Genomic DNA, 70,878 nt, shown 5'->3' on the forward strand with positions numbered 1-70,878 from the left:
CTACTCATCCATCCATAAACTAGACAAAGTGGAGTGTGGTCCTTATGGCTTTCCCAATCCCAGTGTCACCCCTCATAAGCTACATTTGTATACAATTGTCTTCGAGATTCATGGGTTCTGGGTTGTAGTTTGATAGTTTCAGGTATCCACCACCAGCTACCCCAATTCTTTAGAACCTAAAAAGGGTTGTCTAAAGTGTGCGTAAGAGTGCCCACCAGAGTGACCTCTCGGCTCCTTTCGGAATCTCTCTGCCACTGAAGCTTATTTCATTTCCTTTCACATCCCCCTTTTGGTCAAGATGTTCTCCGTCCCACGATGCCAGGTCTACATTCCTCCCCGGGAGTCATATTCCACGTTGCCAGGGAGATTCACTCCCCTGAGTCAGTCTCCCTCTTTATTGAGTGCCTTCATTAGCCAGTCTTTAGAAGGTGTCATTATTTTTTAACAGTCCAGACTGGCTTGTAATGTCCATAAAAAGCCAAAGGAAATACTCATGACACAATGCTTTCAGCAAAGAAAGAGCCATGAAGAATGGATTTATATTTGACTTGCAGGTGGGGAAGCTTAAGGAGCCTAAAAGTGTCTGCGCAGCAAGGCCTGCCACCAAGGATGGGGCTTCTTGGTACCTTCTGTTCCAAGAAGTCTGCAAAATTACTTTCTTCTCTGGTGCTTGAGAGCCAAGTAACGAAAATGTCTGGGCACAATCAAGTGTTGCCGAGATGTCATTTAGATTTCTTTGAGTCTTGAATGAAGACTTTGGGTCTTGGTTTTTATATTTTAACATAAATAATATTGATGGAACCATTCTCAAGGCCTTTCCTTTAAAACAGTAAATGGAATTTTGAATTAAAATTCCTGATTGATTGCCTAATGTGTGGCTTCATCTGATATATTTTCCCCTTCACTGTCTCCAACATAAGATTCAGAACAAATGACTTTTTAAAGCAATTTTTCAAAAAGTTTAGGTGATTCCAAATGTACAGCTAGAAATTCTTAAAAGCAAAGCAAAACAAAACAGTCAGACAATTGCATTTGATAAGAAATATGTAAGACTGAGTTTAAACCAAGAAGTTTTGTTTTACCTCTAATGGTCTCCACTTTGGTAAACCCATCAGCAGGAAGAGGCAAATTACAGATGCTTCTTGCACTGTTTGCTTTGATGGAATCTTTAAGGAATGAACCCCACCCCACCCCTACCCCCGCATGATCTTAACACACCTTTATGAGGGGATGCCATCAGTTTTCAGGTGATTTCCAAAAAAAAAAAAAAAAAAAAAAAATCTGCATACTCCATTTGGTTAGCATAGTAATAGCAACTTCTGGTTAATATATGAAACTCTTTAAAACTTCTACTAGAGGCAAGCTACAAAGGATCATTTATTTCCCAAATTGACATAAATTTCAACAATACATACTATGCAAGTGCCTTCTCATTACACTTTGCACACACATGGAACTTGGTATTATTTTTCCTTTATGGTTATGCTTTGGAAAAGCTTGATGATCCCATTCTGAGGAGCTAATACTTGCCTGAGTATAGGGTTTCCTAGGTGTGAGGGAGCCTTCTTTAAAAGGTGATAAGGCTAAAAAATTGCTGCTGAAAACTTCCTTTTGGGGAAAAAAGAACTGGCTCAAGCCCTTTCTCGGTCTTGGAGAATAGGTGAGGCCGTCTAACAACCCAGGTATGCTCCAGAAATATACCTGAAGACAGGATGGCATGAAAATCCAAAGGAGAGGCCATAAGCAGGCCTGTTTTAAGTAAAAAGCTCTTTCTCTTTGCTGTCCTTCTCTCCTGGTCTTCCTTACTGTATTTATATGTATTTTAGGTTCACCCAACTGGACAAACCAGAAGATTCAGGAGGGGAAATCTCTCTACTGCCTAAGCTTTCCCTGTATTCCCAAACCTCTCCTAGGACCTGAGTCACCCCTCCTTCCATTCACACTGCATAGATCCCTCTGCCTTCTATTTGAGCTGTGCTCCTGGGGAAGCTGCTAGAAGGTTAGTTATTATCAATGGATATCACCATGGCCATGAGTCGATAACACCTTTAAAATGGAAACAATCATGACAATGCAAGACTCTGGTGCAAACTGCATTTTCAATAAAACTATAATTTTACTAATATTAGAAAATGACTTTTGTTCAATATTTTCATTCACTTAACAAGCAGCAAGACTGTTTTTTAGACGCCGGGAGCTGGGCATGAAAGGATATGCACACAGGGAGATTTACAGAAGGGTGAGGCTTCTCAAAGGAGAAAGCACCAAAGGGCTTCAGCAAGGGGTTTCCTCCACAAAGAAGCTGGTGTTGCTTGGGAGCCAGAATTCCTGTGAACAGCAAGATGCTGAGACCCAAGAATGTGAAGTAATAAAGGATCCAGACTCCCCTCAAGGCAGGAAACAAAGCAGCCAAAGGAAGTGAAGACCTTTCAGAAGGAAAAGAAAAGGAACCTTGAAAGAGCACAGAACATTTGCACAAACAAGGGCCGTTTGTCTGGCCCCTGGTCTGTGTATTTCAAAACAAACCATCATCAGGGCACTCGGGAGAGCATGTGGCTGCCCCCATGTCCTGGAAGAAAGAACAGCCACTGTCTTTATCTTCTTCCATGCGGCATTCCAAGGGGCAATGCCAGAGGGGGCAAGCTGGTTCCCCAGCATCTCAGTTCGAGAAGCCATTCCGGTTAAATTGACCTCACCTCCAAACCTGTCATCAGAGCTACCTCTGTCCAGCCCTGGGCCAGCAGGGCCTGCCCATCCCATCCCCGCTTCTCCTTCCCAACCCACACAACTGTGAGCCAAGGACCCGGGTGTTCAAGGAAGGACCCAGCTGCGTGATGGCTAAACGTCTCAAATTTTGTCTCCATTTGGGAATCATCTCTGGTTTTTCACCTTGGAAACTGACTCACAGTGTAACAAAGCTGCAGTCGGCTATGGCCAGGATAGAATTAGAATGACCAGTAATTCCAGGGAGTTTGACCCAGAGCTCAGACCCCTCATGTCGCCAGGAGGCACAGACACCAAGGCAGAGGGTGCCCCCCCGGACCGTGCAGGAGGCCAGCAGTGCTTTCTTCCCCAGGGATGTTGCGTTTTAACACACAGATGACCTGGAACAATGTTTGAGAAACCTGTGCTTCTCTATTGGCATAATATGTCCAAGTCAGGGGTTGGCAAGTGTTTTCTGTAAAGGGCCAGATAGTGAAATTTTCTCGTTTGCAGGCCATACTGTCCCCATTGCAGCTACTCGAGCAAAAGCAGCCATAGACACTGTGTAAAAGAATGGATGTGGCTGTGTTCCAATAAAACTTTATTTACAAAAACAGGCAGCAGGCAGGATTTGGTCTGTGGGGAAAAGAATTTCTGGAGTGACATCACACATTGTCTCCCAGCGAAACCTGGCAAAGGGAGTGTATAAGCTATCCCCTGGGTTAGAATGCTTTCAGCAGGGAAAATAAAAAATCAAAACAAAGCACATTCTGTTATGTTGCATAATCAAAAGTCCCAGGAATGGGTAGTTCCAGGGTTGGTTTGTTTAGTATTTCAAAGACATCCCCAAGGACCTAGGTTCTTTCCATCTTTGCACTCTGTCATCTTACCCTTGTTGGTTAGTCCCCCTGGTGTTGCAAGTGGTGCCTACAAATCCCTGCAGACAGACCACACTGAATGGAAGAAGAGCAAGTCTTTGCTTCTGTGAGCCTCACCTTAGCAGCAAGGAGCTCTTCCAAGTGGGTACCGGGTCACCTTCCCTTACTTCTCATTGGCCAAAACTAGGTTTGGGATCACTGCAAGGAGAATGACTTGGCCAGGACTCACTGGGTGCCTGTGGGGCTGGCCAGGTGGAGGGAGGTGAAGAGCCAGGCTCCACCAGCAAGCAGGGAGCCATGGGGGACCCTGCAAAGAAGACCGAGGACATCTGCTCTCACTCTGCAGAGGCCCAGTGGACAAGGCAGGGAGGGGGAGGCCCTGCCTTGGAGTGAGCGAGCAGGGGCTACAGTGGAGCAGGAGGGAGACAGGCTAAAGAGCTCAGAAAGCAGTTTCCTCTGTAGAGTGCCATGTTGGAACCAAGAAGTTAGGACTTAGGGGATGATTAAGCTTACTGAAACATTTTATAGATATTCCTTTTTACTTCTGATATACCAGACAGAGGGAAATACCTGAAATCTCTGAGCTGTAATCCCATTGCCTTGATCTCTAATAATGATTGTATAGCCTTTATCTTGTGCCCTTGTGATTGTAAAAACCTTGGGACTGACCCTCACTTGTACTGCTTTTATCCAGTTTTTCAACTTTAGAGTCTTATGATTGCTAAAGAACACCCCTAATGTTTATTAATGAAGGGTCATGGGTCAGCTCAGAACTAACCCACCCTAATTCCTAAGCTATCTTGATAGATGAAACTGGATCTAACCAAAATAGGCCTGCTGACATGTGCAGTAGTTTAGACTTTAAACAGTAAGTGACCTGTAGCTTATTATAATACTAATAATCACGCCCATCATCATGTTAAGGCCATTTTCTTATGTACTTTCTGAGACTAAGCATGTAATCAATCTGTGCTTGCTCAATAATTAGATCACCTCTAATTACATAATCTGGGGCCACTGTGCTCATTATACTAAAATCCACCCATCTTTTGATACCATAAAGCTATCAGAATTATTGCACTTTGGGGAGACAGTTTCAGGCCAATAAGCCATCTGATCTCCTGCTTTGTGCCTAGCAATAAACTTTCTCTCTTTGAAACCCTGGTGTCATGGATTAGCTGTTATTTGCATCGGGCAAAGAACCCATCGCTTTTGTCTGGTATCAATTTGGTGACCCCCAGAAGGGACAAAGATTCCTGTGCTGGTTTGGATGTATTATGTCCCCAAAATGCCATGTTCTTCAATGCAATCTTGTGGCGGTAATGTATTAATGTTGATTAGGTTGGAATTTTTGGATTAGATTGGGTTGTTTCCATGGAGCTGTGACCCACCCAACTGTGGGTAATAACTTTGATTAGATTATTTCCATGGAGTTGTGGCCCCGCCCATTCAGAATGGGTCTTGATTAGTTTCCCAGAGCCCTATAAAAACTCAGACAGGAGCTCAGTGCTGCTGCAGTTTAGAGAGACATTTTGAAGACGGCCGTTGAAAGGTGATGCTGACATTTCGGAGAAAGCCATTTTGAAACACAACCTGGGAGCAAACAGACACCAGCCATGTGCCTTCCCAGTTAACAGAGATTTTCCGGATGCCAACGGCCTTTCTCCCAGTGCAGGTACCCTATTGCCGATGCCTTACCTTGGACACTTTATGGCCTTAAGACTATAACTGTGTGATCAAATAAATCCCCTCTATAAGAGCCAATCCACTTCTGGTGTTTTGCAAAATGGCAGCATTAGCAAACTAGAACAATTCCTAAGGAGTCTGACTGCCTGAAGTTCTGGAGCCCAACAGGGCAGGTAAACATGGTAGTTGAGCCTTTTGTGACTGCTGGACTCTCTTTAGTCTAGAAGCTTGCCAATCAGGTTGTTCTCTGGCCTGCTGGCACTTCAGACCCTTGGTGCCTTAAAAAGCTTCAAAGAGAAAAACAGTTTCCAGTTCCAAGTCTGGACAGCTGACTGGGTGAGTGTGTCATCAGGTGGGTCAGTAAGTTAGTATGGCAGTTCGAGTCCCCTGGACATGGCTTTGAGACCAGGTCCCACTTCCAGAACCATTCCCCTTTGCTTTGACATCTACACATTTCTGTTTTTTTTGGGTACCATTCTAATGGGGTTCAAGGCCCTGACCAGGGTCTGTCTATTGAGTATAATTCTAAAAAAAATAAGTAATCTAACAATTAATTGATATTTAATGAAATTAAGTAGGGGGATAATACCTGTTTGTTAACTGTTGTGTTGCTAAGGTATAGTAAGTATTTAATTCCTGTTTAATTGTTAATCAGTGTGTGCAGTTTAGTTATTAATTGGTGTGTTATTTAAATATATAGCAAGTGTTAAGTGTTTAAATGTGTTCATTGGTGTGTTACTGCATTTCTATTGTTCAAGTGTTCCTAATTGGTTAGTGATTGGGGAAATTCCTTGAAATGGGAAATTCTAATTTTAATAGTATTCCTGAATATAGCCCTTTGTGCTACATTTTGAAAAACTGGAAGGATTTTAGTTATGAGCCTATGAGAAAAACAACAACAAAAAATAATTTATTTCTGTAACACAGTCTGGCCTCAGTATGATTTAGAATCAGGAAAGAAGTGGCCTTAAAAATGATTCTATAGAAAAGAACACTGTATTACAGTTAGAGTTGTTCTGCAAAAGAGCAGAAATAGGATGAGATGATGTATATTCAATCTTTGTTTGTCCCTCTCAAAAGTGTATTTCTGTGTCTCTGTTTTTTGTGTGATTAACTTTCCATTTATGTCTGCTTGTTCAATGTGTATTTTCATACCTCCAAACAGTAATAACAAATTAACAAAATAATTCTTAGAGGGCTCTACTAAAATTGCTTAAAGATAAATACATATATATATACACATATATATATACAAATTAGTTAAAACTAAAAGTTATATATATAAAATGTTATATATATATAAATTAATGAAGATAAATATATATACATATATAGAAATTAGTTAAAACTAAAATAGTTCTATATATAAAATGTTATATATATAATTAAAACTAAAATAAATTAGTTATATATATAATGTATATAAATTAGTACTCCTGGAGTCCCAGAGGAAAAAGGAAAAAAAACCTGCTAGGCAACAAGCTGAAACCCACAGTTTTTGTAATTACTGTAAACAAACCTGGACATTAGAAATAAACTGCCCCTGGAATTTCCCTAAGGCGGTAAAGGGCTGCCAGAGGGCTGCCTCTGGAAAAGGCAAAGAACTTTTCCTATCGTCCAGGTCACAGCTTTAAGTGAAATAGATCTATAATTGGAAACAGTTAAAAGAAGGACATAGGAATTCTCATCAACACTAAGGCCACATTAGGGGTCTTAAATCCCTCCATCCTCATTTAAAACCTTTAAAACCAAGTTCAACAGACCAGCCCTCACTGTCTCATCTATCCCTTCCCCCAGAGCCTAATCAGCTAAGGCAGCTATTAGGGAAGGGCTCAGTACAGAAAGATGGGGGAGGGTGAGCTTGGTTTAGAATTCTTTCTACCGGGCCTGGAAATTTGAAATGGTAAGCACAGAAGAAATGCTGTAGAATAGGCCATGTTTGTTCTGAAAGAATTCCCTGATTAAATTTTTTTTCAATAATGCCTTTGCAACAGTAACCATATTAAACAAATAATTATTAAAATATATGTAGCCTTGGGATAGGAGTAATTGAATAAAATCTAATTGCCAAATTTCAGTATGCAAAATAAAATGTCCTTGAGACAAATTAAATAATTGCAGTCTATTGATAGTCAATATACTTTTAAGGTTGTTCATAATTTTAGGTTATTATGAAAAAGAAGAGGTTTTTTTAAAACTCCAATAAAAGAAATTAAAAAAAGCAAATATAGCTGTAAAAAATGCAATGACAAAGTCTAATCCTGTTTCTGTTTTTATGATGACTCTTTTTTTTTTTTTCATTTTTATTGAGATTGTTCAGATACCATACAATTATCCAACGATCCAAAGTGTACAATCACTTGCCCCTGGGTACCCTCATACAGCTGTGCATTATGATGACTCTTTGAATCAAACAATTTCATACTGCATGAGTCTGTTCCCCCTAAATTTATACAAGTTTACTAATAAGCTAGCATTATATCTATTAGATCATTATTATGGTAAAAAAAAAAAAAAAGTTTGTGTTTAAGGAAATTTAATTATTTTGACAACCTATTTTAAAAATAATTTTGTTTTGAAAGATGTTTAAAGACAGTATCAAACATATTTTGGTAACATAAAATATGTGGATATGTAAAATATACAAGATGTGCTTAGTTAAAAAATGTAGTTTATCCTTGAGAATGTACAGGACAAAGCCTGAGTAAATATGGAAAGCTGTAGAAAGTTTGTGAAAGTGAGTTTTGTTTATTGTAGTCAATGCTGACTAAAACTTGATAAGCTTGTCTAAAGGAGTATTGGTTTGCCCTAAAGTAAAAGGGATAGTTTTAATATGTAAGACAAGACCTGAATGGATATGGAAAATTGTAGAAGTTTTGTGAATGTGAATTCTGTCATAGTCAATGCTGACCAAAATTCGCTAGGCTTGTTCACAATATTTTGTAAGAGCTTCTCATGTCAAACTGTGTATTTACACAAAATGGGAGCTTAATTTTCTCTTTTAAATAAAGAGAGATTGTTGTTCTGCTCTTGATGAAAGGTTATGAAAAGTTTTTCTTAACCATCTGAGTATTCTGTCTAGAAGACAAGGATTTGATGTCCTATCAGAATAATATCCTTGTTGATGTATATGTTGATATTATCATCCTTTATTTTAGAAGACTTTTTTTTGTCACTTTGGTTAACTAGGAACAAAATATTGTTTCACAGTAACCCATTTTCCTGTTTAGCATATGTTCAAACCTGACAACTTTTTGACATTTTACCCTCCCAAATTGAACCCTAAAAGATGTCTCTTATTTCAAACTGTTGAAAAGGATTTTTTCTTTTACCTTGTAAAAGTGAGGTGACATTACATAGGAAGAGTCTGAGAAGTATTACAATAAGTAAAAGTGATTTTCTATCCTTCTCTGAGCTAAATTTGAATGGGTGAAATGTTATTCATTTATTTAGAGATTGTATAACATTCCTAAAGACTTACAACATTCCCACTGTCCATGTTATATCCCAATACTAATCTACATGATGTTAGACAATAGTGTGATGTTGTTATTCATAGTTTTAGTTATTCTTAGAAAAAGTTTACAGATCATGGAAACAGTCAAATTTACTTGGCAGTTATACTACTTTGCTCTAATGCTTCTCTACAAGTACATGTAGTCAGCTATAAGTCAGAACATCATCTTCAATAAAAAGGGACTTTAAAAGAGAAGAAAGGCATGTATGCAAATTATGTTCTGCCTGTTAAGTAACACAACCCTAGTAAATGTGTAAAGGTGAGGCATCTGCTATGGTTTGTGGTTGATGACTCCAATATGTCAACTGTCAAATGTTTTTATTTCTGAAAATAGCTTCATGTAGAAAATGCTGATAAGAAAATTAGGGCCTAGATTGTAAGCTCTTACAGCAGGCACATTATTCCTGAACTTTAGCTGTTATTTCAATATTCTGAGATGGTGAGTTCTTTGTGTATAACCTGTAAGTTCCCTGGAACTTTGGGTATCTGTATGACACCTGAGACTCAAAGTTAGAGTTCTGAAGCTCTAAAAATCAGATTACTCCACACAATGACTTTTAAAGAAGCTGAAAAAGAGACCAGACTTCAATTAGAAATGTGAACGAAGCCAATCTGGTTGGGACTAAGGTGAATCAGAATACAAGGTAAAAGATGGCATTATCTTTATTTTAGGACCTTAACTTCTGTATGAGACCAAAGGAAGAGAAGTTTATTTTGTCCAAAATTTAAATTTTCTGTAGCACATTATCTAACTTATTCTGTCTGGTCAGTTTATTTAAACAACCTAACTCAGCTTTATTTGACATTGAACCTAGAATAGGGAATAAAATCTTGATATTCTGTACAGGTTAATATAATACATTTCATGTGTAATGAAATGTATACATTTCAGGGTATTTGGGAAAGAAAATGAAAAAGTATTTGCAAAGTCTATTGAGGGACTGGAGTAAAAAGTGGAACTGTTAAACTTCCCCACCTGGGGAATTCCTGCTATTCTCTTAAGCAAAATAGGGGCTCTCAATTTAATAAGCCAGGCCCTCAATCTTGAGGCTTGCCCTTATGAAACTTAATTCTGTAACAGCAAATCTAAGCCTACTTATAATTAATGCTTAAGAGTCACCCCAGAGAAACTCTTGTTGCTCAGACATGGCCTCTCACTCTAAGCCAAACTCTGAAAATAACTCACTACCTTCCCCCATATGTGGGACATGACTCTGGCCCTGGCATCAGGAGATTGGTTGACAAAGGGGGGAAAGAAATAAAACTAAATAAAGTTTCAGTGGCTGAAAGATTTCAAACAGAGTATAGTAGTCATTCTGTTACGCAAATTTAAGCCAGATATTTCAAAGTGCCACTATATGCCAAGCCCCAACCAACAATGTTCCAGAAAACCCTAAAAATACCCCAGCCTCTATCTAACACCCTATAAAAGTTTAGCTTAAGTTTATTTTTCAGAGACTGAAAGCCTCTGGATTGTTCCTATGCCAGATAAGCCCTGAAACCCAGAAGTACTGGTTTCTCCAAGAACAACAACCAGTTTCATTCCTCTGTCCCATAATACTGACATCCCTTTTCAGCATAAAGAGGTCAGAACGGTTGTTACCCAGATATCCTTCAAGATTGAGAGAATGATCAAATGAGAGGGAGGAGTTGTAAGCAAGAAGTTAGGATTTAAGGGATGATTATGATTACTAAATCATTATATAGATATTCCTTTTCTACTTTCTGTTATATTAGAAGAGCCAGAGGTAAGTACCTGAAATTTTTGAACTGTGGCCCAGCTGCCTCAGTCTCTGATAATTGTATAACTATATAGCCTTTACCCTGTGATTGTAAAAACCCTGTGAATGATACACACTTGTACCCCCTTATCCTGTTTTTCAACTTCAGAGTCTTACCCTAATGTTTATTAATGAAGGGCCTTGAGTCAGCCCAGAACTAACCCATCCCAATTCCAAAGCTATCTTGATAGATGAAGCTGGTTCTAACCAAAATGGGCCTGCCTGACATATGCAGTAGCTTAAACTTTAACCTAAAGTGACCTACATCTCATAATACTAAAAATCATGCCCACCATCATATTAAGGCCATCATTTTCTTACATACTTTCTGTGACCAAGCATGTAATCAATCTGTGCATGCTCAATAATTAGATCATCTCTAACCTTGTCATCTGGAGCCATTGTACTCATTATCCTAAAACCTGCCCATCTTTTGATACCATAAAATTGCCAGAATTACTGAAGTTCAGGGAGACAGATTTTTGCGCTCAAGTCCATCTGATCTCCTGCTCTGTGCCTAGTGTTAAACTTTCTCTCTTTGAACCCTGTTATGAATTGGCTATTATGCACACCTGGCAGAGAACCCACTGCTTTTGCCTGGAATCAGTGTGAGGGGTGGGGGCTCTGGGAAGGTGACTTTGGCTGGACAAGAGCCGTGTGCCGTTCGCTTCCACTGCTGAGAGAGTTCTTAGCCAGGGAGCTCTGGGATCAGGGGTAGAGAAGCCCTTGCATAGCTGAGTCTGGTTGGCATCTAGTAACATTTTTTATCAACCCCAGGGTTTGGAGCACAGCCAGCAGGAGGGAGCAGGAGACCCAGGCAGGGGGGAGGAAACCTCAGAGGGAGCCCATGCTGGGTGTCTGTGTGTCGAGGTGTCATTGCTTACCTGTGTCTTACCTGCACAGAGAGAGGCAAACATTGCTGAGGCCGTGGTTCTCATCCTGGGCTTAGCAGGGGCTTGCAGGAGGGCTTGACACAGCTCCCAGGCTCTCCCATCATGCCCCCCCCCCAGGAAGTGTCCAAATGGCCAGGGCCTTGAACAGTGAGCATAACAGGCTCCGGGATGTGCCTGGGGCAGGCCAAGCTGGGGGCACCAGCTCTGGATAGGTGGTGGTTGGGGTGGGGGCTGCTTAGTGCTCAGAATAGAAATTACATGGGCAAGATGTACAACAAAGGAGGGGACAGGTAAACAGCAGTCACAGCCAAAGTGCGGAGCAGTAGAGAAGGGGGACGCGTTCCACTCCTCAGGCTGAGCGCTCCCCACTTTCCCCTTCCTTCTTCTCTCCCCATCATCCCCTTCTCTCTGCCCACCCAGACTCAACTGCCCTAGAAATGAAAGTCACAGGGTGACACAGGTCAAGCCCCTCCTCATTCAAAGATGAAAGGAGGGAGGCCCCAAGAGGAAAGCCACAGTTGAGGTCTCTGGCCAGGCTTGGACTCTGATCTCCTGATGGCACTGAGAACCAGGCCTGGGGTCTGCATGAATCCTTACTCCGCCATTTACTAGCTGCGTGCCAGTCACTAAATCCCCATCTATAAAATGTGACCCCAACAGATCACACCCCATAGGGTGAGAGGACTAGATGAGAGTGAACATGCCAAGTCCCGAATGCCACGTGCACTTAGGACTCAGTTGCTGTCACCTGTTATTGTCATCGTTGAGACAGCTCTTTGCCTTTTACTCTGTCTACTGCACAAAAACCTTCTTCACTATGTGTGGAAAATATAACTGTCCCTTTCTGACACTGGTGAACATGGCCATGGTTCCCTGTCCCAGGTTATATAATTTTGCACCTGATTATATTCTAAACCCACTTTTGAAGCCCAACTCAAAGTTTATCTCCTCCGAGAAGTCTTCCTGGATTTCCCCATCCAAATTCAGCATAGTGTTTGCAACTGCAACCCTCACATCTACTTCATGTCAGCCACACTTGTGGTGCTATCTATGTGGCGGACAGCATGCCTTACTCATCCCTTCAACCCCAGCAGCTAGCATGGTGCCTGGTGCACACAGTGGGGGCTAAAAAAAGGTTTGTCGATTTAAGCTGACTCTTGTTCCTAGCAACCTGTTCTCTAAATTTATCATGGGGCTGCTGGTTTTGAAAGAAAGGAATGTGTTCCACTCTGGAAAGAGGAACCCAAGACTCAGGGCTACAAAAATCTCACCCAGTTTCCTGGAAACCAAAGCAACAGTGAGCTGGTGGCAACCCCACCCCCACTCTGGACACCTCAGAAAAGCAACTTGCGGCTGAGTGGGGAGGCCATGGGTACCCTCAGTCAGAAGTAGCTGTTTAGGGACAAATGAATCATCAAATCCATTGCCCATTAGCTCTACTCATTACTTGCTTTTTAAAGGGAAATGTGATCTGAGACTCACAGAGGCTTTCAGTATCCATTAGTTGGTAAAATTCCATTGGATGGGCTCTTGTTCCTGCCCCAGTATATTCCCCAATGCAACCCCCTCCTCCCACCTTTGACATTTCCCACTGCCTGAGATACTGAAAATTTCCCAGCAGCTAGTGCCATCAAAACGTTGCAAACTGTAACTTAAGACTCAGTGCTGGATTTCTCTTGGGCCTGCTCTGAGATTGGGCAGATGCTCCCTATTAGAGTGCATAGCTGGGGTCCCTGAGGCTTGGCGCTGGATGGGCTATTAGAGGTAGCCTTCAAGTTACATAACAAGAATTACCCAAGGCCCCAAATCTTGGCAGAGCCAAGCAGGGCCATACAGCTGACACCTGACTTCTAGCATGTGTTTTTCTCTTTGTGCAGCTGTTTCCACCCTTGTCATTTTGTGAAACTCAGGGCATCATATTCTACTTAAATGAAACTCGGTTTCTCCAAATTCCCATTCTCTCATGTGCAAGGGTGATGATTTATCAGTTCTTCTGTCTTCTCTGGACAATGCTGAGACATTCAGCCAGCCAGGTAGGTCCCATGGGAGGAGCTCGTTCCAGCCAAGGTGGACAGCCCCTCTTTTTCTCCAAAGAGCACTCCGCTTTTCTTCCCTCTTCTGGCGGCCTGTCCACTTGCTGGTCAGCAGCTCTGGACTCCAGCTGAGCCCAGGGCCTGGAAAGGCAGATGGTGACTGGATGACTGGCAGGGAAAGCTTAAAATTTTGCACATACAAGGGATGGGGAAAAAGTCCCTGATGTAGGACTCAGATCTACATCTTTTCTACCTGATGGACCAAGTTCTCACATATGCACCCCATTTCTTCATTGTCATTGCAAAACCAACCAACCAACCAACCAACCAACCAACCAACCAATGAACCAACCAACCAACCAACCAACCAACTTAGGACTTCCCGAATGACAGAGTGAGGATCTTGGGGGACCATCTCCCTAACAAAATAACAATTTCACTGGCCAAAATTACAAATGTCAGTCATTTCAAGTCAGCAGAAATTGTCCTAAGGACATAAAGCCAAATGGAGAAACACTCATTCTAGAAAGTCTACCAAATCTTGGTGAGAATAGTAAGGGGCTGCGGCATTTGAATCATGACCTGCTCCCTTCCCCCATCCTGCTCTACCTTATGGAAACTCTACTCTGGGTAGGTGTGGCCAAGAACCTAAGGCTCCCTCTCCTCCCAGATCCTCATCTAGGGCCATGGTTTCACCTCAGAAGGAGCAGGATATTGGTGTTTCTCATCCTTCTCAGCTTGTGTTGTATAAGTTCTACTCCAGGCAGCACAGCCAAGGGGATTGTGGTGGTCCAAAGCTGTATGTCCTCCAGAAAAACATCTTAAACTTAATCCATTCCTATGGGTGTGAACTCATTGCAAATAAGACCTTTGGATGAGGTTACTTCAGTTAAGGTGTGGCCCACCTCAATCAGGATGGGTCTTAATCCTATTACTGGAGTCCTTGATAAGCAGAAATTCAGACAGCTGAATAATGTCCAGTTTTGAACAAAATTTCAAGAAAATCAAAGAAACAGTAAAGTGTGATCCATGTGCATGAAAAGTAACAGGCAGTAGGAACAGCTTTTGAGGGGTCCCAGATGTTGGACTTAGCTGACAAAGACTTCAAAGCAACTATTATAAATATGTTCAAAGAACAAAGGAAAACATGCTTAAAAAAATTAAAGGAAGGTGTGGCAATGTCTCACCAAACAGAGAAAATCAATAAAGAGACAGAAATTATATATAAAAAGAAGCAAATGGAAGTTCTGCAGCTGAAAAGTACAATAGCCAAAATAAGAAAATCACCAGAGGGGTGAACAGTAACTTTGAGATAGCAGAAGAAAGAGTCAGCCACCTTGAAGATGGATTGCTAGAGATTATGCAATCTGAAGTAGAAAATAAAAAGAATGAAGAAAAATGAGCAGGCCTTAGACAAATGTGGGACAGCATTAAGTACACTAACTTTTTCATAATGGGGGTACCAGAAACAGAGGAGAGAAGGGGACAGAATAAATATTCTAAGAAATAATGGCTGAGAAATTACCAAATTTGATGAAAAAAATTAATCTACACTTCCAAGAAGCTCAGTGAATTCCAAGTAGGATAGATACAAAAAAGATCTATACCCAGACAAAATGTTGAAAGCCAAAGATAAAAAATCTTGAAAGCAATAAGAGAAAAATGAATCATCCTGTACAAGGGAACGTCAAGAAGGGTAACAACCTACCCCCATCAGAAACCATGGAGGCCAGGGGCAGTGGGATATCATATTCAAAGCGCCCAAAGAAAATAAGTCTCAGTGAAGAATCTTACATCCAGCAAAACTCTTTCAAACAACTGAGATGAAATAAAGACATTTCCAGATAAACAAAAGCTAAGAGAATTCACTGCTAGCAGATTTGCCTAATAGAGAGTGCTGGCTAAGGAAATTATGTAGCCAATTTTAAAAGACAGTATTATTGCATATTTATGCTCTTTTCCTTAGTGCTAGGACAACTTGATATCCTCATGTAAAAGAATTAAATTGGACTCCTACCTCATACCATATACAAAAGTTAACTCAAAATTGATCATAGACTTAAATGTAAGGTCTAAAACTATAAAACTTTAAGAAGAAAAAATAGGAATTAAATCTTTGTGCCCTTGCTTAGGCAATTGTTTCTTCGATGTAACACTCGAATAACAAGCAACAAAAATAAACATAGTTATATTAGACTTTACCAAAATTAAAAGCTTTGGCACTTCTCATGACTCTTTTCAAGGAAATATAAAGGCAACTTATAGAATGGCAGAAAATATTTGCAAATCATGTATCTGATAGGTGGTGAGTACCCAGAATATATAATGAACTCTTACAACTCAACAATAAAAAGACGAATAACACAACTAAACATGGGCAAAGTATTTACATAGACATTTCTCCAAAAAAGATACACAAATCGCCAATCAGCTTATGAAAAGATGCTCAACATCAATCATTAGGGAAATGCAAATCGAAACCACATGACACACCACTTCACACCTATCAAGAAGACTATTATCAAAAGGACAGACAATACATGTTGGCAGGAATGTGGAGAAACTGTAAATCTCATTCATTGTTGGTGGGAATGTTAAATGGTTCAGCTACTCTGGAAAACAGTTTGATAGCTCCTCGATGTTAAGTATAAAGTTACTATACAGCCCAGCAATTCTATTCCCTGGTATATACCTAAGAGAAATGAAAACATATGTCCTCCTAAAAATTTGTAGATGAATGTATGTTCATAGCAACATTATTTGTAACAGGCAAGCAAAGTGGAAACAACACAAATGCCCATCAACCGATGAAAGGATCAACAGAATGTGATAATTCATCTGATGGAATATTACTGGGCAATAAAAAGGAATGAAGTACTAACACATGTTACAACATGGATGGACCTTGAAACTTTATGCTAACTGAAAAGAGCCAGTCTCAAAGGCCACATAGTGTATGATTCTAGTTATACGAATTGCCTAGAACAGATAAATCTATAAAATCAGAAACTAAATTAGAGGTTGTGTAGGGTGGGTGGGAGGTAGTGAGAAGTGGCTTCTAATGGGTATGGGGTTTCTTTTTGGGGTGGTGAAAGTGTTGTGAACTTAGATCACAGCGATGGTTTTATAACCCTGAATGTACAAAAAACCATGGAATTGTACAGTTTAAATGGATGAATTTTATAGTATGTGAATAGTATCTCAACGAAGATCCTAAATATTCTTTTAAATGTTAGGGCAGATGGGAGAGTGATAAGGACAGGGCTTTGCTCCTCATGACTGGGGGTACGTGACAGCTCTTTGTCTAAGCTGGGAAAGGGACTGGGGTGGGCTCCAACCCTGGAATGTGGAGTTGAGAAAGGAGCTCTTGGAACTAAATCACTCTTGCCCTGATAGAAATCTTCGTGCTGTCTCCTTGGAGCTCCCTTACCTTGGGGCTGCACAGAAACGTGTCTTTGTGCTTATTCAGTGAGTTTTGTAGTCTGAAGAGCACTTTCCCATCTGTCCTGTGCAATCAGTACACGAATTTGTAGAGAGAAGTGCTTTTGGTTCCACTTAATAGAAGAACCTGAGAGCAGTGATGTGAGAGAGGAAGGCCAAAGTCAATCAGCATGTGAGGGGCAGATTAAATGCCCCCCAGCCTACTTCGAAAGGCTCTTGTGCCACATCTAAAATATGTCTACTGCAGCTTCTGCTGAGCAAGTGCCACTTTCTTGCCCACTTGGCTTATAGGCATGAGGGCCATGGTCTATTTAATGGCCTCACCCCAGCTCCTATTTTGGCCACAGCAAGAGAGTCTGAGCATGACTGGAACCTCTCAGGTGGTGCAGCCAGCAGATTCGCCCCTAACTGGTGATGGGGACCAGGAAGGCTGGATGTCTCAGAACCAGGACCTCATGCACAACGTGTCCTCAGGAATCTCCAATACCTCTTACCTCTAAGACATTTCCAAAGCATTGCTCTAGCTTGCAGTCTTACAAATTTGTTATTAAATGGGGCTGATGGATCTGGGGTGACACTGTAGGTTTTGACTCTTGAGACCCAGTCGTCAAGCTCCCCCGGCTCTGAGAAGGTTGCCCTGCCTGGTGAGCAGGAGCAGCCAGATCCCTACAGAGGTGAAATACCTTTGCTGTCAGCTTCTCTGTGGATCACATTCCCTTCCACACAGGGCAGATGGCAAGCTAGCTGGTTCTCCCCCACTCTGCTCCTGCACAGGGGGCCTGCCTGGGACCCCTGGCCCATTAGGAATTGTGTACAATCCATGCCCACCCACAAAGTACATTCTATATTACTTGATCCCACCTGCCTCTGGGCTTTCAGACCTTGGAGGTCCCTCTTCAGTGGCAGCAAAACAAACAGCTCTAGGGCTTGCAGAGTCAAGGGCTTACTGGAATGTGCTTATTTGCTTTTCTCATTCGATTTCAGAGAAGAACTGGGTTATTGCAGGCAAGTGCTCTGCTTACTTGGAATGTCTACTGTTTTCAGGCACCACACTGATGCTGGCTTCTGGCTGGCCATTATTCCAACACAGATGCAAAGTAACTTGTAGGCAATTCAACACAAGTCTACAGTCTGAAAAGTCTACAGGAATCAACACAACTTTCTTATGTAGACATCAAAGTGTGCATTAAGCCTCTCTAGTTGGAAGATGTGCTTCTTCTTAGGATTGCTCATTATCAGGAATAACCTGTCTGCTCTTCTTTGCAACAGTCTAAGGAGCCAAAAAACACTCTTTTAGAAGTAAAAACTATATTGCAAATCACTTGAGCATCTAACTCCAATGAGTTTTGTTCATTATGAGCTCATCATCACTTCTCTGTAGTGCCACGGCAGACAGCTGGCCTGCTTTCCTCCCTCCTTCCCAGTTTGAACAAACACATTTACCACCCATTCTGCTCCCAGGCCCCTCTTGGTGCTGTGTAGACCCCAGGGCTCAGCCCCCACAGGCAGGCAATCCTGCTAAATGCAGACCCAGGCTTTCCAGGACCTTTCAGCCAACGTCATCTCTGTGGAATCTTGAAAGAGCCCAAAGTCCATGTGACCAGGATGCCTCTGGGATTGCTTGGCCCACTGGCCTGGCTTTCTCTCAGCACAGACTGGCATTGTTTCCCTGGAGGGCCCATGACCTGGCGCCACTCCCTTCCCTGGAGGGTCAGTTTGGCCGCCCCTCTCCACCCTGGGCAATCTCAGCTGGACCCAAGGCCACCCTTAACAAATGTCTTTGAGATGCTTAACTAGGCCACAAAGGGGTCTTGGTGAATGCAGGGTCCTGGGAGGGGCCAGGGAAACCCAGTGGCTTCTTCTGGGTGGACTGGATTTGTGCCTTCTGGGGCCGAGGCAGGGGCACCTGCAGCCTTTAGTGAGGTGGGAGACCTGATCTCTTTTGGGGGACAGCCTGAGGATCTCTGGGCTCCACAGCCAGGAGGGAGGACTGTGCTGGCTGAGGCTGCATGAGTTTCATTTGTGCCTCCCTTGGGGACAGCTGGCTGGTGGATTTTCAGGCTACCTGATGGCCCCAGAGGCCCAGCCCCCATGAGGATGAACCCATCGAGGAGCTGAGTTACGAGGGGGCGAGTTGATCATTGGGCCTGCAGATGTCAGGGAACTCCAGGCAAAGGCCCCCTCGGTGCCCCAAGGCTGAAACAGGGAGTTCAGAACAGGCCTGAGGCTGTGAGCGAAGACAAGAAGAGTAGGCCCTGGGCCGGAGGGATGATGGGGGTGGTGTCTGAGGTGGTCTCCTCTGGCTCGCTGTCCCCATTGTCCAGGCCCTCGCCCAGGGACGGGATGATTTTGACCACTTTCTCTTCAAAGTGCACCTGCTTCTTGGCGCCTGGCTCCGCTGGCTCCAGAGTGAGCTCCACCACGGCACTGGGGGGCTGCAGGGCATGGGGCTGCTTGGTCCCCTTTAAGATGCTCTTCATGTGGGTGAAGAGGGAGCCGGGCCCCTCCTTGAGGGCCCCATGGAAGGTGTACGTCTGCTCGGTGTCCCCAGAGCCGGTGGTGCTGACCACGCTGCTGGAGGGGTCTGTGTACTGCTCCACGGGGGTAAGTGTGGCAGGGGCGGCTTTGCTCTTTTTCCGCTTGCTCAGCAGGAAGTAGGCCAGGCCTGTGACGATGAGCATGGAGCCTGGAAGAGATCTGGGGGGTCAGGCATTCTGGGTGCACCGTGGGAAAACCAAAGGCCATCCGAGCCCACCTTTCCAAAGGGCCTCTGCCGTGCAGTGCTATCTGGCCGTGGGCAGTGCCCTCTGGCCTCACCCTGGGCTGACCCAAGGCCCACGCCCTCACCCGCTGCCCCCACCTCATCTTGGGGACCGGCCTGCCACGGGAAACGGGCCCACTCTGTGCTCTGGTCCTCATCCAGGCCATTAGCTGTGGGGCCTGGGACTTGGCTTGAAAGTCTGAGGATGGGCTCTGCAGGCCCTGGAGGGATCCTCATGCCCCTGCCTGAGGTCCACCTCTCTTGGACAGTCGATGGTCGCCGCATGTCCATGCACAGCCTCCCTCTCTGGACGGCCTTAGGGCTGGACCTGTAATGACTTCAAGGAGCCGGGGCTGATCATTCCTAGGAGTGGGCGATCTTCCTCCACTTCAGCCTCCCCCAACTTTCACCCGATAAACACCAACGAAAGACAAATCACATTGGGCGTGTCTAGCAGAGAGCTGGCCCCCTCCTGGCCCTGCCTCCAGACCACAGAGGACATGCACCCAGGGCTCATCTGTCACCCCCCTACCCACCCATTCAACAAGGCGCTGCTGCTCTGTCTCTCCTGCCGGGAGTCCCCCTGTCCAAAAGGCCAGAGCCTCCATCGTGTCTCTGGCTCCCCACAGAGCAGGAGATTGTGGCCTGTTGTGGCCTCGGTCAGAGCTGGATCTTCCCCAGGAGTCCCCATGGGGTGGGGGTGGGGGATGTACAGAGCAGTCTCCAGGGGCTCTCCCAGGCCCAGTGAAAGAGATCTCAGGGAGACGAGGACGGCTCCTGCTTTCAGCTTAGTCTCCCAGTTGGGGTCGTCGATGGTCATGAAAAAAGGGCAATGGCTTTTACAGGAAAGAGGAGGGAAAAGGGGAGTTCCCGCAGAAAAGGTCATGGACAAAAACAGACGTAGGAGGTGCTGAGTCCTGGGTTCTGCAACCAGAAAGCTGGCTGACAAGTAGGGCCTCTGGAGTGGGTGGGGTGTAGGGGACGAGGCTGCGAAGGTCTTTGGGGGTCACCTCATGGGGTGCCTGAGGAGTCTGGACCTAAACGGGTGGGCATTGGGAGACACAGAGAAGAGACCCACCTCAATCCTGGGGCAACCCTGGGACAAGGCAAGGTCTGTGCCTCTCGCCACCTGTGTAAGGGGTGCTGGTTCTCTGGGTGTTTCTCCATTTGTCAGGGTGCAGAGCCCTTATCCCATGCTCCAGGAGGTCAGAGGTGGGGGGCACCCCTCCACCAGGTCGCTGCCTGCCTCCGCCGCCTGGGGGCTCCTACCTGGGATGGTCACGTGCCAGACCAGGACGGGGTGGAGGAAGCAGGCCACGGACAGCAGCACATAGGCCAGGAACTTCTGGAAGCAGCCCAGCCAGTGGGCCCTCTCCCTGGCTCTGTGGGCCAGGGAGCCTGGCGGACACCTGGGGGCGAGGGTCCCAGGGTTAGCAGCAAGGGGTTGGCGGAGGGGGGAGGGAAGGGGCAGGCCGCCGGCGGCTGGGATCAGTCCTGCTGAGCGATGCCCGCTGCCCGCGCCCCTGCACGCAACACCCCCTCGGGGGTCCTGGAAGCCCTGGGGACCCTCACTGTGGCTTCCACGGCTAGGGGCATCCACCAGTTTTCTGAAAGGCATCCCGTCCTGCCTTCCTGGCCAAGGGAAAGGCAGATCAACGGTCTCGGGACCCCACAGGGGGCAGTGGAAGGAGAGTGGGAGGCGGTGAGTCCGCGGGGCGCACAGGGTCCACGCTGCCCCGGAGGCGGTGCGATCGTGCGCCGCGCACGGGGGGGCGAGTTGGGGAGCGCCCCGAACTCGGGGTCCCGGCCTCCTGCCCGGAAAGCACTGCGCGAAAGCAGCGGTACCTCGGGGCCGCGGCTGCCCGGTTTTTTAGGGAGGAAAGCTCCCCTTCGCAGCCGCGTCTCCCCCTTCTGCCGAGTCGGCTCGACGGGAGCAACCAGCGCTCTGCGGCACTGGGGCTCGGCCGGCGCGTCCGGCCGCGGATGGACCCGGGACAGTGGCTGAGGCGAGCGGGCTGCCTGGGGGGCTTGGGCGGGGCCCAGGGCCCCTCTTCCTCGCCGGCTGGACCCGCCCCTTGTCCGCCCCGTGCCTGCCCCTTGTCCCCGGCTGCCGGGGCGTCTCTGCTGACCCCAAGTGGTCTTTCCTTGGTGCCCAGGACCCAGGGCGGAGTGGGGAGCTCCCCAGTGCCCGCGTTAGGTTCTGAGCTCTTTCCTCCGCGCCCCTGAGAAGCAGAAATGGAGAAGGGCCGTCACCTCAGGGCCGGCCTTGCAAGTGTGGGGACAGGTGGAGGCGAGGCTGATTGCCCGGTAACTGACCCTGCAGGTGCCGGTAGCCAGGTGCTCCACCTTTGGGCTTAGGCTTTCCCAGGCTTCTCAAAGCAGCAGGCCCTGAATGCACTGCCGGTTTGCATCCTTGGTTGGAGCAGGAAAAGAAGACCCTTGAGCTGCTGCTGCTGGTGGCGGTGGTAGTGGCTGCAGCAGCATCTCTAGGCCCAAGGGCTCCCCACATCTCGTGCAGGGATCTGTTCGCTGGTGTCTGGGGAGCAGGAGGTCCTCCAGGACTTGACCTCGCTGGGGGAGGCTTCTGGGGGTGCCTGGGTCTAGAGGGTGGTGACGGGGCGGGGCTGGGCTGGAGGCTACTTACTGGAAGCAGATGGTCAGCAGCTGAACCACAAAATAGGCCCCTTCGCACAGTGAGACAGCGGCTCCGGTAAACCTGAGGATGGAGACAGGTGAGAGGGGCCAGCTCTCTCTGTTCCTGCTTCACCTTCCCCAGGCTGCCCTGTCTCAGCCAGATTCTCTTGTCCTGGGGACCTAGTCCAGCCACCCGGCCAAGGCCACCAGGTGCAGTTTCTGTGTGGTGGGAGAGGGGTGTGGCCAGGGTTCCCAGGTAGATGAGGAGGAGGTGGCCTTCACCCCAGGAGCCCGATCCCAGCGTGGACACTGGCAGGGCATGTCCCCCTACCCATTGTTCAGTGGGACACGTGCTGTCTGGTGGCACAAGTCCCAGAGGATCCATATGGGCCCCCTTTTCTTCTCCCTCTTTCCCCATCACCCAATTGTCACCAGGAGCAGTTGATTCTGTTCCTTGAATACCTGCCTTTACATCACCCCTGTTCTCTCTGGCCTCACTGGCATTGCCTGAGTCAGGTTGTACTTTCTGGACCCGAGTATCAGCATCCTCCTTGGCTTCCTGGCACCCCAGCCCCCAATCCCATGGCCCCTGCCCCCCTGGCTCCCTGTTGAACATTGTGACCAGAGCTGCCAGACTATGAACTCCTAAAGGAAGCCTGTCTCTAATTCCCCTCTGCAGCTGCACCCAGCCTGGGCAGGCTGATTTGAGGTGTTCTATGAATGCTTATTGGAGTGAATGAATGAATGAATGAGACAGAAGACATGCTACCCTGCAGGGGAAGGCAGCTTGAGAAGGGAACAGGATTTCCCCAGACCTCGGGCATTTTTCTCTTTCTCTGTGACCATTTAGTACTGAGAGTTCCACTTTCTCCCACTCTCTCAGTGCCTCCTGGGGTCTGCCTAACTCTTAGCCCTCAGCTTTAAAAACAAAGCTAATATTTCTGTGCCAAGCATGGGTCCAAGGGCCTTACAAATATTGGCTCATTTAATCATTGTAACAGTTTTATGAAAAATACTGTAAATAGCCTCACTTTATGGATGTGGAAACAGACTCAGAGAGGTTAAGCTCCTTGCCTGTGGTCACACAGCTGATTGGTAGCACGGGCAACATTTCAACCCAGAACTCCAGCTCCAGAGTCTGTGCCTAACAAGTTCAGCAAGCCACGATGCTTTGCAAAATAATTGGCATTGCCTTTTTAGGAAAAGGCTGGGAGAATAAACTGAGCCATTTAGACTTACAGTCAGATACGACAGAGGTGGTGCCTCTCGGGGCCAGGAAAGCCCACTGGTCACTCCTGTGGGGCCATAATCCAAGCAGAGAGTCCTGCTAGGGTAGCTACGTCCCACCTGTGAGGTCCCTGCCTAGGGCTCCACGGGCTTGGGCAGCCCTTCCCCAGTGATGGCAGCCAAGTGTGAGGAAGGCAGTGGGGCCTCACTGGGAGGAGGAGGAAGACAGGGGAGGAAGCAAATGTGGAAAGGAGAAGCAGAGGAAGAAAAGAGGAAGGGAAACACAGTTTGTTCCTTAATGGAAAGTCCCCACTCTTGGCCATCGCTGCCGCTTGGTGCTGGGGATGCAGAAATTTGGGCAATGATTTTTTTCAGGGTGGAAAGAGTGCTATAATTGGCTTAATGCAGTACAAGAGAATGCAGTGGCTGGAACCTGAAATCTGTCTGGAAAGATTGTATATGTGCATGGGGGAGGACAGTGTCCGAAGGCAGGAGAAAGGGGAGGCGGGAAGGGTTGGACGACCTGACCCTTGAGGAATGAATGGGTGCAGCTCACAGTGGGTGCAGGTCCTGGGGGAGTTGGTGAGCAGGGCGTTAGTGGAGAACATGAACCAGTTCATGGTGAGGGGTGTGCCTAGAGGCACCCAGGGCTGGAAATCATGTCTCATAGGACAGGACCCCAGAGTGACCAGGTTGGGATGGTAAGTCCCATGTCCCCTCAAGAGAGAGACAATTAGGAAGTATTCTGCATTTCCCCATCACCAACCAACCTATTACAGTGGGATCATAATGCCCACCTCTTCTCCAAAGGGGGTGCTTGTGGGTGAATTGAACTATCAAGTGGAGAGGGGGAAGGCCCCGTCTGCTTCTGGACCCAAGGGTGAAAGTGCACAATGTTGCTGCATGGAGAAGCCAGGCCCAGCCATTGGGGCCCCAGGGCTCAGGGCTTCCCCGGATGGAATATTACAGAACGTCAGCCCACAGGAGTGCGGAAGTGAGTGATGGCACTCCTGGCAGAATCAACAGGAAAGCGTCAGGCACTTGGGGGCATCACTGTGAATGGTGAGAAGTAAGGTGGAGCTGGAAGGCGACCAAGAGGCCAGACCAGATGCAATGGGGAGCTGTCGTTTCTGTATTTATAAACAGCTAATTCTGCGGAGGTGTGGGAAATGGACTAGAAAGGTGGGAAGTGGTCGGGCAGTTGTGGTACATGATGCGGGCAAGCAGCACCCCGGAGCCTGCACGCAGGCAGGTGGGGAGGAGAGGCAGCAGATTTGAAGACCACCTGGATGGAGACCTGGCAATTCTTGGTGAAGGCAGAGGGTGAGAGAGGAAAAGGAGTGTCTGGCTCAGTGGCTGCAGAGGAAGAAGACCTTTATGAAAATAACCATCCAAGACTAAGACCTTGGTGAGTCTGCCTGGCCAGTTATTACCCAACTCAACTCAGTAACTGCTCAGCTCGATAACCCCTTCAGTATTGCCTGGAGCTGGAAAGCTTCGGCATCCTGCATTGCCAGGAGGAACTGCTGTTAACTCACAGGTGGAGGCTGCTGAGAGGCCGAGTCAAAGCCTGCAGGCACCCCAGGCTTTCCTCAGCCCTGTGGAGCACCACAGCACAGTTTGCAGAGCCACCTGCTACAGAAGAAAGGGCATAGGCTGAGGAATGAGAGGGACCGGGTTTGAATCTTGGCTCTGTTGCGCTCAAGCTCTGTGAACATAATCGCTGAATTTTCTCAACCATAATACTTGGCCAGTAGACACTTCTCAGACAGTGGCTGTGAGGGTGAAGTGTACACAAAATGCTTAATTCTACTTACATGTAGAGTAGCTCAAAACAAGAGTTCTTCTCTAAAACAAGAGCTCAGCTACTGTTTGCTGAATAAAGAAATGATTAAATGATGGATAGATGGATGGTGGGTGGATGGGTGAGTGGATGGATAGGTGGATGGAAGGATGAATGGATGGAAAGGTAGCTGGGTGGATGGATAGATGGAAGGATGGATGGATGGATGGATGCATGGATGCATGCATGCATGGGGGTGGTTGGGTGGATAAGTGGGTGGGTAGATGGATGGATAATTGGTTTATTTATGGAATGGTCTGACAAAGCCCTGCCCAAACCAAGGGCTATCCTAGAAGCCCCCTCTGCTTCCAGCTTTGGGAGAGAATGGAATTACATGGGAAAGGGGGGCTGCCTTGGTCTATTCTGAGCACAGACTCAGGGTGAGTAGGACAGAACAGGCAGCTAAGGAGGGAAGATTACACACATACTTACAGGAGATAGAAAGCCAGGCTTGTGAACTGCCCTCGAAGGAAGGTCTCAGTGCCCACGCCGATCAACACTGATGGAGAGAGGGGAGAATGGGCTCAGGTGCTCTCTGACCCAGCACTGCCCCAGGGTGTGTGTGTGCCAGGACAGGAGGTGCTTTTGAGGGCTTCCTGGTTGGGGAGTGAGAGCCAGGACAGGCTCGACTCCATGCAGTGCTAGGAGCTGTGGCTGGGGAGAGCAGTACAGGGGGCCTCCTGGTCTGGTCCCTCAAGCCCCAGGCAGGGTCCAGGGGTCTTATACTCCAGCCTCTCCCCAGCCTGAATGTCCTTGCTGTTAGCCACCACTTAGTGCCCAGAGACAGCCCACAGGGTGTCCTCTTCCACCTGCCTCTTGCCATCCTGGTGGCCCACTGCTAGCATGTGCTGACTGTCTGGGCTTCAGTGCCTGGCTGTGGATGGACTCAGCACCCTTCCCAGCCCCCACTCCCCCAAATCCCCTGCCAGATCACTGTCTTGCTGTTTCTGTGTCCCCATTTTCATGTGCTGATTTGGCGGCTGCATCCTTACCCTTGGCTGATCACTTTGGGCTCAGTGCTGATTACACCCCTGGGGTCCTGCTCCTATGTGAGATGCTTCTCAGCCTTCTCTCTCCCCTTTTGTTCTCTTGGTAGTTGGTGCCTGTGCTGAAACACCTGACCTCCCATTGTTCTGGGTAAATTTTGTCTTGGACTCAGTCTTGGCAGACTTGTTGGCTCCTGCTCCTCTCTTTGCAGGGTCTCTCTCGCTTTCACAGCCTTACCCAGCCATGGTTGGGACCTTATCCAATCGCTGGTGCACATATCCCATGGCACTGGCTGAGGACAGAGCCTGGAGAACACCCCTTGGGACCTCCCTTCAGGATGGCATCTACCCACTAAGCAGATCTGTGTCCCTAATTGATTACACCTGCATGCACCCTGTTTCTCTGTCTGGTCTTGGATGACATGCCCCTGGTGTTTACTGAAGTGTGGTGCCTTCATGCTGTCTCCTTGCCAGCGGGTCAAGGATGGCCAGGTTGGGTGTTGCCCTTGGCTGCCTGTGTGGGATCCTTTGTCCCTGCTGCTCATGGAGCTTCTTTCCTGGGTCTCATCTCTTTCCTGGCAGAGACACTGGGTGTGTGGCTATCCCTGAGGGGTGAGGGGTCTCCTGCCCTCTGTTAGTGGCTTGTCCAAGCTGAAGTGGCCATCCACTGTGGAAAGCCTGCCTCCCAGCAGCAGGGCACTGCCCCTCACTTAACCCACCAGCACATCCATCCCTCACTTCTGGGGAGTGTTGTGGAAGTAGTTCAGGGAGAAGGGAAGAAAGAGCTAAGCTACATGATGAAGGGTTTGATAGCTCCCCTCTGCTTCAGTTACAGAGTTTGTCTTCCACTCTCTCCACCCAGCTGCCCTGCCAGCTCATCCTGGGGGAGGCTGGTGATGTAGGCAAACACCCCCTACAGTGTCAGTGTCTCTAAAAGTCCAAACTTGCAGAGCATGTAATACTCATGGCTACACACACATCCTGAGTAAGTCTTCATAGCAGCCTGGGACCAGCAGTCCTGCTGTTCCCATTTTTTCAAAGGAATGGAGATGGATGGATGGATGGATGGATGGATGAATAGATGGATGAAAGGATGAGTGAATGGAAGGACAGATGGATGGATGGATGGCTGGAAAGATGGCTGGATGGGTGGATGGATGACCCAGAGACTTTGTGAGCCTGAGTGCATGCATGAGAGTGTGCATGTGGGTTTTGCATGAAAATGACCATTCCTTGAGTTTTTACTACCAGTCCTGTCTGAGCACTTACCCTGTACTAACTCATTTCATCATCACATGGTCCTGTGTAAAGTCACTGTGGCTATCCCCATCTTACAGAAGAGGAAACTGAGGCACAGAGAGCTTAAGTAAAACAAACAAACCAACACACCATCCTGCATCCTAGTCTCTCATTTACAAGCTTGTAGCCGAGTCAGTCACTTTTCCTGAGACTCGGCTTCCTCCTTGTACCTCCAGTACATTATGGTATTGAGAATTCAATTCCCTAATCAATGACAAGCACATCACAGGTGCTCGATGAAATAATTTCAAGAGAAAGGTATGCTTTGGTACAAGAATCCAGTTCAGTCTGGAGAAAGGGTCCTGCCCCGAGCCTTGGCAAGGGGTCGTCCACTCAGGGCTGGTGCTCCAGTGCTTTGCACTCCTCCTGTGGGTGCCATTCGCAGCCGTGGGTTGTTTTTTTTTTTTTTTAATGTAATTATTTAATGACATGGGAAAATACACGTTATAAAATATGCTGGTTATTACAAAGTAATGGGTAAAGGATAACTTCACTTTTGCAAAAAAAAAAAGTTTAAAAATATCAGTATGCCTAGAAAAAACTGTACAGTTAAATACCCAAATATCAACAGTATTTAGTCCTGTGCAGCCATTAAATATTTGTTCTTTTGCTTTTGTGTCTTTTTTGAAACATGATTATTGCTGAAATAAACAAACAAAACAAGCTACTGGAGGGAAAGTTATTAAATACCAGGAGTCGGGAACCCAGCAGCCCGTGTCTGATTCCAGGAAGACAGAGCTGGCCCGGTGCCCGTGTCAAGCCCAGATGTGGCACACTGCTCTCCTCTCTTCCTGTTGGAAGGTCACCTGTAAGACTGTGTGCCCTGCACCTGACGTTCTCAGTGTACCTGTTTCATAGGACTCTATGAGTGTAACCTGGCACCACAGCAAAATGACACTGGCAACTTTGGTTTGAATCGCTACAAAATAGAATACCACACTACATAGAACTCACCAGAAATCAAGTCTCCTACAACAGAAAATCCACCTGACTAAACTGGCTTTGCTGGTTTTCTCTGACCTTCCTTCAACGGTCACTGCCAATCTAATTTTTGTTTCATGGATTCTAGAAAAGTTCATTTTTCTCACAAAAACACTACAATGAATGCTTGCTGAGCAATGACTATTTGATGGCTTTGCTACGAGTCTATTGATATGTGGTCTTTCTGTTTAGATACTCCACAAAGTCAAAAGTGCCAAAATCCAAACTACCTTGAAATTAACAAATTTGAATGAGGAGTGTCTCCATCCTTGTCTTTTTAAAAGGATCTTTGCAAAGTTACTAAATATAAAACAGCAGATTACAACTATACTGGTATAAATGAGGCTCACAAAGCCCAGATTTTCTCCCCTATGTAAAGACTGCAATGGGTGCTTTATTCAAATAGCAGGCAGCATATAAAAATTAATACCACCTTTAACCTAAGTGTTTCCAGGTTATTTCCCAAAGCTCTCTACCTTTTATACTGCAGCATTTCCAGGAAGAATCAAGAACTACTGTGAAAGTTCAAAGAAACAATCAAAGCCAAAAAATAAACCAAGACTATTTCCTACATCACCACCACCTCTCCAGCACACTTTCTCACCTGCCTTTCCGGTGAATTAGTATAACCATTTTTGCCATAAAAATTTTTGGTCACCAGGAAAGAAAGGTACAGAAAAAGTTCTATTAACAACAACATAAAATTTGGGGAAAAAAAAGATTTTAAATTAAAATATTGTATCATCACAACAAAGACCAAAATATTCCTTGCCTTGCCCCTGGGCAACCAAGAAAAACTGTACTGTTTTCTACCAAAAAATAAAAAAGAGATTTGCTGGAAATAAAGAGTGCTCAGTACTTGCAACCCAAGTTAATTAATACTCTTATTAGATCAGTACAAATCATGGAAATAAGTTCCTTTGTTAGAGCAACGGAAAAAAAAAAACTCCATTTCAGGACAAAGTTATTCAGGATGAAAGGAAGATGTGTCTTCAGTGAGAGAAATGCCTTCTGTCAGATGATTTCTTCCTAATGTTTTTGAAGATTTTGGACGTCTCAATTTTCTTGGCTTTCTGGTAGCCAAATCGACCACCTCCTCTTCTCTTTTTCCGTTTGTACTTGTTGCTGTTCACATTCAGATCAACAAAACAAGGCACCCTGAAACCAACCTGAGGCAAATTTAAGTTATTAACATTATAGATTTGTTTGAGAGAATGGGAATCATAGTCTCAAATGTCTGACTTATGTACTTCCTGGGCTGACTTATGAAGGAAGTAGTTCTTTTCAATCCATTTCTCAAGCTGAGACTGAATGTCAGAAATTGTGGACCAAGAAAACTCAAACTCACTTAATGGAACCTTGGATTGCTTCAAGTAATGAAGGAAATCCAATTCTTCTGGGCACAAAAGGAGCAAGGCACGTCCTCTTCCGTTTAGGCCTCTGGCTGTTCTACCCCCAGGATGAATATCGTCCTTAGGGTCACCTGGAGGGTCCTACTGAACAATCCAGTCAACTGCAGGAATATCCAGCCATCGGGCTGCCATGTCTGTACACAACAGTATCCCCGAATCTGCACTGCAGAACTTGAAGAAGGTTGTTGTCCGCTTATTTTGCTTCTGCTTTCCATGAATGGCCAAGACAGGCAACTCAACATAGCTCAGCAACTCATGGTGGTATTTCATGGACTCACAGGAGGAAAACAACACCATCATTTCCTTCTTTCAGTTTTTAAGGAATGTAAAGAGCAAAATGAATCTCTTTTCACAGCGACAAACAACATACCCCTGCTCAAGAGCATTCACTGTTGCATTCATTTTATCATCAACACCAACGCACAATGGCTCCTTTTTCAGAGAAATTCTTGCCAGGTCTTCAACTTTATGAGTTTGAGTGGCAGAAAAACCCATGGTCTATCTGCATACTGGCAGAGTTTAATAACCTGCTTTAATTCCTCTTCAAACCCAACATCCAAGATACCATTAGCCTCATCGATAACAAGACACTGTAGGTTTTTATACATAAACCCTGGGGTATTCTGCATATGGTCCATGAGTCGACCTGGTGTGGCCACAGTGATGTTTATCCCATTAGCAAGTTTCTGCCCTTCAGCAGATCTGTTACTGCTCCTCATTATCAACCCGCACGTGTGGGCGTGGTGGATCATTAGCTCCTTAAGCACACCAAACATGGCCAGTTCCCTGATAGGTGATAGAATAAGGACTCCTGATCCATTCCTGGGCATGAATTTTAACTTAACAATGAGTTCAAAAGCAGGGATGAGAAATGCCAGGGTTTTGCCACAGCCTGTTTTTGCAGCTGCTAGATCATCTCTGCCTTCCAGAAGTGGTCTGACACTTTTACGTTGAATTTCAGTCATGTTTGTAAAGCCTATTTCTTTTACTGCCTTCAAAATGTTTTCACTGACAAGATGAGTTAGGGATGCGAATGAAGTATCCTGGAAAGCTCCTGTCACTCCCAGGGGCAAGCTGGGCACTTCACTGTCATCTTCCTCAACCGGCTTCTTCATGCTATTTTCTGTTTCTTCAGGAGCTCCAGCACCTTCTTCAGACTCCACTTCTCTTCAGTTTTTACTTTTTTTCTGCTTCAGGCCCAGCATTTTCTACAATTTTTCTCTTCTTCTTCTTTCTCTTTTTTGATTCTTAGTTGGGTGACTGTGTTTCTTTTTCCCCATTGGTTAATACAGATTTCACTGGGGATTTTTTAACTTCAGCGTTTCTCATTGTTTCACTAAACATGTCTGCATTTGGGGTTTCTGACAAGCCCACATTCATAGACGGTTTTAGGGACTTTTTAACTTTCCAGCTTCCACAGTTTCTTCAGACACATCTCTATTTTGGGTCTCTAATAGGCTCACATCCGAGGCCCCCTGTAGCTTAAGGTTTTGCTGCTGCAACTTCAGGTTCCGCTTGTTGATCTTCCTGCACAGAAGTTTCATCAGTCGGTGAGACATGATGTCGCCCGAGAGCCTTTATCACGGCAGTGGGGCCCTGTGTATTCGGGGCTGATGACCACAGCAGTGCTCTTTGTAGGCTGGTAGCGTTCTATAGCAAATGACCAGCAGATGGCAGGAGAGGATCGTGGCACACTCACCGTTCCGATTCCATTCCTGAGTTCTGATAACTTTCTTTTGGTGCACTTTACCTTGAAACAAAGGACTGGTTGTCAAGGGAGCGTTGGAAGGTTGATCTGGTGGTCATGGTGGGTTGGAGTCCCAGTTCTGTCTCTTATCTGTGTACCCTCTGTTAGGACAGCCCATTTGAGTGCAGTTTTCTTGTCTAACGAATGGGGATAAATAAGTTAGAACTCGCAGAGCTGTCATTAGGAGCCAAGAAAATAATGGAAGTGAAACAGATAGCTTAGTATGTAATGAGCTATTACTCTTGGATGTAAATTAATGCATGCTCCTTCCTTCCCCCTAATGTGGACCCTGACAGTGCTCACAGCATCGGGCCAGCATATTTTGCACTGAGGGGAGCCGTGCTGGGGTCTGCACACCCAGGGAGCAGGACCAGCCTCGGCTGGAGGAGAAGAGTTGTGGGGGTCTGGGTGTGTGGATCCTTGGGCCGGGAGGTCCTTAAGGGACCCAGCGTAATGCTCATGGGAGGCTGTGAGGGCCTTGCACACCGAGGCCAAGGGGGTCCACATTCTGCTCGGTCCTCCTGTTCTAGGGTTCATGTTCTCAGACGACGATGAAGTCCTTCTTCCTGCCACTGCATCTGTTACCCATGGCCTCAGTCCCAGCCAGTACCTGCCTGAGGCTGCACAGCTGTGCTCCTTGTTCTCCTGGAGGGCTCCATGCACAGCCAGCCTTCTTGCCTTTGGTAGCTTCTCGCTGGGGTGACTTGGGGTCCATGCTGGGATGGAAAGGGGCATCAGGCTCATCCTGGGGCATCTGTGGTTTTTCTGGTTTACTAATGCTGCCATTATGCAAAATACTACAAATGGATTGACTTTTATAAAAGGGGTTTATTTGGTTAGAAAGCAACAGCCTGAAGGCCATGAAAATGTCCAAATAAAGGCATCAACACAAGTATACCTTCACTGGAGGATGGCCAATGGCGTCCAGAAAACCTGTTAGCTGGGAAGGCACATGGCTGATATCTACTGATCCCAGGTTGTGTTCCAGCTCCTCTCTCAGCTGCTGTGTGTTCTCCAAAGTGTCTGTCTTGGCTGTACCTGCACTAAGTTCCTTCTGTTTGTCAGCTCTTTTATATGACTCCAGTGATTTAATTAAGACCCACCCTGAATGGGTGGGGTCCATGGAAATTATCCAATCGAATGTTTCACTCACAGTTGAGAGAGTCACATCTCCATGGAAACACTCAAAGGGTTCCAACCTAATATTATCTGCCCCCACAAGACTGCATCAAAGAACGTAGCATCTTGGGGGACATAATACATCCAAACCGGCATAGTGTTCCAGTGGGAGAGGTGGGGTAGGGGCTGAGCTAAGTCTGTCCATGGAAGGACCATGACTGAGGCTTGGAGAGCAGCTCTCATGAGGGGCTCTTGGGGTCAGAAGAGACAAGGGCCATTCTAGGGAACTGGAGAGAGAGACTTTATAAAGGAGATTAAACCAAGGTGGGCAAGGAAGGCAGGCAGGAAACAGACATGACAAATGGAGAGGGCTGGACACGCCAGGGAGGGGACCCTGCCACCCGATCCTATGACAGCAGCTGCTCAGTCTGGAGCAGGGGGCACAGGAGGGGAGCTGGGCACAGAGCATCTGCACTGAGGTCTGACCGTAGGCAAAAGGGACCCCTAAGTGTTTTGGAGCAGGCCCGTGACGTGCTCAGAGCAGAGCATGGGGGACAAGTCCCCCCCTCTCCAGCAGAGTGGTAGCTGCTGGTTCCCTTGTTGGTCCTGCCTTAAAGCTCCTGATGGTCTGGCCAAGCTGACCCTCTTCCCCACCTGCCTGGCTGGGGTGGGGGGCAGGGAGGCTTGGCTCTGTCTGGGGACCAGATGAGGCTATGCAGAGCACTGAGAAGAGGCATTCCCTGCCATTGTGTGATGGGGGTGGGTGGAGGGATGCGGGGAGCTCACAGTGGGGCAGAGGGTTCTGGATTGGGAAGTGCCCAGATGCACTGGCCCCTTACCTTTAACAGAGGCCCTCCTCACACCAGGCTTCATCCTGGGCTTTGTACATCCACCTTGTTTAGTTGGCACAGCACCTCGAAAGGGGGCAGTTAGCAACTCCACATTATCTGTGGGAAACACCCAGTCTCCCTGAGGGGTAGCACCTGCCCACCCAGGTCATGGAGAATGAGGTGCAGTCAGGCCCTGGGCCCCATTCACGGTGCTCCAGGGCCCTGGCTGGTGGCTGGGAGGATGCTGGTGGGAAAGTGCAGGTGGGGAGGGCATTTCCTGGGGCCTCCAGGGGACACAGTAGGGAGTCACCTGGAGAGAGGAGACCCATCTTGTTATTGGCAGGGGACCCTCCAGTCTAGCTGTGGATGGATTTTCAACATGTCTGAATCAGTTGAGGCAGGAAACAGCCCCTTTGCTGCCTTGTGACCTGCCTAGTGTCCAGGCAGTGGTGAGTGAGAACCATGGAGATGCCCTTCCCATCACCTGTGCACCCAGCCTGCTCCTGGCCAGGGCGCTAAGCTGTAAGGCTCCCTTTTCTGGGTGCTGGAAGCTGCCACAGCCTGAGGGTCTGCAGCCAGGATGGCTCAAACCCAATAGCCAAGAACCGGGTCCAAATTCCCCAGCAGCCCGTCCTCACCCCCCCTCACGGTGCTCCTTCTGTGTGGCCTGGGTAAGGCATGGGACAAAGGACATGACAGTCCCAGACTCAACAAATTTGCCCTGAGCACCTGGACATGGGTGGGGTCCACTCTACCCACTCTGCCTGGGGTCCTGAGGTGAGCAGCCGAGCAAGTCTGGGACTGTGAGCGGCCGTGACTCCGGCAGCTGGGACAAGGTTGAGGACTGGTCTCTGGGTGCTCCTCTGTGCAGCTCCTGGGGCTGGGCCAGGTCACGGCAGCCTCACTGGGTGAGGACAGGTGTGGGCTCCTCCAGTCCATGTCCTCCACTTCCTTCTGTCCCTCCAGAGAGCCAAGTCCACCAAGAAGTCTGCACCCCGTGGCCCTGATGACACCAGCCCCACTGCCATCCTCCCGGCCCCGCAATCCAAGGTGGAGCCAAGTCACTGTCCCCTGGGGACTCTGCTGTGAGGAAGCTCCTGCCACTCGGGTCCCTAAGGCTTCTCTCCCCACATCTCCCAGTCTTCCCAACCCTGTACCAGGTGCCACCTCTCACGTAAGCCCATGACAGGTGGCAGCTTTCCTGCTCATCCCTGTGACACCATCACATCCTCAGAGACATATGAGGGGATGGCTGGGTTCGAGAGCAGAAAATATAAATTGACTCCCATCTACTTCTAAACCAAGTGAGGGAATCGTGCCTAATTAAAGCACTGTCACTTCGGGTCTCTGTTGCAGGAGATGTGTTAGATTAAAAAGGGCCACAAATTCTTTGCAGCCCCCCCCCATTGTGAGGTGGCACAGGCCATCTTGTCTTGAGTGTCTGTCTCCCCAGGCCACACACACCAACCAACCCGCTCCCCCAAGGGCCTGGTGGTCAATCACGTGGATGGGGTCAGGCGCCCTTCCTTGTGGCACTGAACCCCGAATCTCTACCAAGATTCCAAATTCAGGCAGTGCTGTCTTTAAAACACATCCAGCAGGGCTAGGGCTAGGGTAAGGGAAGCAGGGCACCAGGATGCAAAATGTAAGGAGGCCCTCGTTCTAGATACAAGGAGGCCTCATTCTAAAATATAAGCAGGTTGTCACCCTCGGGGCCCTGCAGGTGCAGGGTTGCCCTGTGTGACCCTCAGGTGTGTGAGCCTCAGCTGAGTGCCTGCTGGCCCTGGCATCCTCAAGTGTGTGTGGCCCAGATGTGAGGGCTTCAGCACTCCTGGAGGTTGGCACACCCTTCCCATCCTCCTTCCTCCCTGGGGGCAGGCAGGTGGGAGGTAGAAGGGAAACTGCCTCTCCAGGGCCACCTAGTTCAGTGTGACACTGTCCCACCTGCATCACCATCCAGCAGAACACACAGCCGCGGGGCCCTCACCCTGAGCTGGGAATGGGGACCAAGGAGCTGACAGTTTGACAATGGAGAGAGGGAATGAAGGCCATATACTTGGGGCTTCAGGATCACACTCTCTTAACACAAAGAACTGCCCTCGTCGTTGGCCGCACTGACCTTCCCCGTGCAGGTGAGCTGGGTGCTTTTACCCCGTCCCTAGGCAGGCTTTAGTTTTATGCCCCTTTCATTCCTACCTCAGTATCCCCAATTACCCCCTGCCCCCTCCAGCCAAACAAACCCCATTACCAGCCTCCTGGAGGCCAGCCCACCCCCTCCTCTCTCCTACACCCCAGCACAGTGCACAGCTTCCACCCACATGCCCTCCCCGTCATGCCCTTCCCCTCCGTCCCTGCTCCTCCGGCCAGGGTGGGTGGGCTTCAGATCTTTCCCTCCATCCAGCCCAGGGTCTCTCTTTTCACAGTGGCTGTGGCTTTTGAGGTCTCCTTCATGAGCTGTTTGTTCTACTTCGGGCTCATCAGGGAGCAGAAACCCTGTGGTCAAAAGCCTGTGGTGCAGGCCTGGGCGAAGCAGCCGCCTTCTGAGCTGCTTCTGTGCATCCTGAAGCTCTGGTCAGAGTGTGGCTGGTGGGCTGTGGTTGCAGTAGCAGGAAGCCTGAATCTGAAAGGCTGATCTCTGGCTCCTCAGGCAAGTCATAAACTCTGATCCGTTTCCTCTTCTGGAAAACGGGGTCACAGGGTGCTGTGGGTGTCCAATCTTAGCAAGTTAGAATGTTGTGCAAATGTAGATAGTGGCTGGTAGCATAACCGGGAGAGGCAGGCTGTCCTCGAGCACTCTCAACGGGCAGGAGAGGGTCTGTGCTCATCCTTTCCTTCTATTAACATGCATTTTTATTGTGGATAAAGAGCCTTCCTCTATGCATCGTCATTTCTCATTGATTTCCTGTATCAGTTCCTTCTCACAGGTGTGGTCAGGATATAAGTGGTCCAAAGCCTCATCTCCCTCTGCATCTCATGTGCAACATCCCCTGTGCACCCGGCTAGGACCCAAAGGGCTGACTGCCCAGGAGGACGGTCCCTGCTTTTGGCTGCAGCATCAGTGCTGCTCTGCCACGTCATATTCATCGTTCCCCTTCATTTTCAAGGAGTGTGTATCTCCTACTGGTCTTCGGGGTCTTCACTGACACCCCAAGTAAGGATGCACCAAGCTTATGGCACTGATTGGGGATGGGTCAGGAGAAGTCTTCAGAAAAGGTGACAGCAGGTTGTGCATGTGAAGGCTAGATTTGCACCACTTTTAAGACTATGGAGATGTTGGGATCAGTTGCTATTGAATCCACTGAGACAATAAGGTCGTAGCAGCAAGTGTCCCTAGCTTGGGACAAGTTGTGGCAGCTGCTAAGCACAACAGAGAGGTTTACCTGTTCTGTTGGAGAGCACTTTAGCCAACACATAGGAGCCAGGGTTCAAGATTCCATAGAAAAGGTCCAGATTTGAAGGTAGGAACTTTGAACATTCTGTTAGAATATAGCATGAAATGCAGTTCCCTCCAAAAAAGTAGCTTTCAAAAGCACGTTTGGGGAGAATTCTCCAAAGGCAATAGAGTCCACCCATTTTCTGCTAGATTCTGTCAACACGAGCCATCCACTAAAAGGACCAGCCAAGAGGTCTGTTTGTTTTGCCTTGTGGAAGTCCCCTGTGGTGGATTGCCATGATGCCCCCAAACCTTCACCCTCTGGATGTCTGTACCCCTTGTTATCTTACTTTGCAGTCCCTGCAATTGAGGAAAAGTCTCTTTCCCCAATCTTGCACCTGAGCTCAGCTTTGGCCAATGGCTGTTGTCAGACATGATGGAAGCAGAAATTCGAAACGGACTCGTGCATCGGGCTGCTCTCTTGGGCCTCTGCAATTACAATGAGCTCATGCCAGGCTCACCTGGGGGAGCACAAGAGACATAGAACAGAGTCATCCTTCCAATCCCAGCCAAGGCCGGCTCAGATAAGGCACACACAACCAAGCTTAGCAGAGCTCTTCTTTACTATCTCTCAGCAATATATTTTAGTTTTTAGTGTACCTAAATCTTTCACATCTTTTGCTAAGCTTTATCCCTAATAATTTAATGGTTTTTTTAATGTTACTGTAAATGGTAGTTTTTGAAATTTCATTTTCCAATTATTTGTTGCTAGTATATAACAGTACAATTGATTACTGCATACTGATATCCTCCCGCCTTCCCTCCCTCCCTTCCTCTCTTCTCTCCCTCCCTCCCTCCCCCTTCCTTCCTTCCTTTTTTTCTTATTGCACTGGCCAGACCTCTAATGCAATGTTGATTACTTGTAGTGAGAGTGGACATCCTTGTCTTGTTCCCAATCTTAGAAGAAAAGCATTCAACAATTTTCCCTTAAATGCCCGTTTTCTATTTTTTTTTTTTTTTTTTGTAGATGTCCTTTCTTAGATTGAGGATATTTCCTTCTATTACTTTCGCTGAGAGTTTTTATCTCAAAAAGAATGTCAGATTTTGTCAAATGCTTTTCTATATCTATTGAGATGATATATTTTTTCTGTTTTGTTTGTTAATATGATGAATCACATTGGTTGATTTTCACATATGGAACCAATCTTGCATTCCTGAGATAAGCTCCATTTGGTTATGATACATTGTACTTTTTATATATTTTTATTTGATTTGCTAAAACTTGTTTAGAATTTTTGCCTTTATGTTCATGATGGATATTTATCTATATTATTTTTTTGTAATGTCTTTGTATAACTTTGGTATCAGAGTCATGCTGGTGTCACAGAAGTAAGTATTCCGTCTTTTTCAGTTTTCTGGAAGAGTTTGTACAGAAGAGGTATTATTTCTTCCTTAAAGTTGAACCAATCTCCACATTGCTACTACTGACAATATTGTCCCCCACTTAGAAGGGTAGTCTTCTTGTAAGAACCCACATGTGAAATCACTTTTGGGTCTTGATGTCAGGGACACCTGAGGTATTTGCTCCTTATTCTTTCTCTGGGTTCTAGGACACTGTCTACGCACTCTTCCACATGGAGGCTTTCCTAGCGTGCAAGCATCCACTAGTGTTCTCTTCACTGCACCAGACATGCTGTGCTTCTTCATCTGACCTATGACTTGCTTTCCTGCGTTCCCTTTCCCAATGTTGGCCGCTTATATCTGACTGCATCCTTTTTGTTCACAGCCTTATTCGGAGGGTTGAGCAGAACCAAGAGCATCTTGGAAGGACTGTCAGCTCATAAGAAAAGAAATCAGGGCTACCATCTTCCTTGTGGTTTAATTACTGCAGCCTGTGCAGAAATATCCAGGTTCCTGTGGGTCTGCCTTAACAACCCAAGCTCAAAATGTGCAGAAAAATCTTAACCAATATGAAGCCTTTCACAGTTTTGCCTCTTCTCCCGTCATGGATTGACATGTCCCCTAAAAAGATATGTTGAAGTCCTAACCCTAGTACTTCAGTTGGTGACCTTATTTGTAAATAGGGTCACTGCAGATGGAATCTGGCAAGATAAAATGAGGTCATACTGGAGTAGGGGGGCCCTTAACCCAATATGACTGCTGTCCTTATAAGCATAGACAGACAGACAGAGGGGGGAACACCAAGGGATAACTCAGGCAGAGAACACCATGGATTACCAGCAAGTCTCCACCAGATGCCAAGAGTGGGGCACAGAACAGATTCTTCCCATAGACTTAGGGGACACAGCTCTGCCAACACCTCGATTTCAAACTTCTAGCTCCAGAAATATAACTAAGAGAGAAAACATTTCTGTGGTTTTCAACCATCCTAGTTTGTGGTACTTTGCTACAGAAGACCCAGAAAACCAAGACACTCGCTTTCTAGCCTCATGGGTCACATGTTTCTTTGTGCCTTTTCTTTGATCTTCTCTTTTCACCCCACAAGATGAACCAATCCCCCTTACCAGTGTGTCCTCTAAAATTCTCCAGCACTAATTGAGAACCTATGTGCCATGTAGTTTACTTCATTATTCTTGGCTTTATTGAATCTTTACAACCCCAGAGCGTAGGCACAATTTGTTAACTCACTTCATGGATGAGAAAACTGAAGTTAAAAGAAGTTAGGTGACTTGCCCAAGGTCACAAACCGAGATCTGTTGACTGTTTCCTGAACAAAGAAATCATAAGCAGAGTTCCAGATTTCTTGTCCTAAATCTAAGAAGGTGGACAAAAGTATAGAGGAGTTAAGAAAGACAGGATTCCACCAAATCAAATTATCTTTCCATGGTAGGAAGGTAGAAGAGAGAAAGGGATATTCCATTTACTCAGTGAACAATAAGATTGATTGGAAAAAGAAAAGGTCAACATCAACTTGGAATATCTGAAAACACAATGTAGTCTTGCACGGGTAATTAATCCACCTGCTCTGTGTTGCAGCACATGATGCATGGGATATCCAGGGCCCAAGATGGTTGCTTCAGAAGCATTAGTTTTCTTCAAGGCTTTGAACAAGGTTAAGATCAAATTATGCATTTGCTGTACTCTTTAAAAAATAATGAGCACACCAGGGTTTTAAATGCTTTTTTTGTCTTAGTCTATATCAAGACAGCACATCTCCAGTTTGAATGGAGTGAGGCAAGGAGTGGGGCTTTATGTACAGAGGCAGGTTAATTGGGGTCAAAAACCTTGAACAAAATAAACTCCCTGAGTGATTCCAGTTTGACCCAAAGTGCTTGATTTGTGACTAAGAGCACGTTAGCCTGACAAGCAGGGCTTGCTAGAAACAGTTTTGTCTCAATCCCCTCATTTCTTCATTGGCTTTGTCGTGCCTGTCCTCTGGACCTGCAGGCCAATAGCCTATGGATGTTCCACTGCATCTCTGCTGTGTGATTTGGCAGCCTGAGGTTCCAACACCAGACCTCTGGTTTATGGCCTTGTGACCTCTGCTGGCTACTTAATGATTCTGAGCCTCAGTTTCCTCATTCTGAAACTGGGGCCAATCTCAGCACTCCAGACCTCCCAGACTTGTGGGGCTGCAGCAAGAAATAAAGTGTGTTGTCCATCATGCATGTCTGGATCCATAAATGGAAGGTCCTACTATGACTGTTCCCTCTAGAAAGATGTACAGCTGTGTCTGTCCCCAGAGGCCATCTAGGAATGGGTTGGATGGAGATGGTTGTGAAGGTGCCGGTTAAGCTTGCACAAGCTCAGGAACAGACTGAGCAGCCGGGTCACATATGAGTGTCTTCAGGTTTGGTACATGTTTGGTGACCCCTGACTACTTACTTCAATGTAGCTGTGTCACCCTCACCACGACCTTGTCTACCTGAGCCTGTGTCCTGGTCAGCATGACTGATGGAGAAGGCATGAGGACAGACTGACAGAGGCAGCTCTGAGCAGGCCTGTCTGGTGCCCTCAGTGTGCTTTGCATCCTGCATCTTGAGGACACCAGCATGTGAAGAGACATGCTCGTTAGCTCCCATTTGAAGGACACAGCAATGAAGCATGGGGTTTCTGGAATAGCCCATCACCCATTCGACTCGTGCCTCTCTGCTTCCTGGTTGTGAGACCAGGAAGGTGCTTCAGCCCCCAAGCCTCAGTTTCCCCATCTATACCATGGGGACAAGGATGATGATGCTTTCAAGGGTGGTTACAAGAACTAAATGAGACACTGAATCTACCGCACGTAGCACAAGGTTTGGCCTATGGTAAACATTCAAATAGTAATGTTAATTATTAGCTGTTAATTATTAGCTATTACTCCCCAGAGCTGTGAAAAAGCCCTGGAGCCCTGTTTGTGAGCAACCTCAAGTTTTAGCCCCTTACTTTCAGGAAAGCTGGGGGAGGGGGGGTCCCTAAAATGGTCCAGAGATATTTCAGGACAAATATCTTTGGGGGAGGCCAGGGCCCATCTGTGTGCAAGGACATGGCCTAGAGAACAGAGCTTTAGCCCCAGTGGTCAAGGCCTGGGGCCATGGGTCCTCTCCCCCATCTGTAAGGCCCTGAATGGAGGAGCTCCTGCAGGTGGGTCAGGGTGACAAGGGGAGGGGAAGTTTACCAAGAGTCACCCTTGGGCAGAGGACTGCAGAAGTTCAAAGGGCCCCCAATCCTGCCTTCCAGGAAAAGCAGTGGAGGCCAGCCGCCTGCGACAGGCCCTTTCCTCGTTTTATGGAGGGTGAAATCCCTGGACTTTGTGCTCTCCCAGTCCTGTTAAAACCCATCTTCCCCAGTTTGAGCCTCCCCTGGCATCTGTGCCTCCACCTCAGCATGTCCTAGCCCTGTCTTCAGGGGAGCACAGCAGGAGCCCTCTGGGAGTCACCGACAGGTGTCCTAGCAGCCAACACCTGTCCGTAGATCCCTAATTGTGTTAGCTTCTCTGGGGTAACCTGGGGCCCACGTCAGCTGCAAAGAAACTCCAAGACCATGCACACTCACAGACATAAACACTCAGGCACATACACTCATTCACACTCACACCCTTATGCACAGATATGTGCATACTCACGTGCATACACACAAGCACACACACACCTACACATACCCACCACACTCACTCATATACATTCTCAAACACCCACACATACACACCCTTACATACACAGATTCACACACACATGCACACACACACACACACACACTCAGTGCCTTCCCAGGCCAAGCAGGTAAAGCGGGTGTGTGAAGCCAGCCAAGTGTGGGCCAACAGGCCAGGGCAGGGGTCGGTGGGGGGAGGTCTGTGATGACCAGAAAACCTCATGACTGGTCCCAAGGGACAGAGTTTACTAATTTTGTAGACACTTCTGGCTGGATGCAGTCTGCTCATGGCCCATTTACCCTGCTTGGCCGTAGCCCTGCCCTGTCAGTGCCCCAAAACCACTGGTGGGGAGGGGCTGGGCTGAGGGCTGGGCAGGAAGGGCCCGTGGGGCTCCTGGGGGTGCAGCTGACAGAAGCTCAACCTGGAGGGCCCAGTGTGGAACTGGAAAGAGTCCTCAGGAAGCTTCATACAGAGAGGAGGAGACCAGATCCATAAGCAGACACTCCAGGGCTTTCTGAGGCTCAGCCACAGGCATTTGGGGTCCTGACAGAGGCACCCTGGGCCCATGACAGCTCTGGACCCTGCACGCAGCCTCGCAGCCTGGCTGGTCCCTGCAGGTGGCTCTCAGGGGCCCTGGGCTCGGCCTCGCTTCTGCAGAGGCCACTCTCTCCCCTCATAGGGACACCTCACACCCCAGCAAAGCCTCAGCCTCTGCTTCAAGTCTCCTTTCCTCGCCAGCAGCAGTGCTCCTGCCTGTGAGGCCTGGACTTCTCAACAGAGGATTTCAATGAAAAAGAGGCTCAGCGGCATAAGGAACTTGCAAATCTCACACACTGGAAACAGGCCAGGAATTCAGAGATGCTGGGAGAGACTCAAGATTGGCCCTGCAGTGCCCAAGCCCCTCTTTAGTTTCCACTCAACCCCAGCACTCGAGAAAGCCTGAGCAAAATTTTTTGAAAGCCTGGCTATTGGAAGGGAACTCGTGGGCTATTTTTAGCCCGGATCTTACATCAGAACGAGGAGGCCCATCCCTCAACATCAATAGCTGCCGTCTGTACAGAGATAATGGTTAAGAGGGCTGTGTGCTCAGGTCACAGAAGAGGAGCTGCATTATCAGAGCTGATAAATGAGTCTCTGAAACTGCCTTTAGCCAACCCATTAGGAGGGTGGGTGTAGACATCTTTAATCAGCTTCCCGACAGGAGGGAGCCCTCAGCTCTGGTGCAGTGAGGCAACTCCCATCCACGCAGGCTGGGGATGGCCACCGTGATACCTGATGCTGCGGAGACTGAATTTATACTTTTGGAAACCAAGGCCAGAGGGGGGTGGACTCAGGACCACAGTGGGGGGCCAGGACTCAAACCCCAGACAGGGGAGCCCTGCTTAGGGTCCCCTTCCCCACCCAGGGTGGGCTCTGGGGCATTGGTGGAGAGTCCCTCATGTGGAAGTGACATGGTGGTTTGCAGGGAGGCTGGGGCTGGAGCTCCATTACCCTCGTCCACTTGGGTCCAACCCCAGACCCTCTCCTGGTCCCGCTGGGCAGCGCCTCCTGTCCTGGGTGCAGGGCAGGCTTTGGCCAGAGGCCTGGCCTTTGTGCAAGTCTGGCCTGTGGTGCGACCTTGGGTCAAGGTCACCTTCCCCGCATGAGCTCGGTTGCTGCATCTTGTGAAAGGGGTGGGGTGGGACTAGAGGATTCCTAACAGCCTTCTTGATCCAGTCTCCAGGCCTAGATGCTGGAACAGCGCCTTCGCCACCCCACCAGTGACCCCAGCCCAGCCCCCCTGGAAATGACCCAGATCCCTGCTGGGCTTGGGAGTGTGCCATGGGGAATCTGCCCAGGAGGTTTACTTCCTTATTTCCATTTAGCTGTGCTGTGTTCCTGCGTCCTTGATCCTCCCACATACCCTGGCCAACAGGTCTAGTTATTCTCCTTACACAGACTCCAGAGGGCCCAGGGGCTCTCCCCAGGTCACACACCTGGTAAGTGACAGGGCTGGTCTGTGACCTGCAGAGGGTGAGTTCATGCTTGGGGACCTTCCCCAATCAAGGGGCCCATGTGGAAGCTTTTGTCCCATGGCAGGGGAAGATTGATGAGCAGTGTACACCTCTTCCTTGGTCCCCAAGGAATAGTGGGGGGCCCAAGGCTAAGGGCTTAGAACATACCTGCTCCCTCCCCCAGCAGGGATCCTGGCTGTGCAGGGGGCAAGGGGCTAAGGGCCGGGGTCGCTTGGGGAAGTGAGCAGGCAGAGCTCAGATCAGGGCTGGTGCTGGTTCTGACCATCTACCCTCCTGGTGAGTTGAGTGGCCACGAGAACTGGGTGGAGGACAGGGGCTGGGTCAAGAAAGCCCAGCCTGGGGACCCATTTCCTCTCTAAACCCACACTGGGGTCTCATATCCCAGCAATAGAGGGGGAGGGGCTGCGTTCTACAGGGATTTCCATTAACAGGGTCCGAGGACAGCCCGAGGGAAGCCCTCCAGCTCCAGCTCCATGCATTGGGAACTCTCTCTCTCCTTGCAAAGGGGCTGTGGTTTGAGTAAAACAAGACAAGCCTCAGCTGACCGTTTCATAACTGTAAAGCCAGGCACCCAAGGCCACGTTTGCCCAGCTCTTTACACCTTCACCTCCAGTCCCCCGTCTCCTGCACCTCACAACAGTTTCCACAGGAGGCAAGCAGACCCCACTGCCTCATTTCATATATGAGGACCCCGAGTCCATCCCCCAGCAGGCACCCCAGCTCCCAGCCCTGAAGCCCACCCCCCTGTGCCTGCTGCTATCTGCCTGGCAGTGGCAATGGGGATCTTGGAGAGGAAAGGGAAGGACAAGTATTGCTGGGTGCACCTGCCCACACCTTAGCCCACAGGCTCCCACCTCGGGCAGCTCTATCTGCTGTGCCCAGTGCCCTGGGGCCAGCAGCAGGGAGGTGGATCTTACCTGCAGCCGTGGTGATGCCCAGAAGCCGGCAGGTATATTCCAGCCCCGTCCAAAACACCTGGAGCTTCATGGTCCTGGGGCCGGGGCAGAGTCCCCGCAGGGCACGCAGAAGAGGCTCTGGCCCTGGGATGCTCCGGTGGCCCCTCAGCTGGTGGGGGGCTGTGGCTGCTGGCTCAGGGACCCGGAGCCCCCCGGCTCTGCCTTTCCACTCTGGTCTTGGCCACCACAGCCTCCCCGAAGTGTGAACAGGGCTCACCTTCCCGGCTCCACCGCCCGTGCCCTTGCCAGGCGCTCGGCTTAATCATTACCTGGGAGGAACGTCCCTGCTGCTCCGACAGCCCTGCCCCGGCCTGGAGGCTCCGCAGCCCCAGCGCTGCACTGCGGTGGAGACCAGTGTGATGAGGGCTGGGCTGGAGGCAGCTCAGGAATTAACCATTTCTGGCTGGGAGGAGGGAGCCAAGCAGGGAGCCAGGGCCCCTCCTGGGGCAGGGCAAGGAAGGGCTCACCTAGACCTGACACCTGCCTGGGGCTCCAGGGAGCATCCGGCCCTGGAGGTGACTGGAATCCGTGTTTGCGTGTGAGTGGGATGGGGGATGTGTCTAAATCACCAGTAAAAACAAGTTTTCAAATGAGTTCCCAGCTTCATTCTTCTTCTGCTTTAGGTGGATTAGAAAGCTTTGCAAGTCTGTGGCAGGTTTGGACTCGGATCAGAGTGTACTTAGCCCAGGCCCAGGCCACAGGTGGAGCAAACTTGATTTCCTGACATGCACCCCCGTGTGGGATGTGGGGTTCTGTTATGATTCTTGAGGAGGGGGCTGCCATGTCAATAATTAACAGGGTGACCTTGGGGACATCCAAAGCTGTTCATGAGTCTTAGTGACTTTTGCTGGAAATCAATGAGAGGGTTGGGCTGGATTGGTGGTTCCCAAACTATTTAAGTGTCCTAAGAGCTGGACCCAGGAGCTCAGCCTCAAAAATTGGATAATGGTGTTTACTTTTTTTTTCCACTAACACAACTTACTAATTGGCATAGTGGAATGAATGATATCAAATTTTAGTTTTCCTCTCATATATATTTTTTGAAATCTTTGACCCCTCCTATTACTCCTATGGAATAGAGAAAAACAACCAAATCCAGGGGGGAAATACCCATAATAATAATGGAAAACTCAGGCATAGTGTGTCTTGCTTTTTTCTCTTTGTTGAGGAATCATAATGCAATTAATAGGTTTTTTTTGCTATTAAGTCATTTTAATTTGATTGAGCAATTTAATCAAGATTTCACAGTATCCCATAAAGACCAGCATTTTTTCTTCTTTTTTGTTCCCTTTTCTCTTGAACAAGTTTAAGACTCTTTGTTCTAATGTAATTTTTAAGGTCAAGTTTTAAAAATGTATGATTAGACATATTTATTTAGTTCTTGGGTTAGCAGACTGTGTTTATCAATTCAAGCATCAACTTTGACACTTGCCTGCCTCCTTCCTACCCCCCACCCCCACCCCAGTGCTGGTATTTGAGGGTTTGTGTGCACTGGAGTGAACACACCATGCTGTCCCCTTATACCCACCCTGTGCCAGTTTGAGTGTATTGTGTCCCCCAAATGCCATTATCTTTGTAGTCTTGTGTGGGGCAGAAGTTTTGGTGTTGGTTAGATTTGCTTGGAATGTGCCCCACCCAGCTGTGGGCAATGATTCTGATGAGATGTTCTCATGGAGGCGTGGCCCCACCCATTCGGGGTGGGCCTTGATCGGTGGAGCTACATAAATGAGCTGACTGGGGGGAGGAAGAGAGTGCAGCTGGGAGTGATGTTTTGAAGAGAAGCAAGCTTGCTAGAAAGGAACGTCCTGGGAGAAAGCCATTTTGAGGCCGGAGCTTTGGAGCAGATGCCAGCTGCCTTCCTAGCTAGCAGAGGTTTTCCGGACACCACTGGCCGTCCTCCGGTGAAGGTACCCGATTGCTGAGGTGTCACCTTGGATGCTTTGTGGCCTTAAGACTGTAATTGTTTAGTAAAATAAACCCCCGTTTTATAAAAGCCTATCCATCTCTGGTGTTTTGCATTCTCCAGCATTAGCAAACTAAGACACACCCCCTCCCCAGCTGCTTGGTGGCCTCCACCCCCTTTTGGAGCCCAGTCTCTCTGAGCTGGGCGGTCAGTTCTGGTCGACCCCACAGCCCTCCATCCATTCTTCCTTGCCGAGAGCAGCTGTGTTTTAATTCCTGATGCCCAGAGATGGGCTCCTTGGTGGGTGGGGACAGTTCACCCTGCGGGCTGTGGTCATCACCTTCCCTTTCCTGGTGACTTTGGTTTAGGATCGAGGGTGTGACCTGTTTTGCGTCATTATCTGGAAGGGACATGTCCTGATGCACTCCTGAGGCTGTGCTGCTCACCTTTCCAAGGGGGTCTAGGGGTGGCTCTGCTGTCTTTTCCTTGGGAGGACCCCGTGGGGATGGACTAGGAAGGTCATGGCACAGGGCGGAACCCACTGGCAGTCTGTGGGGTGAAATGCTCGGGGCACCTGATGACATTATTGAGCTGCTAAACTGCCCAACACCGGAGCAAACCCAGCCAGAGAGCAGGGTCATGTGACTAGGACATTCTCCCTGTTGTTGAGCCGGTTACCTTGGGTTTTCTGTTACAGCTGAAAGCATTTTGGCTGGCAGAGGGGGTTGTGACTGAATGGAGTTCATTCCACAGCCTCTTCCTTGGAAGCTTTTTCCTGTGTGCTGGGCTCAGTGGAGGATGCAAGCTAAAGAGACTGAGGGTAATGGGTGGTCTTAGCCCTGGGGGGCCCCTTCTCCACTGGGGGTGACCTCCTAAGAGGGATGATAGAGAGGGCATTGGGCAGATGGTGGAAGGAGAGTAAGGTCTGGTGCAAAAACAAATTGTGCAAGAACCCCAGCAGTCACCTGACCCCAAGAGGACCCTTTATGAAGAAACCACAAAGAAGATTCTGGAAGCACTGATGACCTCTCTATCACCATTAAAGCCCATTTATGGAGCTCCATGGGGGAGGGAGAAGTCTGGCTGAGGCCGGTGTGTTCCTTTGACTTCTAAGAGCTCAGAGAAAAGACTGCCCAGAATCAGGGGCCAGAGACTCTGAAATAGAAACTGGCTCAAAAGCGGCGAAGTTCCCAGACCTCTAGTTCTAACCCTGCAGTAACAGATGGGCCCAGAGGAAAGGAGAAGATGTATTTCCTGGATGTTCCACTTCTAACAGGTGTGTGCAAAGCCTGAGAGAGGGGCAGAGATCTGTGGGTAAGGGGTCCAGGAACCTGCAGAAGAGTGAGGGAAAGTGTCCCGGATGACAGAAAGGGAGTCAGGTTACCGTAGGGCAGTGGAGTGTGCAATGGACATTGCTTGTGAAAACGGTGCGATGCAGGTGTTAGAGAAAGTAAAACTTCCTTTTCTATTGTGTCCCGTGGAATCCAAACTCACACTAATGGTGGAAGTTACAAGGAGAAGTTTCATCAAAGTAAGCAAAGATGTTCTGACAATTGGTCGCCTGAAAAGAGGATGGGCTGTTCTGGAAGTAAGGATCCCCCGGGAGCCTGTATGGATTCTGGGTGGGGATGAGGACACAGTGGGTTGTTCCCAGGAACTGACTGGATGCCTTGGCCATGGGAGTCTGTGAATCTAGATGCCTGAGTTTCCTGAAAGAATCCAGACAGAAGCCCTGAGACATGCCAGGCATGTTGCTTCTAGAACATGTCTCTCGCCAGGCTCCTGGGCTCCAAAGGGGCCAAGGTGGGTTTTCTTCTTTGCTTGGTTGCTCTTCTGACCACCTGCCTGTGTTCCCTGGATGTGCAGCTCAGGCAGGGAAGCAGTGTGGGGCGGGAATGGATCAGAGCGGAGACCTGGAGCCCTCCTTACCTCGTCTCCATCCTAATTGTCTCTTCTGTAAGATGGGTGTGTAAGGCACCTCACTGTTTCAGCATGGAGTTAGAAATACTGCCTCAGAAGCACCTTGTATGGCTCTGAGTCCAGGAAGTGAGAGCAAACACTATAGGGGCACAAAGACAATTGACAATTGACAACCCTGCGGCTGAGGGATCCACATACTGGACCAACATCCCAAATGTGACACACAGCCCAGGCCCGACCTCATGGGGAGCCACGGGCCATGGGAGCAGCTGCTCTTTGTAATGACAGTGCCCATTTGGGGCTTTTATCTACTATAATATTTCATTTTGCTCTACACTAACCAAAGCTTCTGTGTGTTGGGGCCATAGAAAGGCAGGCTGACTCAGCAGACTTGACAATAATCTCCAGGCAATAAAACGTCCTGTCTCCAGGGCTTGTGCAAAATGGTGATGATGTCAGTGATTATTATAGTGGCTGGTGCTTCCCAAATATGAACTGCATTCCAGGCTGGGTACTAGGTGCTACAAAAATAATCATATTCTTCCTCTTCTCATTTTACAGAGGAGGAAGCCGAGTCATGGGTTGTGAAGTACAATTGCTGAAGAATGGACAGAAGAGCAGTGAGAAGGCCATGATCCCAGCCAGGGATCCCAGCCTCTTGGCTGCCATCCCAGTCACCCAGCGGCAACCACTGAAGAGGGCTGTGGGTGGGTACTGATTGCCTTGGCCACTCCTAGACCTGGGGGGCCCTGGTGGTCTAAACTTAGGCTCCCCAACTGCCTTCTTCTGATGGTGGTTGATGGGAATGGTGCCCCCAATAGCTAGGCTTCCCCCTACCATTGCCTACAGCTTCTCTCCTCTGCTAAAAGTGGATGCTTCCCAGACATACTTGGCCCTAAGGGAGGGCCATAAATTGTGCAGCATTAAGAGCAGCACAAAAATTCCAGATACCCAGAGTGTCTCTGGGGAGCTCAAAAAGTCAGGAAAAGATGATATGTGGGTATATGCTAATCTTCAGTCCTGTGGGGTGAGGCAGCTTTTTCAAAGTAGTGGAAGGTCATAGGCATAATTCAAAGCAAGTGCCTGCCCCTGAAGACAAGTCCCTGAGCTGTTCCAAGCCTTTGGCCTCTTTGAGCTCCATTGCTCCCCTCATATCAGTGGAGAAAAAAATGGAGACCCTCAGATCTGAACCCTTCATCTCCCCTAACTACATCCTCACCCTCACCTGTCCTTTCCTTCTGTTAGAGAAAAAAGCATTAAACCTCCTATTTGTGCTTTCCATCTCTGTCCTTTTATATCTTCTGAGATTTGAATCATCAGTTACAGTCTCTGTCCTGTTTCTTCAAGCTTTCCCCTCTGTCTTCTTTCCCTATGTCTACAACCAAGATCAAAGTCTTGTCCATCACTGCTTTCCCCTGCAAACCTCATGCTGATCTCTCTCCAGCCCTTCACAGCTGAGACTTTTCAAAGTGGCCCACACTTACCAGTCCCTTCCACTATTTCTACACTTCTGTTCACTCTTCCATGCCCTAAAACATGGCTTCTACCTGCTTCTGCCTCCCTGCAACCAGGGTGGCCTGGTGGCTGCTCACCAGATCCTGGGCTCATCCACTGCTGAGCTCTTTCAGCTCAACCTCTTGGACTTGGTAGCTTTTGAAACTGTTAACCACCCTTCCTTCTTGAAAGTCTCCCTTATGACATTGTCCTCTGTAATCATCCTACGTGCATTAGGGCTTGAGTTCTTTCCCTTTTTCTGTGTGCTCTTTCCTGAGTCTTCCTTCTTTGCTCTTTCCCTGTTAGTGATGTCAGGCAGGCAGCCTGGGAAATGGCTCCAGGGATCCCTGCCTCCCTGTGCTCACATCCTGGGGTAATTTCCTTCCACAGTATTACCAATCTTGGTCTGTGTGACCAGTAGAATACTTCTGCAGTGGTAGTGTGTCAATTCCAGTAGTAGGTTAGAAAAGACACCATCTTGGTCTCTTTCTTCTCTTGGATGACTCTTTCAGGGGGAAGCTGGCTGCTGTGTTGTGAGCAGCTCTGTGGAGAGGCCCAGAGCCCTCCTGCCTACCTCCACACACGTGAGCTTAAAGCAGATCTTCCAGCCCATGACAAGCCTTTGAATGACTGTGGCCCTGGCTGGGAGCTTGACTTCAACCTCATGACAAACCCTGGACCAGAATCACCCAACTAAACTGTTCCCTGATACATGACTCTCGAAGGCTGTGTGTTGTGATAAAATTTATTGTTTTAAGGTAATTTGTTATGCAGTGATCATTAACTAATACATTATTCTTAACCTTTTTTCTCTTGACCACCCTTCACTCTCTCTGGTTATTCTCCTCTAATTCCGTGGTTGAGTAACAGCAGAGTGAGGATAACACCCAGCAGGGTGTCTGCCTCCAGCCCCTTTTCCTTAGCTACAGAGGTAGATCTCCACCTGCCAAGTGGTCACCTCTGCCTCAAACCCAGTGAATCCCAAATTGAACTTATCTTTTCCACTTTAATTATTTTCCTTAATCTGAGTTTTACATGTTGGCTACCAGCCTCATCATTGCCCTAGTAACCAAAGCTAGAAACATCAAAATTGGTTCTGACAACTCCTCTTGCTCTCTCCCTAGTCCTGCCCCTTCTATATTGTAATTGCTCCTCACCCACCTCCTCACATCCGCTGCCTGCCTCCTGAGTTCAGTCCTTTGCTGTTTCTTGCACAGATCACTGCCACAGTCTCCCAACAGGCCTTCCAGCATCCAGTTTCATCTCTCTTCCCTCAACCTCCATCCTGCTGCCTGAGTTGTGTTTTGGAATCACACATCTTCACATGTTACAGCCCTGCCAAATACTTTTGAAGATTTTCCATTGCCTAAAGAATGAAGTCTGAGTTCCGTAGTTCAGAAAGCCTGGCTCTCCGCAAGCTGCCCCACATCTCCTCTCCAGCCTCATCGTAAGCCCAGACCCTCTTTTCTCCTTCTCCTCATGCCCTGGGGACAGTCTCAGCCCCAGCCCTTCCAGGCTGCCTTTGCTCATGATATTCTCTGTCATGTCGTGTCTCCTTCTTTTTCTTCCCCTACTTCCCCTCCTCTTCTTCCCCCTCCTTCAATATTCTCCCCATCTTCATCACTCATTATTCAAAGTCCATTTGGTATCACCTCCTTGATGAATTCTTTTTGATCTCCCCTGCCAGAGCTCCCACTCTCTGCTCTCCCCTGGCACAAACACCTTGTATCCAAGTTGCCTGAGTTAGTGCTGGCTTCTCCCACCAGGTCGTGGGACTTTTGGACTCAGGGACAGTGGATGCTTTGATGAAGGAGGAGACTTGCCCAAGGGTGCTCTTTATTCATAGTTTAGTCCCTTAGGATCTGTTTAGCCAAAGAACAGGAAATAGGCAAACCCATAAACCTAACCGGGTAATGGTTCAACAGACACATGTTTGGGGATAGACATGGTTGCCCCACACTCTTCCCTCCTGCTCTGAATTGGATGCATTCAGCTTTCCCTCCCTCAGGGCATACGGAGGGTCAGGTGCAGTGTTTGTGCTCCCAGAAAGAGGAGGCGGGTTGTGTTATTGTTCAGGGTAATGTCAACAGTTGCTCCAAGAGCTCTTTGGGTCACATGGAGTCAGAGTTGCTGGGTGTCCACTGGGCACTGGTCTGGGCTGGCCCAGGTGAGAGCCCGACTCCTGAGAGGGGAGGGGAGGGGTGCATGAGCAAGCCAGGCTTGCTCTTCCTGCAGCTCAGATAAGGACCTTCCCAGCTGTGATTTTTGCCCCCTGGTTCCGGCAGAGGGGAGATTGCAGTGGTCTTGACACAGGTTCCCTGGCGGCAAATTCCAACTCTGATGTTAATGGTCATGTGAGCCGGGACATGTCACACCTTTTGGCTACAGGTTTTCCTTCATTTATATGCATTTTCCTGAATTTATAATGAGGCAGTTGGACCTTTTTGATCCTTCTGAGTCACTGAAGCTGGGGTCTTTAGTACCCTGAACTCCAATTCAATTAAGCCTCCTTGAAAGAGAATACAGTTGACAGTGAAGGGTCACCACGGTGGACAGAGGCTGGTGCAGGGTCCACCTGCTTGGCTGCACGAGCCTTATCTCAACATCCATCAGATGCCCCTTACTGGCTGCAGGTCCCAGGGTCTCCATCTCCTGGGAGAAGCTGCTGTAACACAGATTTACTGTACACAGCTGGGGTGGTTTTAAAAATTCCCTGGGCCTTGCCCTCTGGATGGGTGCAGATTTTTAGAAATTGGTCTCTGACATCAGTCTTCCCCAGGGACACTGTGAGACTAAATACCTGCCCAAGTTTGTAGCATTTGGGAGGTTAAATCTCCCACTTTCCCAGGAGTGGATTCCAACATGTGAAGGAAGCACCATTTTAGTCCAAGGAGGTGAGGCACTGTGGACAGCTTCTCTTCTCATTGTTATAAGGAAGGGGTTTCCTCACTCATCACAGCCTCAGGTGGGCAGGAGTCTGCATGCTTCATGGAGGCCTCACTATGCACCCCCATAAAGGCACCAGACTGTAAGGGCTACTGTGATGTTAAGAGGAGAAGCTACAATTTCCCATTTCATCTCAGCATTTTTCATGTTTGTGTCTAAGAATACTTGAGATTTTAATTTAAATTAATTCTCAGACGATGTCTAAGGCTCTGTTGGGAAGGAGTATAGAATGAGAATCCCTTCAGAAAATCGTGTTAAGAGACCATTCAACCAGTCAACTTCACTTGTAACTTCCTAAGTGTTAAAATCATGTTTTATTCATTTGCCTCTCTTCATTCACACTGTCACCCAACTGCTAATCCACATACCGAAAGTATACTTCTTCTTATGTAACTGGGGTAAAAACCAGTTTAATTTTGAAAACACAGGGACTTCCAGATGAAAGTGGCTTTTTAGCAATAAGCTAAAAGGGAGTGTGAGGATGTAAAACATACTCACCCCAAGGACAAATGATAAGGGCAGATAAGGGATTTTATGTGAAGTAGGATGAGAGGGTGCAACTGATTTTGCAGAACACAGAAAGCTTTGAGCTACTTGCTGGTAGAGGGCCATTCCCTTGAGCAGTGAGGGCTTCACCCCACAAGCCCCGAGGGGCTCAGTGTCCAGTCCTCACAAACCACAGAGGCAGAGCTCAGGCTTGGGGCTAAACATGGAGGCAGTAGTTAAAATGTCTGTATGTAAAGCCCTGGACCCTCAGGCCCTTCCCCTGCCCCACACAATCTGGGGAACAGAAGTTTATTCTCCAGAAGAACCAAGTGGTGATGCTGCAGGCTTTGGAAGGCTCAGTGGAGGAGAAAATGGGTATTAAACCAGACTCATTCTGAGCAGTGGGGTCCTCAGCCCCTTCCCCTGCTCTGTCTCCAGAATGTCAGCAGGCAGACATATATCCCCAGGCAGGGAGTGGGAACAGGCTCAGGAAACACCCAGATACTAACTTTTGGGGGACAAAAAAGTTGGATCACCCTATGACAAGACCCACAGGTCCCTGAAATTCCCATCAACAGGCACACACACAGTTTATCAGCTTTTAGTGCCTCATCCTGGGTAGGAGGACAGCCAAGGGTCACCAGATATTTGAGGAAGGCCTCCAACATGGAGAAGAGAATCCAAAACAAACAGAAAAAGGGTCTCTGCGAGGAAATGTAGATAATATAGCGAACATAAAACTTAAAAGTAACAAAGCTTATAAAGAACTTGAGAGATTTATGAGATAGTATATCTGTAAAACAAAGGCAGAATGCAGTGAAAAAATAATCAGAGCACAAGAAAATAAAAAATTAAAAATAAGAAAAAAAATTTAAAAATGCAAACCAAAATAAATAAATAAACAAATAAATAAATAAATAACCCAAATTAAAACAAGGCAAACAAACAAACAAAAAAAGCCCACAACAGAAGGTTTGGAAGGTAGAGTCAAGTAGATTAAAAAGGTGAAGAAAGGGAAATAAAAGAGGAAGGTTAATTCAAACTAGAAGATTAATTCACAAGGTTCATCTATTGACCTAGAGGATTCCAGAAAGAGAGAACAGAGAAAACCGAGGGGATAAAAGTACTGAAGACTGTGGTAGGTTGAATATGGATCCTAGGGGAATAAAAAACAAGAAACATGTTCTTAGTCTTAATCTATTCCTGCAGGTGAACCCATTGTAAGCAAGACCTTTTGAAGATGTTATTTTTAGTTAAGGTGTGGTCAGCTGAATCGGTATGGGTCTTAATTCTATTACTGGAGGCTTTATGAAGAGGAGCCGGAAGCTGAAAGTCAACAGAATCCTGAAGAGAAAGAAGAGGACACCTTCACATGTTGGGAAAGCCAAGGAACTCAGGGATTACCAGCCAAGTAGAACTGACCCTGAGAAGGAAGCAAGCCTTCCAGCCTCCAAAACTATGAGCCAGTCATCTCCTGTTGTTTGAGCCAACCGTTGTGTGGTATTTGTCACAGCAGCCGGGAAAACTAAAACAAAGACGCAATACAAGAAAATTTCCCAGAACCAAAGAAAGTGCTTCTCCAGAATTTTATGTGTTTTAGGAAGATGGGTGGTGGGGTAGTGATGGGGAAATCAATTTGAAAGTTATCATCTTTTTGTATATGTTATATTTCACAATAAGGAAATAACTGAAACTATGCTACTGTAACAACGTTTTTGGAAATGTCCTATATAACTACTTGTTAAATCCTACTTTGAAAGATATTATCTTTTTGCATATACAGTATGTTATATTTCACAATAAGGAAATAACTGAAACTGTGAAACTGTAACCCATAACATCCTTTGAAATTTTCTTTCTAATTACTTATTAAATTGCACTTGGAAAGTTATCACATCTAGGTATATATTTTATATTCTACAATTAAAAAGTGACGGAAAACTAATGTCTACAGTTGATTAGTCAAAAACTGCAGTATGAATATATTCATTAAAAATATGAAGGTATCCAAAAGAAATTTCCAGAGGAGTTGACAACGTTTATCTTTGGGGCGAGAAACTAGGAAGAGGAATGGATGGAACAGGGGAAAGCTTTTTGTTGTTGTTGTTGTAAGACTTTTAGTGTTTCTTGACATTTAAAACCCTTTCCATGTATTATTTTGACAAAATAGAAGGAGGAAATATGGTTAAAGATTAAGAAAATGCCCCCCAATCCAGATAGTAATATCTTACAGCATATTCTTCTAAATATATTTTTATGCATATATAGAAAAAACATATTTTCTTACCACAACAGGTTTTTAATCTGCATGTTGAAAAAAAATTTATTTTTAACTTAAAAAATATCCATCATGCCTGGAACCATCCACCTAATCAACAAAAATATATAATGTTTATATACAAAAGATGAATTGCTGGGTACTGCAGAAGAGAACAAAGAACATAATGCTGCATGAATCAAAAGCTGTGAAAGAGAAACCACCTGGTTGAGCTGATCCAGGAAGGCTTCTTGGAGGAAGCGGTTTCTGGGAAACACTCCAAGCCACAAATGTGGAGACCTTGGTGATGGAGAGGACCAATTTAGCATGGGACCATGGCAACCCCATGCCATCCGCATAACTGAATCCTGCTGGAAGGGTGGGTCCTTAGTAGCCAAGCTATAGTCTATGTAGAGGCCAAGGACCAGGGAACTCCCTGCTGGTTGCAGCAAGCTCTGTCCTTAGCTCCACCTTCATGATGATTCTGAGCCTTGTTCCTGAAGGTTCACCATGTGCCTCACCACACTAGCCCCAATTCTTCTTTCCTTGATGGGGGCATTCCACCAATCCTAACACTATGTGCTATGCAACCAACTAAACTGCCTTGACGATGGTGAGATCCCCATCACTGGAGGTTTCTAAGGAGAGGCTGGGCGGCATCTTTCAGAGCTTCCATAGGGGGCATCTGTTCTGGGGGAGTGGGTGTGCTTCACAACCTTCTCCTTGGAAATGATCCCCTCACTCTGACTACCTCCTCTACGGGCTCCTTACCTGCATGTTCTTAACTTTAGAAGTCAGTGTCTTAGTACTGCCTTAGCTGCTCTCACAAATACCACACAATAGGTTGGTTTAAACAACTGGACTTAATTTTATTGCTTCATGGTTTTGGAGTCTAGAAGGCTTGCTTCCTGGGGATGTTGGTAGCTTTCTGTCTGGCCAGCGACTCTTGGGATTCTTGGCTTTTCCATCACATGGCAATGCACATGATGATGTCCTCTCCTTTCTCTTCTGGGTTCCTGCTAACTTCTGGTTTCTGGTTGCTCCCCATGGCTTTCTCTTCCTACATCTGAATGTCTTCTGCTCATAAAGGACTCCAGTAGTCTGGGTTAATACCCACCCTTAACTAAAAATAACAGCTTCAAGAGATCCAATTAAACTGGGTTCACACCCACAGGAATGCAGATTAAGGTAAGAAAGTGCCTAAATTGGGGCACCTAATCCAATCTACCACAGTCTCTTGCTTTTCCTGTTTCCTTTTCCTGTGATGTGTTCCCTGCCCTGCTCCTTCCATCTACAGTTTCTGCCTGTTGACTTCCAACCTGTTTTAACTGGTCCAGCGGAATTGCCAAATGCTCCAGGAAGCTTCTCAGGATCTCTGTAGCCCATAACGCTGGCTCCTTTCTCTGAACTTCTGAACTCTATATCTGAAGCCGCATTCAGGCTCTGAATGAGCAATTGCCCTGGGTGGGTGTTCCTGACATGTGTGCACATCTTTTCCTCCTGGAGTGTACTACCCTGGAGGACAGGGCCTGGACTTTGTTTCTGTCCCTCTGCATGTCCCAGTATGCCATGCTGGTGATGTAGCTCTGGGTTATAGTAGATGTCATCTGGCCTGGATAGCCTTCATTTGCTGCCCATCTTGACCCCCAATCCCAGATTCACTCATCACCCTTCCCTACCCTGGGAAGCTGATTCCATGGATTGCATCTGCTAGACTTCCTTGTCTCTGGAAGGCACAACAAGAGACTGGAGGGTGGAGACTGAGAGACAGAGGCTGGAGCATTTCTTCCTTCTCCATCCCTTCTTTGCCACAGTCTTGGCAGTGGGTGGGCAACTCTGAAGTTAAAAGTTCCTGTTGCATGGTGGACCCCTTCCATTTGCCCTGTGAGGCTGAGGAGGGTGACAGCTTCTTGCTCTTAAGGTCCCTGAAGACTCATCATCTCTGATGGGTTTTCTGAATCTTGTTCATACTTTTGTAAATACTCCCTTCATTCAGTTCTCTTAAGTACAACTCGATTGACTGTGCCCTCCATTTTCTGAAGAGCAACTGACTGATACACATCCAAAGACTAAGTCTCATGCTAACTAAGGGATTTGCTCAAGGTCTTACCACAAGGTAAATGGTGAAGACACAATTTGTACTCAGGTGTCTTTGGATATAAATTGGGGACAATATTGCTTTCAACTTTTGGTTATTTAAAATGCAAGGACACATACCAAGAAACTTGTGAAATATGATCAATCAACAAATATTTACTGGGTGCCTGTTTTGTATCTGTCATTGTTCTAACTATGGATGACATAACAGAGAACAAATAGACAAATCCATGCCCTCAAAGGAACTCATTCTAGAACAAAGAAAGAGAATAACATGCCAATTATTTTAGTTTCCTGGCTGCTAAACCAAATACCATACAATGGGCTTGGTTAACAATAGGGATTTATTGGCTCCTGGATTCAGAGGCCAGAAGGCTTGATTTTTTCTGGAGTCAGCATCTGCTGGCTGGTCTGCAGTCCTTGGGGTCCCTTGGCTTTCCACCACATGGCAATGCACACGGCAGTGTCTTCTCTTTTCTCTTCTCTGTTCTGTAGATTTCTGGCTCTGGGCTGCTCCTTTCTCCCTGTCTGACTTTCTCTTTGCTTAAGAAGGACCCCAGCAATCTGTATTGCTGGGCAATCAAGTCCAACCAGATTGAGTTGGGCCAAACCACAATTGAAGAAATTCTTGAAGAGATCTTACTTACAATGGGTCCACACCCACCAGAATGCAGATCAAGACCAAGAACATGTCCAATTGGGGTGCACAATTTGATCCAACACAACAACCAAGAAGAAAACATTTAATCTTGATCAATGCTTTGGAGAAAATAAACAAGAGTAAAATGCAATAGAAAGTGATTAGGGAGTGGAGGCAGAGGAGGCTTCACAGAATGGCCAAGGAAGGCTCTCTGAAATGGAAGGATCAGAGATCTGCAGCTATGAACTTTTATGCCCCAGAGTGTTTCAACGATAGGAAAAAGCAAAGGCAAGACCTTGATAAGGAAATAAGTTTGGAGAAGAAGGTCAGTGTGGCTGAGCTGAGGAGTTGCCTTAGTTTGCCAGGGCTGCTATGACAAATACCACACACTGGCTTACCGACAGGAATTTATTGTCCTATGGTTCTGGAGGCTAGACATCCAACCTCAAGGTCTTGACAGGCCATGCTTTCTCCCGGAGCCTGTGGCATTCTGGTGCTGGCTTCCTACAGCCATTGGAGTTCCATGGCTTGCATCTCTGCCTCCATCACATGGCTGCCTCTTGTGGCTTTCTCTGATGACATCCAAACTTCATCTCTTTATATGGCTTCCAGTCATGTGAATTAAGGCCCACCCTTTTTCAATTTGGGTGCATCCAAATAGGATCTTAGAAGATCGTATTCACAAATGAGTCTACACCCTGACTCACCTTAACATATTCAAAGATCCTAGTTACAAACAGGTTCACTCCCATAGGACTGGGGATTAGGACCTGAACATATCTTTTGTGAGGGCGTGATTCAGTCCTCAGCAGGAGTGAATGTTTTTGGGAGTGGAGGAAGTAGGAAGGTTCACACCTCATTGAGCCATGGGGGACACAGAAAGGAGGTGATATTTTATGTAAGTTACAACGGGAGGTCATGGAGGGTTTTAAGTAGGGGAAGAGGATATTTATCATCAGGTCTTGTAGAATCAGCACTACTGGAGTTCAGGAACGTGACTAAACAAAGAGGAGTGAACCAATGCACTGATGCACAAACTTGGGTAAGGCATATTCTCTTCTTCCTCAGTAGGACTTGGACAGAATAGTCCACTCTTGGGGTGGAGTCAGCTAAGCATGGATATGGAGGAAGGCCTGCCTCAGGGCTCCAAGCCCCAACTTGAACTCTAAAGTTCCCATTTGGTATATCTGAAGTTCACCACAGGGTTTATGAAGATCTTAAGAGTTTGAGTCACCTAGCAACTGAGTTTAGGTGGTATATTAGCCAGCTAGGGCTGCAAAATGCTGAGTAAAACATCACCCCAAATGCAGTGGATCACAACATAAAGCATTTAGTTTTCTTCCTTGAAGGTGTGTGGATTGGCCTGGGGGGCTCTGCCTTGGGTTGGGTTGCAGGCCCAGGGGGCTTGGCTCCAGGCTGAGGTGAGGTTCAGGTCTGCCCCATATGTCCGATTTTGGAGCAATGGCTACCTGGGCATACCCTTCTCCTGCCATCACAGGAAGGTGAGGGGCAGCCAAGCTGTGCCAGTTCATGTAAAGTGTCTGCCCATGTCATGTCCACCGATGTTCTGTAGACAGATAAGCCACACAGACAAGCCCAGCCTTAGTGGAAGAGAAAATGTGCTCAGGTTCCAAGGCAGGGGGCAGTAACAAACTGATAACAGTATGTCAGTGTTCCACAGATGGGGAATTGGGGGTGGGATTTAGGACATTCAGGAGGATACCTAAGGACCTCTCTGGAGAGGGATTGCTGGAAGCCTTAGCAGTTGGGCACAAAGACAGGATGAGATGAGAGGCAGTATACAGGGGACGCAGAATCACAGAACCATGGAGCTGCATCTGGTCCTCATGGCTTTGTAGACAGGGAACTAATCCTGGGAAAGAGATCTGGAATCTTATCCACAGTGAGAATCAGAGCCAGGACTACACTCCTGGCTGCTTTTTCTGAGTGCTCTTTTTTTCTGGGAAAACTCAGCACTCCTGCCCCCCATCAGCTTTGATGGACTGTGACATCACCTTCATTTTCTACTACAACTAGAAGCCTACAGTGACAAATGTCCACAGCAAATACTCACTTATATGCAGTTTTTTATATTCTCGAGGCCAACAGAAGATGAATCTGAAGACTCCTTGTCCCTCCTTCTCTACTGAGCGCAGGGGGCAACTACCGAGTCAGGGAAGGGGGAGCCAAGGGGAAAGGGGTGAGTGTTGAGGGAGCTCTATGATGCCTGTGGGCCATTCAGCAGGATCTACGAAGGGCCGCCTTCTTGGTACACACTGAGCCTGAGCAGCAGTGGAGCAGAGTGAAGAAACACAGCCACATCTTCAGGCATCTTGGGTTGAGATCCCAGCTGCCTGTTAACATGTGTGCCCTGAGACACATGCTTCTCATTGAACCCAGGTTCTGAGGTCTATAACCAATGGGGCCTTTGTGTTGACAGTCACATACAATACATGCTAGTTCCAGCTATTGTCCTTGCTTCCATCCCCACTGTTTTAGTTTTTACCACTGCTGTAACACATCACCAAAAACTTAGCAGCTTAAAACATTTCTTATCTTACAGTTCTGTAGGTCAGGAGTCCAACATGGTCTCACTGGCTAAGACCATGGAGCCAGGAGAGCTGGGTTCCTTTCTGGAGGCCCTAGGGGAAGATCCACCTGCAGAATTCAGTTCCTTGTGGTTGTAGGATGGAGGTCTCTATTTCCTTGCTGGCTTTTGGCCAAGGACTGTTCCCAGCACCCAGAGGACATCCACATGCCTTGGCTTGTGGCCCCTTTTCCTCCATCTTCAAAGTCAGAAAATGTGGCCAGGTCCTTCTCACACTGAAAATCTCCCTTCTTTCTTTTTCCCAGATGGGAATGGCTCTCCACTGATTAAAATCCAGGATTCTTCCTGTCCTGAGGTCAGCTGATGAGCACCTTCATTACATCTGCAGCCTTAATTCCCTTTCTGCATGTAGTATAACACATTCATGACTCCCAGGTATTACAACATGGACATCTGGGGAGGAAGCTTGTTCTGCCTGCCATGGGCTCCATTCTTCCTCTGCCTTCCAATAAAGATTTGGTGGGAGGCCTAAGCGTGAGAAGTTGGGGTACTTTATTTAGCCAATAGAGGAATGGGTATGAAGCAGTAGTGTTCAGACCAGTGATCCTCAAGGATGGTCTCCAGACCAGCAACTTCAGCATTACCTGGTGTGGTGGTTTGAAGCTGCATGTACCCTCAAAAACATTTCTTAAATCTAATCCATTCCTGTGGGTGGGAACCCAGTGTAAGTAGGACCTTTTGATGAGGCTGTTTCAGTTAAGGTGGGACCCACCTCATACACAATGGGTCTTAGTCCTTTATAAACAAAAGCGAGAGAGAGAGAGAGAGAGATGCATGAAGCTAAAATCAAGGAAACCTGGAAGAGAAGGGAGAGACCAGCAGACACACCTTCATGTGGCAGAGAAGCCAAGGATCACAGGCAGCAGGTCTTTGGGAAGAAAGCATCACCTTGATGATGCCTTAATTTGGAATTTCTTTTATCCTCAAATGGTAGGCTAATACATTCCCATTGTTGAAGCCAACCCATTTCATGGCATTTGCTGGAGCAGCCTAGGAAATGAAAACACTTGGGAACCTGTAAGGAATGCAGCTTCTGGGGCCCCACCCAAGGTCTGCTGAAACAGAAACTCTGGGGGTGGGCTTGACAATTAGAGGGTTAAGGAGCCCCCACGTGGATCCTGCTGAGGGCTGGAGTCTGGGGCCCACTGCCCCAGAAGAACCACACCCCTCCCTGCTTTGGCCCTGGGCTTGCCCCTGAGGGAAACAGCTGGGCCTTCTCTGCACTGTGCTCCCCACTGCCAAGGGCTCTTCTTAGCCTGCTGATGCCTCACAGCCTCTCTGGGGCCCCCCTAGAGGGCTGGGAACTCAATTTCCTCAGAGATCAGGATGCTAATGCGGTGCAAAGCTAACCTGACCCAGAGAATCAACTAGCAGGAACTGAGAAGCCTCTAGCAGTGTCCCCCAGGAAGTTTGGAAAGACCACAGAGCACTCAGCTCAGACAGGCGTGCAGGGAGTTGGGAATGCAGGGGCAAAGTCACAGAGGTGACAGCCTGAGTTCTGCAGATGTCTGCCACAGGGGTCTGTGCATGTGAGGATGCCTTGCAGAGAATCATATCTCCCAGGTCAGAGAGCTTGACCCCTGGGAATTGGGTAATTGGGTCCTTTCCCTTTATGACAACCCCAGACTCATTTTCTCCCTAAGCATCATCTAAGACATTGGTGCTTGCCTTTTTCTGTACCTTAGAATCATCTGGGGTGTTTTAAAAAAATCCTAAATGCCCAGTTTGCACGCCAGACCAATGAAACCAGAATGTCTTGCAGTGGGAGCCAGACATCAGCACTGTTCATAAAGATCCCCAGTTGATTCCAATGAGCAGCCAAGTTTGGGGACCACTGACCTAAGGAAGTGGCTCTCAACTGAGGAAACACATTGGAGTGAACCTGAGGAACTTTAAAAACTCGCCCTGCCCGGGTGACCTCCCGGAAACAAGAAAAACAGAATTTCTGGAGGTGGAGACCTCTGTAAGTGCACAGGTAATTTCAATGTGCAGGCAATCTGGTTTAATGCAGTAGTTCTTGGAACCAACTGGAAACATAAAGGAAAAAAGAAAAGGACAAAAGACAAGGTCAGCACACTGCACTGAAATCAGTGTCTCTGGGGAGCTGGGCCTGGGCACTGGTATTTGTTTAAAGCTCCTGCGTGATTCTAAGGCAGAGCCAGGGAGGGTCCCCTGGCTGCTGGGACCAGCTCTGTCTTGTGCTGACTGTGTGGTTCCCAAGGCCCAGCTCAGCCTCGGGGGGACGGGGCCATCGCTGTGTAACGCCAAGGCCCATGTAGGGTGGTCAGGGAAGGTTCCCTTGCTTCCACTGTCCTCTGCTAAACTGGCCCTTATTTATTACTCCAAGAAGGAAGGCTTGGGCCCTACAAGTGAAACCTGGGAGTCATCCCAGGGTGGGGTTGTGGAGCTCTGAGGTTGAGTTTTGATTTTTTTTTTTTTTAAATAATTGTCCAGTACTCATAATTTGATTGCAAAAATGATTTCCTAGTTTTCCCTTCTCTACAATTCTGCCTGGCAGTTATGTATCACCCACAATGAAAACACAAGGTGAAACCACAGCAAAGCTGGCTGCTCCTTAGAGCTTGCAGGTATGGAAACAACAGCCCTGTGTATTTTCCAGGTGTCAGCCTGGTGAGGGTGTGAGGGGAGGTGATGCAGCAAAGGGGACCCCCAATGTGATGTCTGGAACCCAGGTCTCCAAGGCTTTTTGCTTCCAAACAAGCATCCAGGTCTCCCCACAAACTATCCTTGCTGTAGCTGTCAGTCCCCAGATTCATTCTGTGGCTGTCAACATTCATGTGGCATTTCAGCCACAGGCCCCTGTGTGGGTGCTAAAGCAGGGCTTGTGGCCATCCCGGGCTCAGCTACTTACTAGCTGTGTGACCTCAGGCAAGTTACTTCACACCTCTGAGACTTGGTTGCTTCATCTGTTTTTTTTTTAAACATTTTTTATTGTGAAATATAATATATATACAGAAAAGTGATAACTTTCAAAGTATGATTGAACAAGTAGTTATAGAACAAATTTCAAAGACACTTATGGATTACAGTTCCATCATTTCAGTTATTTCCTTCTACCTCTTCTTCTACCCTAGATACTAAAAACAAAATTAATATAAAGATTCAGTGGTTATAATCCTTTGTTAAATCCTCTCTTGTCTGTTGCTAGTCCTCCCTCTCATTTGATCACTGTCTTAATCTTCAGGGGTATCTGGGCAGTGACCACCCTAACTTGCCTGGGTGTTGACATTATGGTGAAGGGGTTGCATCTGGTTGATGTTCTTGAAGAGGCTGTAGCCTCTGGGTTTTGGGACATATCTGGCAGAGGGACCCTGAGATTACTTGTGTTCAGATCCACAGGCTTCCTTGAAGACAGATGGTTCTGGATCAAATCACCTTGTGGGTGGGGGTGGGGTTATGGCAAAGTGAAAAAAAGCCACAATTCTTCACCCCTTGTATCCATGCTGTGCTGTGTGACTTTGCAGCTTCTCCCATTAGGAGGTGAGTGTTCCTTCCCTTCCCCTTGAATCTTGGCTGGCTTGGAGTCTTGCTTTGGACAATAGATGGAAGTAAGGGGGGCTCAATATCTTGCATTCTCTCTCTCTCCCCCTCTTTCTCTCTCTGATCCCCATCTAGCTGCCCTGTGAAGTGGTCCTACCCATCCTGCTGGAGGATGGAGACCAGTTGACCTGATTCGAGCAGTCCCAGCTGAGGCCACCTGTCAGTCTGCCAGGGTTGCTATGACAAATCCCACACAAGGGGTTGGCTGTAACCACAGAGATTTACTGTCTCATGGCTTTGGAGGCTGGAAATCCAAAATCAACTCACCAGGCCATGCTTTCTCACAGGGTCTGTGATGTTCTGGTGCTGGCTTGGGGTTACTTGGTTTGCATCTCTGCCTCCTTCAAATGGTGATTAGTCTCTGGCTTCTTCTGACTTCTGGCTCCACTGGTTTCTGCGGACTGCACCCTGATTTCCTTCACTTATAGGGTCTCCAGTCATGTGGATTCAGGCCCACTCTGACTCAGTTTGGCCTCATCTAAGTGGGATCTTTGAAGATCTATTCACAAACGAGTCCCCACCTTAACTAATAATAACATCTTCAGAGGTGCTATTGATGATTGGGTTCACACCCACAGAACATGGATGAAGCCTTGTGCATCTCTTTCATGGGGGACGTGCTTCACTCCCAGCCCCAACCCAGACTGATCAGGCCCCAGCTGACCCAGCAGCAAATGCGTGAGAAGGACCGTGCAGCAACCTAGCTGAAACTGCCAACACGCTCAATTGTGAGATAAGTGGCTGAGTTCTCAGTCACTAAGTTTTAGGATGTTTCTTACTAGGCCACAGCTGACATAGAATCTCTCACCCCTTAGGCCCTGTTTTAGGAGTGAGACACAGGTGCTGACACTTATGGAACAAAATCCATCCCCATCCCCAGACTCTCTCCTCACAGGTTCCCAATTCCCTCTCAGTCTCAGCCTTCTTTAGTAAATGAAAGTCCGTGAGAAAATTCTTTCTTCTGGGTGCCAGGCAGCTTTTGCCATTGTCCCTGGAACATGAAAGAAACCTGGGGCCACCTGCCCAGGAAGGAGCTCAGGGGTCAGAATGCACAGAGGGGACCCCATTTTGGGATGAAGAGGCAGATGCTGCTCCCATTCTTTCCAGCTGCAAAGTCAGTAAAACAAAGTCGCCTCTCCACAGCAGGGCAGGAACCGCACCTGCCAGTGCACAGGAAGTGAGGATGGGATAATGGCTGTGGGGAGCTCAGCACAGTGCTGGGCACGGTCACTTCTCAGTGGTGGTGGGAGGGGCTGCAGCTGCTATCACTGGTGCTCTGTGCACTCTGTCCATGCTCTGTCCACACTCTGTCCACACTCCACCTGGGGCCCACCCTGTGTTCAGCTGCAGACACAAGCAAGATGTGAGCTGGGAACAGGGGCTGCTGCTCCCCCCAGGTGAAGGGGGGGCCCCACATCCTCCAGGTACAGGGCAGCTGCCTTTCCCAGTACCTGCCTAAGTGGCCAGCACTTGTGCTCAAGGGGTTTATCCCTCTGTGCCGGTTTGAATGTATTGTGTCCCCCAAATGCCATTATCTTTGTGGTCTTGTGGGACAGACTTTTGGTGCTGATTAGATTTGCTTGGAATGTGCCCCACCCAGCTGTGTGTGGTGACTCCGGTGGGATACTCCCATGGAGGCATGGCCCTGCCCATTCAGGGTGGGCCTTGATCACGGGAGTCATATAAACATGCTGACTCAAAGAGACTGAACAGAGTGCAGCTGTGAGTGACGTTTTGAAGAGGAGCAAGCTTGCTAGAGAGGAACGTCCTGGGAGAAAGCCATTTTGAAACCAGAACTTTGGAGCAGACGCCAGCCACGTGCCTTCCCAGCTAACAGAAGTTTTCCAGACGCCATTGGCCATCCTCCGGTGAAGGTACCCGATTGCTGATGTGTTACCTTGGACGTTTTGTGGCCTTAAGATTGTAACTGTGTAGTGAAATAAACCCCCGTTTTATAAAAGTCTATCCATCTCTGGTGTTTTGCATTCTGCAGCATTAGCAAACTAGAACACCCTCCATGCATAGCTGCTCTCCTGCTTGTCCTATCGAATGGGAGAGTAATAGGGGTGGGGGTGGGCCTTGCTGCATCCCAGCCAAGCCCTCTCCAGAGGACATCCTGGGATGATGGGTGATTTTCCCCCACTGAGCTTTCTGCTCTTGAGGTCTGATCTGCACCAGGTGACTCACCTGAGCCTGTGGGACAACAGTGACCTCAGTACCCCTCTTGGTCTTGGTACCCTGGGCATTTCAAGGGACCTGGGGTGACAGGAGCAGGAAGGAAAAATGGAAAAGAAGTGGAGCTGCCTTTTGGGATGGCTGTGGGTGCCCCAGTAGGGTCACTCCACTTCTTTTGTCCTAGGAGTGTGGTGTGTGTGTGTGTGTCTGTGAGAAGTATGCAGTGTCAGTTAGTGTGTGCGTGCATGTGTGGAGGTTGTGTGTGTATCTCTGTGTGGGTGTGTATATCTGTGTGTGTGTGTCTGTGTGTATAGGATATGCGTGGTAGGTGTATTTGTAGTGTGTGTGTAGGGGGTGTGGGTGTGTATGTGTGTGTCTGTGTGTATGTGTATGTGGTGTGTGTGGTGCGGGAGGGAGAGAGGGAGAGAGGAGGAGGGAGTGAGGGAGGGAGGGAAAACATCTTTCTGCCTGTAACCCTGCAGCCCCTGCCCCTTTCACAACAGAACTCCTAGAGCAGTAGCCTGCGTTCTGCATTTCCTGTCTCCAGTACCTCTCTCTCTCTCTCTCTCTCTCTCTCTCTCCCTCTCCCCCCTCTGTCTCCAAACAGGCCTTTGCCCTGTCATTCCTTCAAAGCTGCCCTTTTCAAGGTCACCAGTCACCCCGTGTAATTTATCGTCCAAAGTCCTGAACTGGGAAACCTGTGAGAGTGAAGGGGTGTTTTAATTAGGGAAGGATGAGGCAACAAGTGCTGGGGCTGTCCCAGCTCAGGACACTGACACGTAGGTGCTCTCCCCGTGGACGGCTCCTTCTAGCTCCAGGACGGCCATGGGCTGCTTTCCTCACTGTCCTCAGCTCCCACCCGTGCTGGTTCTGCAACTTCTCCATTACCTCAAACAGAAACTCTTCAAAGACTTGATGTCTTTTCTCCCCTGCCATTTATTCATTAAAGAAACCATCTCTTTGAATTGGGAACTGTATAAACTCTGGATGTTGCTGACTGCATCCTTGTGGTGTTCATTCAATATGTTTCTCTGTCCCTTTTATTTTCCATAAATGTACTTGGACCTAGAGACTTAATTTGATTCAGGTTTAATATTTTTGGCAAGATTATTAGGAAGTGTTGAGAACTTCATTCAGGGCAAATAACATTTAATTGCCTCTCTTTTGTGATGTTGGCAGCCACAGATGGTTATTGATTAGATCCATTTATTCAACAGAGATTGCAAAATGGCAATATCCTAATCCTACCATTCCTTCATTTATTAGACGGTATAGTTCTATAAAGGAAACTTTACCTTCCTTTACTATTTGTATACCATAACTTACGATTCATACAGAAAAGACAGAATAAATGCTTGGTTCTTTTCCTCTGCTAGTTTTTGGAATAAAACTCCTTGGTGCTTTAGAACCCTCTCCAAGTGACCAATGAGATTTTTTGGGGTAATATTTATGCATTCTTGGGATTACAGATATTTAGTGTGATTTAAACCATTCTTGCTGGAATTCTTCCAATTGTCTCAACCAGTTTCTCAGCATCTGCCTTGCTCCCTGCAGGGTGATCCTTTAAAAATGTAAATCGGTCCCTTGCTCAGGATCCTCTAGCTACTCTCAGCTCACTCAGGGTAAAACCCCCAATCCCAGCCATTTCCTATGATCTGCACCCCCCTCCCCCCTCCAGCCACAGGGGCTTCCTTGTGTTCCTGGGATGTCCCCTACTCCACTATGTCCTGGGTTCTTCCACTGATTTCCCTTGGAACTTTCCTTCTGGAACTTTCTCCTTGGGTTGCACACAGATTGCTCACACACATTCTCTAGATCTCTGTTCAGATGAAATCTTTTCAGTGAGGTTTTCTCTGACTTCTCTACTTAAAATAAAAACTCTCCCTATCACTTATGCCCAAAGTCCTCGTTTCCTACTTGACTTTCCTCAGAGCTGTCATCACACTCTAACATTATTTGCTTATTGTTTTTGCTGCTCTTCTCAAGAACAGGAGTTCCAAGAGGGAGGAATTTTGGTCTCCTCAGTTCCCTAATCCCAGTGCTTAGAATTCAAACCAATAAATACTTATAAAATGGATGCAAGAGCGAAGGCTGCCTTCTTCCTTTCCGGTGGAAGCAGGATTGGCATGAATTCGACTGAGGTGGGTCTGGCCAAGTGGTACTGAAACCCCATAGGGACCCCTCGATCAGATTAAGGTGTGACCCATTAACAAAATATAAGAATAATGACAATGAAACTATAAGAATAAAGATAACGGCAAACAGTGGCACGCCAAAAACTATGCTATGCACTTTAAATCCTCACAACTCAATGAAGCAAGCATATTTCCATTTCTACTTTTCAAGTGAAGAAATCTTATGGAGATTAAGCCCATTGCCAGAGATCCCAACTCACACGTGGTGGAGCTGAGTTTTGATGCCCAGGGCTCTGGCTATATGGAGCTAGCTTGTGAGTGGGGTCTTGCTCTGTCTCTTCAGCTACCCAGGCCTCTCCACCATCACCCAGGGTGTGGACTGGCAAAGGTACCCTGTAAGTGGGGGTCCCAATACTGCCAGGCTCAGGTCCAGAGGGGGCTGAGCCTCTGCAGTAGGGGTTTCCTGGACAACAGCTCCTTTCTCTTTCCCTCCTTGTCATTCATTTGCATCTTCTCCTGCCTAGCGCCCTTCTGTGCCTTCTGTCCACCTTTTTTTAAATTAGACTAAAGTTTTTCTTATTCATGATTATTAACATTTCATATTTAAAGTGAATAATAATATAACAAAGATGCTAATGGACAGCACTTGCTGAGGGCTAACCATGTGTCAGTTCACTTCCTATGGATTTCCGACCATATGCGAGGCATGAATATCCTCATTTTAAGTATGAAGACACAGGCACAGAGAAGTTAGAAGCTGACTTGTCCAAGTTCATACAGTGTAATGGCAGAATGAGGATTAAAATGTAGATTTGCCTCATTGAGCCCAAACTCTTAAAAACTTGTAATGCTATCATTCAACCCATTGTCTGTATTTTTTGTGCATATTTTCCCAATATATTGTTTGCTATTTATTTTTTCTTTTTCTTAATACATTTTTTTTAATTATGAAATCCAACATATACACAGAACAGTGACAACTTTCAAGGTACCATTCAACAAGTAATTAGCAAACCTTAAAGCATGTTGTGGGTCACAACTCCACAATTTCACTCACACCCTCACTGTGATACATAAATACATATAGTAAAGTGATCACATTCAAAGTATAACCCAACCAACAGTTATATAGGTAATTTCAAAGAATGCTCTGGGTTATAGTTCCCCAGTTTCAGCTATTTCCCTATTATTAAACACAAGATACATACAAATAGGTGATAACTTTGAAAGCACAATTCAAGGAGTAGCCATGGAGCAAACTTCAAAGCATGCCAATGGGCTACAGTTCCACCACCTCAGCCCTCTCCCTCCAGCCACTCCAACACCACAACACTGTCTCTTTTTTCTAAAAGAAAGGAGTTTTTCTTAAGTGTTTAAATATTCAAAACTACAATATTATTTGTAATTTTTCATTGCTTTGATATATGAATATTATTTCCTCATAATGAG

General features: G+C 47.5%; 1 protein-coding gene, 1 long non-coding RNA gene and 1 pseudogene across 8 annotated transcripts; 1 reads left to right on the top strand and 2 right to left on the bottom strand.

Moving 5' to 3' along the window:
• Positions 1-10,931: 10,931 nt before the first annotated feature.
• On the bottom strand, positions 10,932-45,831 carry TMEM72 (transmembrane protein 72). 6 transcript variants are annotated; one of them, XR_005211797.1, is made up of 6 exons: positions 45,169-45,831; positions 25,830-25,896; positions 22,338-22,409; positions 20,963-21,102; positions 16,922-19,618; positions 10,934-13,632 (listed from the first exon to the last, which is right to left on the bottom strand). XR_005211797.1 is itself a non-coding variant. In XM_037804002.1 (5 exons), exons 1-5 carry the CDS (start codon positions 45,236-45,238, stop codon positions 19,143-19,145), a joined length of 825 nt encoding a protein of 274 aa, XP_037659930.1. In that variant the 5' UTR covers positions 45,239-45,831; the 3' UTR covers positions 10,932-19,142. The 6 variants fall into 6 exon arrangements, 5 of the variants coding, with proteins under 5 accessions (XP_037659930.1, XP_037659931.1, XP_037659933.1 ...); XM_037804002.1 differs by having other exon boundaries at positions 10,932-19,618; XM_037804003.1 differs by lacking the exon at positions 45,169-45,831 and adding an exon at positions 33,781-35,913 and having other exon boundaries at positions 10,932-19,618.
• LOC119510013 lies at positions 28,365-32,706 on the bottom strand (annotated as a pseudogene).
• A 2,249-nt stretch (positions 45,832-48,080) lies between the features above and the next one.
• On the top strand, positions 48,081-55,191 carry LOC119510906. Of its 2 annotated transcripts, XR_005212064.1 has the most exons (4): positions 48,081-48,386; positions 48,765-48,913; positions 49,592-49,737; positions 55,166-55,191. It is a non-coding gene; the product is annotated as an uncharacterized LOC119510906 (long non-coding RNA). The 2 variants fall into 2 exon arrangements; XR_005212063.1 differs by lacking the exon at positions 48,765-48,913.
• Positions 55,192-70,878: the final 15,687 nt, after the last annotated feature.

This window comes from Choloepus didactylus, chromosome 15, assembly GCF_015220235.1.
Source record: "Choloepus didactylus isolate mChoDid1 chromosome 15, mChoDid1.pri, whole genome shotgun sequence".
NCBI lineage: Eukaryota > Metazoa > Chordata > Mammalia > Pilosa > Megalonychidae > Choloepus > Choloepus didactylus.

What these genes read in the sequence shown, in the direction of transcription:
- TMEM72 (XM_037804002.1), bottom strand. Translation starts at nt 45,238, where the DNA reads ATGAAGCTCCAGGTGTTTTGGACGGGGCTGGAATATACCTGCCGGCTT. An exon ending in AGCCTGGCTTTCTATCTCCT is followed by an intron (nt 22,410 to 25,829) that starts GTAAGTATGTGT and finishes CTCCATCCTCAG; the next exon opens with GTTTACCGGAGCCGCTGTCT. An exon ending in CTGGCACGTGACCATCCCAG is followed by an intron (nt 19,619 to 20,962) that starts GTAGGAGCCCCC and finishes GATCTCTTCCAG; the next exon opens with GCTCCATGCTCATCGTCACA.